General features: G+C 45.3%; 2 protein-coding genes across 3 annotated transcripts; both read right to left on the bottom strand.

The window, feature by feature from the left end:
• Nucleotides 1-6,334: 6,334 nt before the first annotated feature.
• Nucleotides 6,335-44,250, bottom strand: Rbm28 (RNA binding motif protein 28). 2 transcript variants are annotated; one of them, XM_075953456.1, is made up of 19 exons: nucleotides 44,002-44,250; nucleotides 38,806-38,964; nucleotides 38,450-38,544; nucleotides 37,756-37,831; nucleotides 37,286-37,378; nucleotides 35,926-35,997; nucleotides 34,459-34,642; nucleotides 34,224-34,348; nucleotides 32,415-32,487; nucleotides 26,020-26,129; nucleotides 21,337-21,410; nucleotides 20,499-20,634; nucleotides 19,514-19,578; nucleotides 17,680-17,838; nucleotides 15,039-15,188; nucleotides 14,503-14,577; nucleotides 11,110-11,366; nucleotides 9,042-9,144; nucleotides 6,335-6,829 (listed from the first exon to the last, which is right to left on the bottom strand). In XM_075953456.1, exons 1-19 carry the CDS (start codon nucleotides 44,117-44,119, stop codon nucleotides 6,695-6,697), a joined length of 2,259 nt encoding a protein of 752 aa, XP_075809571.1. In that variant the 5' UTR covers nucleotides 44,120-44,250; the 3' UTR covers nucleotides 6,335-6,694. The 2 variants fall into 2 exon arrangements, with proteins under 2 accessions (XP_075809571.1, XP_075809570.1); XM_075953455.1 differs by having other exon boundaries at nucleotides 34,224-34,336; nucleotides 44,002-44,220.
• Nucleotides 44,251-48,550: 4,300 nt separating this feature from the next.
• On the bottom strand, nucleotides 48,551-57,457 carry Prrt4 (proline rich transmembrane protein 4). Its single transcript, XM_075953474.1, has 4 exons — nucleotides 56,756-57,457; nucleotides 56,544-56,648; nucleotides 56,091-56,216; nucleotides 48,551-50,873 (listed from the first exon to the last, which is right to left on the bottom strand). Exons 1-4 carry the CDS (start codon nucleotides 57,405-57,407, stop codon nucleotides 49,045-49,047), a joined length of 2,712 nt encoding a protein of 903 aa, XP_075809589.1. The 5' UTR covers nucleotides 57,408-57,457; the 3' UTR covers nucleotides 48,551-49,044.
• Nucleotides 57,458-71,512: the final 14,055 nt, after the last annotated feature.

Consider the following 71,512-nt stretch of genomic DNA (forward strand, 5'->3'; position numbering starts at 1 on the left):
GGGCTGAGGGTGTAGTACAGTTGGCAGTGTTCACTTAGCACGCATGAGGTCCTGGGCTCCATTCTCAGATATGTTGGAGCGTGCATATGATCCCACTACTTGGGAGGATCCGAAGTCCAAGGTCAGGCTAGCACAATGCCAACCTTTGAGACCTCGTCTCAAAAGAGAAGTGTCTCCCTTAGTACCTAACTTGAAAGAAAAAGCACTTAAACCTAAGAGCATTTGGTACTTAATAAGATGTTCTTTAAATAGAGACAACACCCTAAAGACAATGGGGCTATTCTAGCCCAGGTAGCACAGCTTGAGGACTAGGGCACCAACCTCTTCTCTCCTTGCTGTATCATGGGAGGGCTTACACCATCAATGTCCTTTGCTAGGCTTGAGGCCAAGTGCTCCCAAGATGAGGGATGAAGGGCTTTAAGCCACGCAGCCCTATTCAGCCAGGTTTCACTGAGCTCAGCACACATCACAGAGACCTTGCCTCTCATGCCAAGGTGAGACTACACCAAGCCCCACCCAAACCCTTCCTAACTGGAGGTCTCTTTTGACATCAAGGCATCTCACTTGAACTTCCTCTAACACAGTGCATTAAGAAGAACCTGTAAGAAAAAGGGCTGAGCCACCACAGGTTTTACCTGGCAGGGTCAACTCTCTCCTCTAAACACCCAAGCACATGCCAGGAGCTAACCTCAGAAAGCCAGGACCCAATCTGAAGCCCATAGCTAGGAAATACTTCAGCAGAACAAAACACTCTTTCCCCTTGAGGAGTTGCAGATTGAAACCAGGGGCTCCATAAACAAACTGGGGATGCCCAATACCTCTGAGCCACACCCCCACCTAATACAACAGCCTTGAGTGAAGGGTAAAAACCATCTGGAGGGCTGGGCAGATCTCCACTTGTATAACTAAATATGGAAATGCTGACACCCCAAAGCAGTGGGCTGGCCAGATCCAGTGCGGGCAGAAGACAAAAATGTCTACAGGCCAGCTGCTGGTGGCACATGCCTGCAATTCCCACACGCAGGAGGCTGAGGCAGGAGAATCATGTTTTAAGCCACGGGCCCTATATAAGACCATAAATAGGTGTTTAAAAAGAGACTCTCTGGGGTTAAAATGCATGCACATAAATTCATTGTAATTTAAAACATATTTCCATAAAATTTTAATTTTTAAAAGACTATGTTGCATATAATTTACAAATAATATACACTGTTATTCATTTAAATTTTGTATAATTTGTCAATTTTTACAGGATGCCTTTGTGATTTGCCATTCTTGTGACTGCAGGGAGCCTGTGGATGCAATTCATCCATGACTTGATACAAACAAACAATGTTTGGTTACGACTGCATTTAGACTCGAGTCCTGGAATGGATGTGGGCTATCTATCGGTCAGAAGAGGACATTGGAAATGGTTCAGAGCTAATTTGCCTTCTGGAAGAAAACCCCAGGAGTTTCCTTCTCATTGATAAGTCACAATCAGAGGTCCCATCCAGGGGGTACAGCTGGCATGGAGATGTCACCTCTTAACTGCTGTCCTGTGAAAGGCAAGGCATGTGCCTCCAGGGGCACTCGCCAGCTGATTTGGTGAGCTGTTCGTTCTCTTGGTAGCAAAGGCCCCTTTTGAAATAACCTAAGCCTCCATGTCCCCCAGACCCCTGATGCTAAGATGCACACTTGGAGGACTGGGCGACCTCTGGCCAGTGCTTTTACATGTTTCTTATTGGGAGGGAACACCTTAACGCCATCCTTTGTGAAACTCACAGGGCGTGCACTGCTCCAGATCTGTTCATCTGGGGTGTCACGTGCTATGACAGCATCTTTGCCACACAGACCAGAACACAAAGCATGTTTTCTGTGGTAGCATCCAAAGCATGGCTTCTGAGTCTCTCATGGCTGAAGTACACGGTGTGTGTTGACAGGCCCAGGGAAGAAAAGGACAAAGGAAGAAAGAACTGGGGAGACTTAGAGAAGGGACACTTGACACTTGGCACTGAGCTGCCTGCATTCAGCCCTCACCATCTAGCCCTGGATTTAAGGGCTGGCATTCCTTTCGGTGGCGGGAAGATAGAAACAGGACGAGCGTTTCGGACAAATTAAGCAACATCTGAAGGAGTTGCTGGTAGACTGCGGCCCAGACAACAGTGCAGGAGAGGAAATGTTTTAAAAGTACCTAATACGAGGGGAAAGAGACTGAGTAAGAAGAGAGAAAATACACACAGCATACAGTGTGTGTGTGTGTGTGTGTGGAGAGAGAGAGAGAGAGAGAGAGAGAGAGAGAGAGAGAGAGAGACTATGTGTATGTGTGAAAGATTACTGCAGCACCTCAGTAGCCATCCTTAGTAATCTATCACTAAGAACAGCTATGTGTCAGGTGAGTTTCCATGGGACAAACCTAAAAACAAGACAAGCAAGCCACAGTAGCAATTGCTGTTGAGGGACAGGCCAACCAGGAAGGATGCCAGTGACTTAGAGTGACTGATGGTTACACCCTGGGATAGTTGAGGTCCCCGGAGAGGAACCTGGGCCTGAACTAGAACGATGAGTGGGATTTGTGAAGACGCCGCTACAAAACCATAGCAGGAAGGAAGCAGGCGGCCTAGTCGAGCGGTGAGCAGTGCACCACCGCCGCTCACTTTACCCGGGCCCTTCTACTTGTATCACATTAGGAAATGATCCCGCCATCCTTCACAAGCCCAGCTAAGCAGTGGAGCGATCGGCCGCTCGAGATCTCATAGGATCACAGGAGCTCCTACCACGCTGGGTGTCAGTGTTTGTAGGGAAGTATAAAATATAACCCTTGCCTTTGAGGACAAAAATGACGTCCCTATCAACGTCCAGTGAGTTTTCAGGCCGGCCCTGCAGCAGTGAAGACTCACTACTGATAAAAGGGAGTGAGTTCTGGGCAGCAGACACGTCTTAAGGATCACCAGATCTGATGTTTATCAAGACTCTACATTTGGGATGGACCACAAGGCCTTTTTCGGCAGTTCAGCAGTTTCTTCAGAACTGGTTCCCAGGGCGTGTCTAACAGTCTTCCCAGCATATTCCTTCATCAGCTTGGAAGCATTATCTGTCTACAGCCAATCACCAGCTCAGAATCAGAAATTAAAGTAATTGTAGACCATATCTTAATACCACCCAAAGTGGGCTGCCAAGTAACACCCCATCCAAGGTATCCATCTCAGAGAAAGATTGCGGAAACAAGCGGAACCAGGATAAACTGAAAACTAAAGCAACGACCTCTAACCAGTCAAGGAGAAATCTGAAATTCCACCCCGGCTCTTAACACACCGGTTAGAGGTGAGGGGAAAGCAAGAGCTGAGACAAACGGAAACACAGCCTTGTCTCAGCTCCTGCAGTCCCACGACAATGTGGCTTCAGCCACGAAGGACCCAAGTCGTATGGGCAGACCGGCTCCCTGTGTGACAGAACTGACGGGTGTCTGTCTGCCACACTGAGTGGTTAACTAGGGCAGCTGGGGAGCCGAGACCGCAGACTTGCATTTCCTAAGGTGACAGTGTCAGCATTCTCTGTGGCACATTTGGCCGTCAGCCTCCTCCACAAGAGAAAGCCAAATGGATGAGAAGAAGCTCTTTGGAGCCGAGGTTCTGGGTTTCTAACTATAGTTAGAAAAACTTATCTTCAATACAAAAACAGACGGGGGGTGGTGGCTCACACCTCTAAACCCAGTACTTGGGAGGCAGAGGCTGGCAGATCTCAAGTTCGAGTCCAGCCTGGTCTACAGAGCCAGTTCCAGGACAGCAGGGCTACATAGAGAAACCTTGTCTCCAAAAATGATGGGGGAAGAGTCTTCTGTTTTGTGTTAATTTCATTGGTTAAATAGACTGCGTTGGCCCTTTAATAGGACAGAAAATTAGGTAGGCGGAGTAGACAGAACAGAATGCTGGGAAAAAGAAGCCGAGTCAGGCAGTCGCCATGATTCTCCCACCCACAGACGCAGGTTAAGATCTTTCCTGGTAAGCCACACCTCGTGGGGCTACACAGATTATTAGAAATGGGTTAAAACAAGATGAAAGAATCAGCCAATAAGAGGCTATAGATAACGGGCCAGGCAGTGTTTAAAAGAATAGTTTCTGTGTAATTATTTCGGGTAAAGCTAGCCGGGTGGCAGGAAGTGACCCGCCGTTTCCTACTACACAAAAACAAAAAGACAAAAACATCCAAGGATGTTGTATAGCACTTAACATTTCAGTCAAGGAAGGACACCCATGGCATCAGTCCCAAGGACTGTACTACCTTACATCGTCATGGCTGTCTAGGTTTGTTTAAGCATGCTCTGTGACGACATTCGAGTGACGACAGACTGATGAAGCATGTCTCGGGGCCACTTTGTTCAGACATGTTTCTGTCTTTGAAGGAGTCACATGCTCTAGGATTCTAACAGAGGGAACTGTGGCTCGTTTCTACAATAGCTGAAGCATATTCTCTGCCACAGGCTGACTCCAGAGAAGCAACATCAAAACCTCCAGCTAACAAAAACAAAAAGGCACATAAAAAGCTGCACCCCACTTACAGGTCTTTCTCTGTCTGAGGCAATCTAGTGCATAAGTCCAACAAGAGTTCCATGAAGCTTCGTTATTCTCATGATGACCTTTGGTCTCAGATGTTAACAAAGATGCTCACCCTTACTGACCAAGCAATGTGGAGCTCAACCCTCCTATTAATGAGAAGCCCATTTCCTCAAACACCCAGCTAGGAAGTGAAGCAGAAGCACAATTCCCCCTGCATGGGCACTCACGAGGCAAGGGGGCAAGGAGCTGACTGAGGAGCCCATGGGAAGGTGTCTCAGAGGAAGCCACCACATATGGAGTCGGATCGTTGGGAAACAGGATAATCCGTCCTCACGACACTCATTTAAAGAACTGTGCAATAACTTGCCAAGCAACTGACTAATGTTTTAACACACAGGGTTGCTAAAGACGTTAGAGAAATATCTGGATCTAGGAGAATCTGCCAACACTCTGAAAGAAGAGCAATTTTTGTAATCTTAAATGTTAAGATACACTTTCAAATATTAAGGATATATGTGTGCTGGAGGAAAAGTGTCTAGCAAGTCAGCAGAGTCAGCCAAGGAAAAACAGATCAACTGACTGGCAGGTTGTGGCCATCCGGACCCTCTCCATAGGCTATCCCCTCTCTTGGACAGATGTATTGTATAACTCCCGTCACTCCATCTCGAACTGACCCTAGAGATGGTACCTGTCCTTGGATACCTCTCCAAAGGGTCTAACTACTTTCACGATTCCCCCTTCACTACCTCCACCAGCAAGGGCATTCTGGACACTGACTGTTTTCCCGAGATCCTGTCATGAAACAGCTTTATGCCTGGCTCAGAGATGCTCTGGGAAAGCAACTTTTAAAGCACTGCAGTAGACCTGGCGATCAGAAGGCTGGGCTACGTCCTCAGCCACCTTCTTCTAGACGAGACAGAGCACTATTGCTCCTTCCCCTTTCTTATTTTTTTCATTCAATAAGTATTTATTCCAAACCCACCATGTGTCAGAGTCAGCAGTAGGTGCTATCTGAGTATGGTGGACAAGAGAAAGTCTCTCTCAAAACAGACATTTTAACAGGGGAGACAATTTTACAGGACAGTTACAGCCAGCAGAAAACAAACAGGGTAAGGAAGTTCAGCTAGGATAGGACAGGGGAAAGAAGAAGAGCCCACTTCAGATACTCAAGGAGACACCACCAAAGCTGATGGCTTGGTGGGGATCCAAGAGACAACAGGTCCTAAGGAAATGCCCTCCAGGCCAAGGGGACAGACACGAGGCTCTGATCTGCTCCACACCTTAGTGTCAGAAGCTGTGCAGTACAGGGACTTGTGTGCCTCCACCGATCTTGCTCTTCAGACACCAGGACCACGGGACCTTGACTCTAACATTCACACCCTCCACCCCAGCTTTCTTTACAAAAGAGAAAGAAAGCATGGTTAAAAAAGAAAAAGAAAGAATGCTTAAAAAGTATGTAGGGCAGGGAACAAGCAGGAGAACATTTAGTTCGGCTCCTTATTTAGGATGCCTAAACTAAGACTTCCCACCTCCTCGGCACTCGGGGTAGAACCTCAGCCTCACGCTCACTGCTTTTGCCCACATCGTCCCTAGGACAAGGTGCTCCTTGGTCACGTAGTGTCTAGCCACTGCAATCCGATTTCTAGACAGCCATTGCCCTTCCAGGGGCAGACCCTTACCAGGACCTTCAGTTGTTTACGAGTCAAGTGTCCCCCACATTCAGAGACTATGGTAGTAAACAGTTTTCTCCGTTCTTAGCTCTTGCGGACTATGCAACTGAATTAAAAATGTTAAAAATGTTCAATTATGAAAAAATCTCATAAATAATGTATTTGTGTATATTAAAAATGAGACACATCCAAAAGTCACAATTCCTCATTTACAGACTCCATAACAAAATATGCATCTTAAAAATTCAGTACTCTAAAACACTTTTTTACAATAGTTTCCATCGAAGAAGAAAATAGAAGGAATCACAATTACACGTAAAGCTTCAGCAGAAATCTGGGGAGAATGTAAGAACTCATGGTGTTCTTCAGGTATTTTTCCTTCCACACTGGAGAAGGGACCAAGAATGTACAGAGCTACAGAGTCCCCAAGCACGGGGCATCCTCTGGGATGCTTTCCCTCAGTGAAGACATGGCTTTCTGCAGGCGGCATCAGGTATCAAACCATTTGCTTCTCTTCATCAGGGGTGCCCCTTTAGAAGGCCCCAACAATTTCTGCTTATACTGTTCAACCAGTTGGTTGAAGTGGGATTCTGCCTTACTTTCCTTAGCCTTTTTCTTCGGCACCTGTGAAAGAAAGAAGACATAAAACAATCATTTTTTTTCCTTTTCCTTTCCCTCCCTCCCTCCCTCTTGCTTTCTTGCCTGCATGCATTTTTTTCCTGCACACCTGAAACTTTCAATGCACTTGAGGACAACCCTGAACTCCTGACCTTATTTCTCCTCCTTCCAAGTGCCACCACCATACCTAGTCAACATCAAACACTAAATATCACCTTCCTGCCAAGACACCCCAAACAGAAACTAAGTAGGTACAAGAGGAAGATGATTTCCAGAGAGAACCTTAGTTTGGACATCTTTGCTCCTGCCCTGACAAGAATTCCGTTTATGAAATTTCAAAGTTAGATCTTTACAGTATAATAAGATATAGTCAGAGATGTCCCAGACACAGACTTGAGTAGGGCAGATGCTAGTGACTCCACTCTTAAAGGGAAGGGAGATAAAAGTTTGACCTTGAATGTGCAAGAACCCAGGACCAGAGCTGGAGAGACGACTTGGGGGTTAGAGGCAGTGCGGCTCTATTTCCAGTCCCCACAATGTATCATGAAACCACCTCAACTCCAGACCTAAGGGTTCAATGCCCTCTCCTGCTCTTTATGGGCACCACCCATGTCTGTAGTACAGACACATGCATGTGGGCAGGAGACCCATACATATAAAAGAGTACAGGACCATTATCTTCTATTAAAAAGAACTAGAGTGGGCTGGAGAGATGGCTCAGTGGTTAAGAGCATGTACTGCTTTTCTAGAGGATCTGAGTTCAATTCCCAGCAGCCACATCAGGCAGCTAGGAACTGCCTGTAACTCAGCCCGGAGGGAACCTGACACTGTTGGCCTACACAAGCACCTGTACACACTTACACACATATACACAGATTTAAAAAATAAAATAAAAAAGAACTAGAGCTCCTTGGGAAAATGGCTATTGCCAGAAACTGGGAAAAAAACATCATGTACAAGAAAGTAACACTACCAAAGACAACATTTCAGAAGGATGGGGAGCTGATCTAAAGATGCTTCTGCTGTCTTAGACAGGACAAGAATAATGACTGAATTTGACTGAAACACAGGGAGTTATATAAAAATTTGGAATTTCATATATATCAGTCTCCCAGGCCACAGAGCAGGTTGATAATAGTTTACTACTCTGAAACTGATACAGCAAGAAAAGGAAAAGGAAAAAAATCAATCATCTAACCTGTCTTTCATAGATGTAAGACTCTCCTTTCTAGAATCCTTAGAACTCTATTTTTAAGCACAAAAGGGTTGTCTGAACCGGAAAGTCAGCATTCTATAACCCTTAAAGAAATATCAGACAATCCACTGCTTTTGAAAACCAAAGGTAAGCAGCTAGGGATATCGCTCAGTAGCAGAGCATTTCCTAAGCATGAAAAGGCCTTGGGTTAGATCCCTAGCACTACAAATCTAAAAACTAAAAAACAGTTGAAAAGCTGGTAGGAGATTTTCTACATAGAATACAGTGGAGAATTCCGACACCTACTGACTGATCCTGGCATTACTAACAGTGAACAACCAAAACGCAGCACTGAACAGGCACCACCTAGGAAGTGCTCTTTCCAGGAAAACTACATCTGCTACACCTCTGGACTGTACACCAGCTGACAGCCAACGCGCGGTGCCATGGGAACAAGTTACATGACAAACGACCAACGTGGAAAGGAATGTGCTAAGACAGAACAGACAGCACGGATGAAGAGGGAAGGAAGGAGGAAGGAGGGACGCAAATGTAATGTGTGAACTATCAACCAGCATTCTAACTGGTACTAACAAAATAAAAACCCTTTTTGAGGCAATGAGGAAAATATTAATTTGGGCTATATATTAGAGAGTATAAAGAGCTCTGATTAATCTCAGTAGATATGATAATGACATTGTGTGTGCGAAGACTGGGCCATTAGAGATGTAGTCTGAAGTTCTGAGCAATCTGTCTCTTGAGGCCTATTTACATGCAAAATAGGATTTGCTTCCATACACTATAATGGGGGAAACAGGTACAGGAAACACAAGACAGCTGCTCAAGCAGCGGAAACAAGTCACAGGGCTTACTTCCCTCTCCACTTTTATTTCTGCACCTCGCCCTCTGAAGAGCTGCAGCCCTGCATGGAGAAGCCTTACCATCTACCCAACTATCCAGAAAGTTCACCATCTGCTCAGCCCCACAGAACCAAAGCACCCAAACCACATGCCCCAAACTCACTTGCAGGGAAGAAAGTAACTGCTGCTTCTTCTGCTTCCGGTGGCCTGTCTGGGGCTTTGGCTTCTTAGGAGGAAGGGATTTCACTTTGCCTTTGTCCCGCAACCTGAAATAAGACAGCCAGGTTAAATTCTTTCTCTGGTTAATGTCTTTAGTGTCTCTCTCTCTCTCTCTCTCTCTCTCTCTCTCTCTCTCTCTCTCTCTCTCTCTCTCTGTCTCTCTCTCTCTCATTTATTGACTAAATTTAGTTTATTTTATGTACATTGATGTTTTGCCATGGGTGTCAGGTCCCCCAGAACTAGAGCTTCAGACAATTGTGAGCTGTCACATGGGAAACGGGAACTGAACCCAGAGTCTTCTGGAACAGCAGTCAGTGCTCTTAACCACTGGGCCATCTCTCCAGGCCCCTCCTTGGGATCTCTTAGAGAGCTTGAAAGCCAAATTCCTTCTCTATAAAGCTGTTTATTTTGTTGTTGTTTATTTTTTTCAAGACAGATTTCTCTGTGTAGCCCTGGCTGTCCTGGAACTAGCTCTATAGACCAGATGGCCTCGAACTCACCCGCTTCTGGGATTAAAGGCGTGTGCCACCACTGCCCAGTTTACATAGCTGTTTCTAAGCCTAGTAGTCACTCTTAAATGGAGGCCACAAGAGCATATCCTAAGTCACAACAGTTATATATTCGTTTGTCTCTGCATTTATTTATTTTCGCTAAGACTTCAACAGAAATCACAAAACCCTTCAATTACCAAGATTTTATTTTAAAGATACACAGCACTAATCCACTGCACAGCACTAATGTACACAGCATTAATCCACTGCATAGCACTAGATGTACAAGCACTAATTCACTGCACAGCACTAATGTACACAGCACTAATGTACACAGCACTAATCCACTGTCCAGCACTAATGTACACAGCACTAATGTACACAGCACTAATCCACTGTCCAGCACTAATGTACACAGCACTAATCCACTGTCCAGCACTAATGTACACAGCACTAATCCACTGTCCAGCACTAATGTACACAGCACTAATCCACTGTACAGCACTAATGTACACAGCACTAATCCACTGTCCAGCACTAATGTACACAGCACTAATCCACTGTCCAGCACTAATGTACACAGCACTAATCCACTGTACAGCACTAATGTACACAGCACTAATGTACACAGCACTAATCCACTGTACAGCACTAATGTACACAGCACTAATGTACACAGCACTAATCCACTGTCCAGCACTAATGTACACAGCACTAATGTACACAGCACTAATCCACTGTCCAGCACTAATGTACACAGCACTAATGTACACAGCACTAATCCAATGTACACAGCACTAATCCACTGTCCAGCACTAATGTACACAGCACTAATCCACTGTACAGCACTAATGTACACAGCACTAATCCACTGTCCAGCACTAATGTACACAGCACTAATCCACTGTACAGCACTAATGTACACAGCACTAATCCACTGTCCAGCACTAATGTACACAGCACTAATCCACTGTCCAGCACTAATGTACACAGCACTAATCCACTGTCCAGCACTAATGTACACAGCACTAATCCACTGTACAGCACTAATGTACACAGCACTAATGTACACAGCACTAATCCACTGTACAGCACTAATGTACACAGCACTAATGTACACAGCACTAATCCACTGTCCAGCACTAATGTACACAGCACTAATGTACACAGCACTAATCCACTGTCCAGCACTAATGTACACAGCACTAATCCACTGTCCAGCACTAATGTACACCGCACTAATCCACTGTCCCAAACAGCGACAACAGGTGAACCTCAACTGACATGAAAAGGCTTTGAAAGACAAGAATGGCATGCAGTCTGCCCTGACGGTTCCTCCAAGGTTCCCTCCGCCATCTGATCCATGGTACATTTCTGCTGGTGTTGAGACCTTCCTGTTAACTTCCCATGGGGGACTAATGCAGCACCAACACCCCCTCTATCAAGTGCTACAAAGAAAGAGCTACCTCAAAACAAATGCATTTAGACGCACCCTCTCCTGTATGACTCCCCTTATCTTACCTAATTTTGGGGCCTCGGTGTGAAGGGAGCGCCAGGACCTTTCTTCTCTTCTTCCCATCAGGCAGCTCCACCTGCTCCACTTCAGCCTTGGTCTGGAACCCTGTCCACGATGTGGGGCGGCCCTTCCCTTTCTGCTCTCCAGAAGCCTGACTTTGATCCTGTGTAGGGCTCACTGCTTTCTGTTGCTTGTCTTTTCCAAGTTCTTTTTGCCCCTTTTGGGGCTTACTGGTCACATTAAGCTTAGATTCCATTTTTTGCTGCAGAAAACAAGAAATTGTCACCTGGTTTCTGGATAAGGTTTACCTGCTGAAAATCTCAGCAGAGATTGAGCCTCCTTGTAAGTTTGATGAAAGAGGAGCGCTTCCCTCACACAGCTGGAGACTCCAGCAAAGTAAATACAAGCAGTTTACAGGCACTGCCTAGTAATAATGGCTACTAGGCTGGAGACACGTGTGCAAGCAAGCGCGCGCACGCTCACACACACATACACACACCAAAAGACAAAAACACCCAGAAACAGCGATCAGTAGCCCAAAATTCAAAAACCAGTAGGAAGGAACAACTATTAAAGGTGAAACTTGGGCCAGGCATGACAACACACACCTAGAATCCTAGTCACTGGGTAGGAAGAAAGGATCGGAATTATTTAAGACCCTTTTTCAAAAAACTCCTGCTCCCCTTCCCCCCAAGTGTCACAGACAAAAAAGGTGAATGCCAGCAGCAGAAACAAAGCAATTAAGAAATGCTTAACATAATACAGCTAGGAAATAAAAATTCAAGACAGTGAAAGACATGAGTCAGAGATCTTAGAGCAGAGCAAAACCTGACAAAATAATCAGCCCAAGTTCCACAACTAGATTTCCAGTACAGTGCAGTAAACCATGAGGTGGCTCAAGTTTCAAAAGACAACGTTATCAGCCCAGAATTCTCTAATCAATGAAATTATCTTCCACAAAAGTAAGAAACTTTCTCAGACTTTAAAACACAAACATACAGTTACCAAGAAATCTGCTTCACAAGAAATGCTAAACAAATTCCTCCAGAGAAGGGAAATGGCACAGATTGAAAACATGGGTCAGCATGAAGGGAAAAGCGTCAGGGAAGGGGTCAGTGAGGGAAGGCAGGCAAGGGGAGACCAGAGCTTCAGATGCAAGCAGAAGGATGCTGAAGGTTTACTAGTACTGACGCGGGGAAAAAGACTCAAGTAAAATTCATGTGAAAATACATATTTGTTATTTTGCCCTAATTTAATCTAAACAGAATGCCGATACAACATTTACTAAATGCCGACTATGCACTAGTCTGTTCGTAAGTGGTTAGATACAGTTACAAACAATAAAATGTTTACTTTTAGGACTCCTAGCCTAGTGGAAAGAAAAGACAGGTGATGTAATGAAAATGTCCCCCACAGACTCATGTGTTTGAATGCTTGGTCCCTAGTTGGTGGTGCAGTTTGATGTTGTAGAATATTATTTTAACTAGGCAAAGATGTGTTGTATTTGTTCCACCTTGCCTGTCTAAGGCACCTGATTGGTCTAATAAAGAGCTGAACAGCCAATAGCTACACAGGAGAAAGGATAGGCAGGGCTGGCAGGCAGGGAGAATAAATAGGAGGAAGGAAAAGAGAGAAGGAGGGACACACCTGAAAGCAAGATGTACAGAAGAAGGAAGCTAATAAGCCCCAAGGCAAAAGGTAGATAAAGAAGAGACAGGTTAATCTAAAAGAGCTAGCCGCAAATACGCCTAAACTAAGCTGAGCATTCAAAACTACTAAGTCTGTGTGTGTGATTTGCGAGCTGGTTGGTAGCCTAAAAGGAAAAGCATGCTCCAGTTTGGGGAGGGTCAAGAGGTAGCGCTTGAAGGAAGTGCATCAGTTTGGGAGTCCACAGCTCTGCCTGGTTCCATCTTGCTCTGAGCTCTCAGCATCCTCCTCTGTGGCCATGCCTGTGCTGCTATGCCTCTCTGCCACGATGGGCTCTTACCCTTTGGAAGCCTAAGCCCAAATAAACTTCCTTTCCTAAGCTGCTTTTGTTCGCAACATCTTATTACAGCAACAGAATACTGAAACAAGACACATACCTAAACAAAACAACATAAAAAACAAATAATCAAGATAATCAAGGAAGTTGATGAAAGCCTATGTAATGGGGAAAGGTTCAGTTGCTATCAGTGGGCAAAGTAAGAAATATCCCTGAGTCAAGAAAAAGGACCACTTTTATAATGGAAGTGCAGTATGAACATAAACAGAGGCAACAAAGAATTTAAAGAAAATGTGGAGGCAGCTTCAGAAGCACCCCTGAAGCAATGGCTAAAGGCAGTTAACCTGGGGTTAAAAAGTTACATTGCAAAAGAATAAGACCCCAGGTTCTCAATTAAAGCCAGTTTTAGCCACTGCTGTCATTTACCTGTTTGTCATGCTCTTAGTACACATCAAACACTATGGATGCTCTCTGCACATGCAAATTGTAGTGTAGTACTGATGAGCACTGTAAGAACTGAGGGAAGCTGGGGGACAGAGTATTGACTACAAGCTGGGCAATGGTTTATCTGCTCCTTTCATCCTTACAGGAAGAATGAAGACCTTGTGATTAAACCCACTGTACAAACTGAAGTCAGAGAAGAAGTAACTAGCCAGGGAACGTGTAGATAAGAAAGAAGCAGAGACACAGCGCCTGTTCTTCCTCTCTCCACACGTATTAAAATGGTCTAAAACCACCAGTGTCATGCTGAGACTAGAAGACTGAGTTCAAGGCAACTTGGAGGACAAAGAGGGACCTTATCTCAGATGATGACGATTCTGGAACAAAACCTGAGCCACTAGGTTTGACACGGCCCCTACACACCACACAGGAACTCATGATGGATCAAAACATTGGTTTCTGTTTCTTCTTTTTCCCTTCTCCTATGCAGCTCCCGGGAAAGGGAGAGCAAAGAGAAAACACCAGGGAGTCTTAGGAAACGGAGTAAAATCCTACTTGGCAGAAGCACAAATTAAAAAAGGGGAATTTAATTAAGCTCCTTTAAAAAAAGAAAAGAAAAAAATGCTGGACATGCTAGCATACACCTTTAATCCCAGTAGCCAAGGCAGAGGCATCTCTGTGAGTTCGGGTTAGTCAGAACTACACAGTGAGAATCTGTCATAATCAACCAAAGCCAAACAAACAAGGGCCAGCAAGATGTCTCAGCATGTAAAAGCACTTGCCACCAAGTTCAATCCCCAGGACACACATGGTAGAAAGAGAGAACCAACTTTCCCAAGTTGTCTTCTGACCTCCAGAAGTAATGGCACAGACACACAGGCACATGCGTGTGTGCACTGACACACACACATAGGCACACACAGGACAAAACCAAACCCAGTCAAGCATTTAGGTTCAGTATTAGGTTCAGTACCAGGCTGCGTTGGATCCTCAGCTCCTTTACTTTAAGCTTCCTTCGATCTTCTAACGAGAACTCCACTATTGGTCTCTGTGAGGGAGACAGAATGTCATTCATAAGACTTTGTAATCTGTCGAGTCCAATAAGCCTAGCTGTTCCTTCCATCCACTCCTCTTCATGAACAGAGGCTGTTTCTTGTGTCTTCTTTTTTTTTTTTTTTGGTTTCGAGACAGGGTTTCTCTGTGGCTTTGAAGCCTGTCCTGGAACTAGCTCTGTAGACCAGGCTGGCCTCAAACTCACAGAGATCCGCCTGCCTCTGCCTCCTGAGTGCTGGGATTAAAGGCGTGCGCCACCGTCGCCCGCTTCTTGTGTCTTCTTTAACAGCAGTTGGTTCTGCAGGCAGGCCATCCACATACTTTATAAGCATCTTCTTGCCTAGGATTACCATCTGTCTTCCCCACCTTTTGGTACTCTTTCCCATCATTAAATATCAGAAACACTAGATAGCTAAGCTCTCAGAAAATGGGGTCTCCCTGAAGGATGAGGCTCACCTTCTGAGACCCAAATATTTCTGGGTTGTTGTTGATGTGGCGGAGGGCTCTGAGGGCATGCTCATGCTTTTCGAACTCTGCAAAGGCATAGCCCAGGGACTGACCCTTCATTTTTCCATGAACTGGTTTAAGGTCCCGCATCACTCTACACTGTGAGTAGAAAAAGAAAAAAATTAAACAGTAGTTAAAAATAAGAAATAAAAATTTCCAGAGAAAAATTTCTTTGTTTTTAAAATACTGCATATGTGTGTGGCCATGTATACCCATGTGCACCTAAATGCAGTACCCATGGAGTCCAGAAAAATGTGATGCACTCCCTGGAACTGGACTTGGAAGCAGTTGTGAGCTGCCAGATATGACTGTTGGGAAGCAAAATCAGGTCCTCTGCAATACGTCTCATAACCACTAAGCCATCTCTCCAACACCCTGAGGAAAATTTGTACCAGCTAACTGTTCAGAACACATATAAATGAAAGATACATGATTCTCTAGAATGTCAGCAAGTTATTGCTGAGAATGGAGAACTGTCCAAAAAGTCTAGTACTGAAGAAAGTCTCCATAAAGGAAATTAATAGAGCTGGGAGGAAAGAAGACCAGATGGTTTTAGATGAGAAAGATATATCCAGCACGGGAAAGGCCGTCCCTGTACCCTCAATAAGCCTCAGAACACAGCAAGTGTCGGCTCTCTTGGGTTGGGGTCAGAAGTCTTTCATACACATTTTTCTCTAAAGCACTAGACAGGATACAGTAAACATCCTAGGGTCATGAGGAACATAGAAGAACATTGAGAAAATTCACCATTTACACAGTATTTCTCCCCAGAGCTTCCATTCTTTTGTAGTGGAGGAGTGTGAAACACACATTCATACTGCGCCCTGCTCTGTGTGTGGACACTACTCTTTCCACCGCAGAGGAGGAAGAGAAGAGTGTATTCCTTACTTCAAGATGCTCATTCACTTAAAATGTCATTCAAGACATTTTATAAAAAGAGACACGGTGCTTATACAAATAAAAGAATTAAGAACAAAATTCAACATAATGCTGTTGTGAGGCATGGTTCCTGGGAGACATGAACAAATATCTACTCACCCAACATAGGGAACCAAAGAGAAACAGCAATGACTCACAGAAAGCTGCAGCACCAAAAGTCCCCCTTTCCCGGAAAAAAAGCTCACAAGCTGGACGCCCGTAGTACACTGTACTCCTGCACGCAGCTCAACAGGTTAGAGTATCTTTCCCAGGTAGCCTCTTCCAGGCAGTTCATCAGGTCTCTGCCTCTACCAAGTAGCCTGGCTGGTCTGAGCCTCTTCTATGCACATCAGCCTGCTTGAGATCATCTCTCAGCAGCTCTTACTTCTTATATATGTTTGAGGAGCGTGTATCTGGTCAATTTCAGGGACTTCTTGAGCCTTTGAACTGTTTACTTCCTAAGCTTACCAACCAACCTTCTCTCTAAAATCGAGGTTTTATCTCGGAGGAAATGGCCACACAACCAATGCACACATGGTACAAAGTACAGACGTGCATTAAACTGCAATGGGCTCACATAGGCGCACAGGAAATACTGTAGGTACTCACTGCTAACAGTGCTGTCAGACATGTTCTGAACATCCTCTCGTGTTATTTCCTCAATACCAAGGAATATATTTTAAAGAGGCTTCGGGTATTAGGCACACAGTTTAGTTATGAATCAGCAAAGCACACCTAAAATATTGGCAATGGCATTTTTAAATATAAAGATTAATAGGCTACTCTATGCCATGTGCTACATCCAGGATTGGGGATAATGAGGTATTTATCCTCAAAGAGTTCAGTCTGTCTGGAGAAACAACCAAGTTTCAGGTCAGTATAAAGGGAAGGAGCTTCAAAAGAGACAGAGCTGAACCAAGTACTAGTGTGAACCCTGAGTTTTCTAATAAACTGAAGACATGCATAGTTCTCTGTGCTTACTACGGAGTATTAAGAGTCTCAAACAGTTAAATGCTGTTTTAGGAGCCAGAGAGATGGCAGAATGGGTAAATGCTTGCTATGTAAGCATGAAAACCAATACAGACGTCTAGAACCCACGCATGTAAAAGTCAGACATGACGGTGCACCTCAGCGTTCCTATGGTGCAGTAGGATGCTGTGGGAACAGCAAGCATGAGTGTGCAGACAAGGTGGAGGGTGAGGTCCGATAGAGACGAGGCTGTCCTCTAACAGCTACATGGACAGGCATGCCCTGGCCCTGGCACGGGCTCTCGTGTTCTCTTCCATCTTCTCCTCTCCTTCCCCTTCCCCTCCTCCTCTCCCCTTCTCTCTCACATACGTGCATGCACGCATACATGCACAACATTCTTTTAGGAGACAAACCACATAAATTGTATTCTTTCCAACAAAATTCACATTACAACACCTATATAATGCTGAGAACACAGCAGGTATTGAATAAATGATTGCTAAACCAATTCATGACAGAGATTTCCTCACATTTTGCTGCAATTCTGTCAGGCAGTTCCCAAAAGAAAAAAATAAAAATAAGAAAACAGCCTAACTCAACTTTGCATGCTGATGTATCCAAAAGAAAATCTGTTGGCAGGCTGGCACCATGGCCTGAAATGACAGCTCATGACTGCAGCTGCGCACGGCAAGGCGTCTCTCACCTCCTTAATGCGCACGCCCTTCTCGTCTCCAGTGGCACTCAGCAGCAGCTTCCTCAGCTGCTTGTCATCCACGGCCTTTGGCAGATTGTGCAGGCAAAGTCTGGTCTGGGAGACAAAGATATTCTGGTTCTTAAGTTTCTGATGTTTCAGTAGCTCAAACTGGGAGAGGAGAAAAAGACACACTCTTAACATACAATACACCCATGAGGCAAGCTCTAATTCTCTAAAAGAAAAGAATCATAACCCCACCCACAGCCACAGGTGCACTGGCTGCCTTAATGCCCAGAAAGGCAGGCTCAGGGAGGCAAGTCAGAGATGAACCAAATGTCATCCAACTAGCGAAATCAAATTATTTAACTCTCAACATTGACGTGAAACCAAATAAAATTTAAAAACTGCATAGCTCAAAATGTGGTCCAGCACAAGTATTCTTTATTTTAAAAAGTTTATTTTATATTTATTAGTTTTATAAGATAAGGTTTCTCTGTACAGGCTGTCCTGAAACTCACTCTGTAGACCAAGCTGGCCTTGAGCACATCAGAGATGTGCTGGGATTAAATGTGTGCAGCACCACCGCCCGGCTTAGCACGAGGATTCTTGTCAGTAATACTGAAGCTAGCATCTATGCTCAGTCCTTACCCACCCAACAACTAAGTCTAAGAACTTCCTTCCTAAAGAAAATAAACTTACTTTTTATAATGCACATAAATAACTTAGCAAGCTTTGGCTAGCAAAGTTAACCCTAAAATTCAGTACATCTTATTGCACTACTTCCCCAAACATGGTAACATTGAGAACACTACTATAAAGCCATGCTGGAAAGACATTATTTCTACCTATCAGTAACGTGTATTTGCTGCTCACCATCTCCTGAATCTTACGGTCCCAGAGCTGCTCTGTATCTTTACTATTCTAAGCTGGCTTCTGATCCTTTAATTTGTAATTTTATTATTATGTGTGCGTCTGTGTGTGACTGTGTACACACTTGTGCATGAAGTGGGCTCAAAGGACAACTTCAGAAGGGTCAACTCGGGTCAGCAGGCTTGTTCAGTGGCACTTTACCCACTGAGCCACCCCAATGGCTCTAGGCTGCCTTAAAAGGTGAGCTGCATGAGCTGGCTATAGCGTAGCTGGTTAAGTGTCTGCACTGCACACACAGCTTCTGAAGTTCAATCCTCAGCACACGTAAACTGGGAATGATGGAGCCTGCCTAAAAGCCCAGTACTCAGGAGGTGGAGAGGCAGGCGGATCAGGAATTCAGAAGTACCTGGTACCCAATAAGGTCAGTCCAAGCTATGGGAGACCATCTCAGAACAAAAGCAAGCTCCTATATGTACAAAAGGGCTTTGCTGAGGGCATTACTAAGCAGCCAAGGAGTCAACAGCAGAAAACCTATACCATCAAGTTGTTCTACAGTAACTGTATAATTTGGGGATACTAAGCCCTCCCAAATGACATTGTGGCTACTCTTTCCAAAACCCACATGTCCTCCCTTTCCTAGTAAGCCCAGCCCACAGAGCTTCCTTTCTACATTTATGCTAACAATTACATACAGCCCCTCCTTCTCCACATCCTGCATTGTCCGGCAGCATGTCACTCACCATATGTGAATACTAGAGAAATGAAGAAAAAGACTAAGTTTTTGCAATGGAGCAGAATGCTCATACAAAATTAGGAGTGATGTCCAGTTACTTCTTCACCTGTGTGCTTCTAACAAGGTAAAATATGGTCTTTACACACAGCTCTTCATGAGCAAAAGCAGCAGCAATCGTTGTTTCTGATTCATTTACAGAACCATGGAGAGAAGCTTAAGACTGGTGCCTAATCTACCCACCCGCTCTCGTTTGGCCATATCCGCAGCACTCACACCCTCGGCAGCCTTCGTCCCAGCGCGGATCACTGCAGAAAGAAGGAAAAAGGCCAAGATGTCACCAAGGGAATGTTCACTGAGTAACAGGAAGAATGTGACTTGAATGATGCAAACTCTCTGATCAGGGCCCTGAGGACTGTGCTGGCCAGTTAGTTAGGTCCAAAAATAGCTGCAGGGCTAAGTTCTAGACTCAGACTTGCTCTAAAGACAACCTCTGAACATTTTGTGATTTTGTTTCTTTCTGCCTGAAAAACAGCATCATATTCATGCCACAAACTGAACGGTATGGAAGAAGTTCTGAGAGTGGCTCTAATCCAGGTATCGGGAACACAGATGTTCCAACAACATGCCCGGAAACAGCTGCTCCTCGTGCACTTCAGGCCAATCCCTCAACCATCAGAGGGCCACCATAGAGAAGAGCTATGGACTCAAGGCCTTCACACCAGAGGCTGACGGCCTAACATCAACAGTTGCTACTATGCATCTACATGGGGTAGGTTGATAAACACCGGGAACGCTACAACTGTTTGTAACTTAAAGCAAATTTTAATTATTTTCATTAAGAGAAAGGTAGGAAGTAAACATTTAAAATCTATCAATAATCCAAAAAAGTAATTTCAGTTTTATTTCTCAACATCTTTTAAAGAAAAAACTCATAAGAAATGAAGACAAAAAGGAGGTAATTTCAGTTTTTCCCCTTTGTGCTTCTAATGCTATAATGGAAATATAGAAGGCAACCAGACAGAAGAGAGAACGGGACTGATCAGTCTGCAAAACGAATAAAGGGTCCTAAGGAGGCCACACCTACTGAAGTGGAATAGCCATGGAACACTGCAAAGGAGGAATTTCACTTTTTATTGGAAACACATCTCAAAACTGAATTGCTGGCTCACTCATGTGCCAAGGACAGCTACTTAGATGCCTGGTTCCTATCTCTTCCACTACTCACAGCCTTCTCGGGCCAGATAGAGGTTCCGGGTTCCAGTTGGCTTCTTCACCTTCTTTGTCTGGAGCTTTGCTGCCTCATCACGGGTCACAGCCAAGTCAATCTTAAGCAGCCGGCCATCCAGTTTAAGCCCACCACCCTGAAACATATTGTAACCTTCTCTTCAAATCTTAGCAAGCAGAAAGCACAAAACAGGAGCATCAAGGAAAGAGAATCAGCACACTGTAATCGTGCAGTGAAAGCCAGGCCACAGGACGCAGCTGCCTGGTGGCTACATGTGGACCTTAAGCCTCACACTAGTTTTTACAAGTGTACAAAATGTACCATGTGTGTGTACTTAAGACAATCAATCAGCTGTAAGGAATGTACTTTAGAGAAGTTCTAAAGCAGGCCTAGGCTGAGGAAGATGTTCTATAAACAGGTGTTTAGTATTCTAAAGCTAGTAAAACAAGAGTATTTAAGAGACAATAATAATACAGGAAAAAAAATCTCAAAAACTACATACTTCATTTAAAAAGCATAGAAAAATTCTCAGTACCTACACTTTGTCTATCAAATGTGCATTAGTGTCCCAGATGGCATAAATACCTTCCTTCAGTCTTTCATGTCAATAGCCTAGACTAGAGGTTGATACACAAACAGCAATGAATACTACAGATACCAAACCTGTTTCCTCACTTAAGAAATATGGGTAATTTCAATGGATAAAGAATTAGGCAGCACATACAAAGCTCAGTGCTAAATACACACTAAGTGCTCAAGTCTTCATTTTATTAATAATAATAAAACTTGGTGCGAGGGTGAGCTCTTTTAGGCATAGGGAAGAACATACTCTCCTTACCTCGGCCTCTGGAGAGGCAGCTGCAAGGCATTTCTGAGCTGCTTCCTGAGACATGAATTGTGCGAACGCACAGCCTGCACCAAGACAAGATTCAGTCAGACATTCCTGGCTTCCAGAGAGCAAGGACAACACTGAAAGTATCCACAGCCTGGCACAAATGGAGGGGCTAAGCAGCGTCTACGGGGCAGGATCACAGCCACACACCATAGCACACACACCTTATTCCTAGCGTTTGGTCTCATCAACTACCTCCTTAATGATACCCACATGAAATGAGAGGACTCTAGCTGACCACTTGATTCAACATCACAGAGTCCCTAGTAGTAGTGTGAGAGATGAGGCAGAACTACCTAACCTTGAAATTACATCTCATGGTCTTAGAGTCACCTAGGAGGCATCAAATAACACCAGATATGCCTGTTGGGGTTAAAAAAAAAAAAAGGCTTCTATTATATGAATATCACAGGAAAACAGCCATGAGCTCAATCGTTGGCTTCTGTTCTAGAATCTTTATAAAGCATGCCTTTCACTGGTTAGATGCAGGGCCAGTTATCTAAATGAAATTCTACTGTGGATTAAAAGAAACTCTGCACAAGTTCACCTCACAGTAAATTTCAAAACAAATGTTTCATAATACATTGCTAATATACTTCAAAAAAGAATTCTCTCATATGACAACACTACATGTCTCCCAGAGCTAGGGCATTATCTTCTGCCCTGTGCTGGAATGATTCTAGGCAGATTAATCTAAAACACACACACAATAGGTTAACCCAAGGGCCACCATCTAGAGAGATAAGTGTTCTACTTCTGGGCTCCCAACACCTCCCACCCTCTATTCACATCCTTAGGCACTGATGAGGTAGCATCTTCTCCAAAATGAGAACTTCAGGAATCTGGACTACTCTCTACAGCACAGCGCACTAACAATATAGTCAAAAGAAACAAACACAGTTCAAGCTCAGAACCCATGGGCTATGCATTAGTGAAGTCAGCCATGCACAGAACAAGAACACTTGGGAGGAAACTGTCTATACGGAACACGTATGGACTTAGCATTCTCTACAAACAACCTAACAAAAACTTATTTTCTTGGGGTATGGTATGTGTATATTGACACATTGTCTAACAGCATCTCTTGACGTCAAGGAGAACGGGTGGAGTCAGCATGCCTGAGGTCGTCTAAGACTCCGCACCTACCCCTCTCCTACTGTGCACTCAGCCTCTGTGAGCTTAACCACCCTCAAGAAAACAGGCAACAAACTTTCCTATGCCTTGGATTTCCTACACACACAGGTTTTACAACCTAAGCTAGATGCACAGCTTTAATCCTAAATTACGTTTTCTTCCATAGTCCCGCCCAGAACAGTGTCTGTATGCACTGTACTAACCCTTGCTGGAAACAGCCAACAGGCTGGAAGCAACCGGCAACAACAACTAGGTCACAAAGCGAGAGTACCGTGTAGACGTAGGCCGATAACATCTGCTGCAGCTGTCGCTACACTGTCAGCTGGAAGGACCAGAGCTACTTTTTCCCTGTCAAGAATTTCAGTAAGAATCCCCCACTACTTCCCCAGGCCATGTTTTCTGTGCTATTCAAAAAGTACAGGCGAAGTCCTTTATTAGGAATAGCCGGCAGACACAGAAGTGGAGAATTCATACTGGGCTTATTCTTGGCCAAACTAATCCAAAAGGAAGTTGCTTTATCTTCATTCCTTAATGCATGTATGTGACCTAGAGAGTGAAGCATATGGGAAGAGCCAGGCTGTGATGACACATGACTTTAATCCCAACATTTGGGAAGCAGAGACAGGTAAGCTCTGTGAGTTCAAGTCCAGCCTGGTCTATAAATCAAGTTCCAGGACAGTCAAGCCTGTTACAGAGAAATTGTCTTGAAAAACAAAAACCAAACAAAAAGTATAAGAAAAAAAGAACATAGGCTATGTGCGAACACTTGCCATTTTATATCAAGAACTTGAAAACTGGCAAATGTTGGTATTTGCCATGGTCCTGGAATGGGTAATGGAGGACAAGTGTGATGAAAGTAATACAAGGTGGAATAAAATAAACAATAAATAAAAATTAAAAAAGAAAGTAATACAAGATAGAGGATATAAAGAGTTCTAATTTGTAAATTAGCCTAGTCATCCTATATCAAGAAAATCAGGTTAGGTGTGGTGGCGTACACTTTTTTTTTTTTTTTTTTTTTTTTGATTTTCGAGACAGGGTTTCTCCTTGGCTTTTGGTTCCTGTTCTGGAACTAGCTCTTGTAGACCAGGCTGGTCTCAAACTCACAGAGATCCACCTGCCTCTGCCTCCCGAGTGCTGGGATTAAAGGCGTGCGCCACCACCGCCCGGCTCTGGCATACACTTTTAATCCCAGCACTCAGGAAGTAAAGGGAAGCAGATCTCTGTGAGTTCCAGGCCAGTCTGATCTACATAGTGAGATCATGTCTCATAAAAAAATGAAAGAAAGTCAAAAGTATAAGTATTGTCTCTCCCTTAAAGGGTAAGAATTTAATTACTGGATCAGTACTGGGGTTCAGTCTTTGATGGCCCTAAAGTCACCACATGTGGCTCTCCTGGGTAGTAAAATGTCTTGTCAAGAGAAACAAACTGTCAAGAGGAGCATAGAAAAGGTGTCAAAACTAGCAAATTAGAGCCAGTAAATGACAATACAGTAAAATATTAAAATTATTGCTGGATGGTGGTAGCCCATGCCAATTTAATCCCAGAACTTGGGAGGCAAATGGATCTCCAAGTACAAGCCCAGAGTGTGTGTGTGTGTGTGTGTGTGTGCGCGCGCGCGCATGTGCTAAATTATGCTTTTAAAATCAGCAAAAGATTAATAGATTAAGCCAGGCGGTGGTGGCGCACGCCTTTAATCCCAGTACTCGGGAGGCTGAGGCAGGCGGATCTCTGTGAGTTCGAGACCAGCCTGGGCTACAAGAACTAGTTCCAGGACAGGCTCCAAAACCACAGAGAAACCCTGTCTCGAAAAAAAAAAAAAAAGATTAATAGATTAATAGACCTGCCAAGTGGTGGTGGCGCACGCCTTTCATCTCAGCACTCAGGAGGCAGAGGCAGGTGGATCTCTGTGAGTTTGAGGCCAGCCTGGTTCTACAAAGTGAGTTCCAGGACAGGCTCCAAAGCTACAAAAAAACCCTGTCTTGAAAAACAAAACAAACAGACAAAAAAAAGACCAGAAAAGATATTAAATAGCCTGCTACACTCAAAACAAGATAGAAGTAAAACAGTATCATGCCTGTACTATGAACATGCTAAGAAACTCTAGAAAAACGGAGAAAGGTCCAGGGGTGACTGTTAGAGCTGAAGACATTTATTACTTGCGTTGTTCAGGTGAAAACTTAGCTCACGGTGAAAGAACCTGCCATGTGACTGAGGAGAGTTTCTTTCCTAGTCTCCAGGAAGCCTTAAACTATTTTAACTGAGTGAAAGTAAAAACTGATCAAGTCTTATCTGACTGATTCTTATCAGTTGAAAAATAAGGTTTAGAATGGAAGTTCGTAACCATGGATAAACTCTTGAGAGCCCGCAAACCCTCAGAAACAGCATTCTTCTGAAGAGAGGGGTTATGGCATTTGCTGGAGCACAAAGGAATAAAGAACCCGAACAACTAACTCAACGCTTATTCATCTTTCATGTCAGGCTGACTGGATACGAAATCACCTAGGAGGCTGAAGCCATACCCTTTGTGTGTTTTTAAGGATGTTTTTAAAAAGACAGAGGAAAGATCCTCCCTGAGAGTCGGTGGCACCTAAAGGTCTAGGAGCAGGGTAAATTCACCCTCACCCTTTCCCTGCTTCCTGGCCCACGATGGAAGAGCTGAGCTATCCTGCCATGTCCACACCATAACAGACTGAATTCTCTGAAGCAAAGCAAAATAAATCCTGCTTTCTTTTTTTCTTATTTTTGGTTTTTCAAGACAGGGTTTCTCTGTGGTTTTGGAGCCTGTCCTGGAACTAGCTCTGTAGACCAGGCTGGTCTCGAACTCACAGAGATCCGCCTGCCTCTGCCTCCCGAGTGCTGGGATTAAAAGCGTGCGCCACCACCGCCCGGCCAAATCCTGCTTTCTTTATGCCAGGTATTCTGGACACAATAATGGAAAGTTAAGGAATACGTAGCTTGTGCAGAGCGAATGCAGTCTATGAAGTCAGATACTCTAAGTGGGTTGATGCTTTGGCTGTGTCTACATTCACATTCTAATACACGGCAGCGTGCTAGAGTAGAAAATAAATAGCATTGGGGAACTATCCCATGCACCACTCCTGCTACATACTTTTCCTTCTGACTGTTGCCATGCAGCAAAGTTTCTATCAATGCTATCTCTAACAAAAGCACCAAAGAAAAAAAAATCCCATTAATTTTGAGCAGTGTAGAATATTAATACCCAGGGGATGCTATCACATTTGAAATGCAAAGGAGAACAACAAATGGAATCCATTATCTTAAAGTAAATAAGCAAGAGCTTTAAGGGCTGAGACAAAATTAAGGCTGGCAAAGCCATTAAATTGCTGATTTTCACATCATAGAAGACAATTTCGGAGTGTCCTTGGGTTTTCATGGAAGCCAAGAAAGAGACTAGTCAGACTATGTAACACCTAGAATGGCCTAATTTATGCTCTTTCCTAATGTTGGGCTTGGTCAGCTGAGGGTAAATACCTTTAGAATGCTCCGTGTCTGGATGCAAGACAATCCGGACATACTTCAGATCACCAAATTGCTGGAGGACCTCCCCAAGATCTTCTTCTTCTGAGTCAAATGAAAGGTTTCTATGGAACAAAACCAGGCCACAAATATTTCAATGAGAAAGAAAGATCTTGAATTTCAATATGAGGTACGTGAATTAGACACCAACTCTGATGGCTCCCTGTTCACAACCATTCTCCCTTGTTCAAAAATAGCACCAGTACACAAGAGTGACCCCTAGTGGCTAAGCCTCTGCTATATCATTCTGTCCCTTTCTTCCAATGTACTAATTTAAATTCCCAGATTCTCTCACCGGGGAAAATAAAAGTCTAAAAGTTGCAGATACAGATTACCTTAGGACTAGAAGCATCAAGGCTGACCCAGGAATGATTCAGACATGCTGTATTGTGACCTGATAGTTATGTGAATATACACATGAACTCTGCTTAGCTGTACCCTTAGCGAATATACTTTACAGAAATACCTTGTGCCTTTACTTTTTTAAGATGATATCATAGAGAAAAGACCCACAACCTCCAGCAGCAAAAGTCTCACAACTGCCCAGATTTTCATCGCCTACTTGAGATTTGCACTTTGACAACACTGACTCTGTGAGCAAACCAGTATTCATCCAACCGTGCTCTCTTCCTGTAATGTGGCTAAAATTAGTTTCTTACTACAACCAGAAATTTTCACAGCAGGATAGTAAGAAACATGTCTTTCTTTTATTGAATTAGACATATTCCTCTCCATGTTAATTATAAAACCTGGGTTTCAGTTAAAATTCCCCAAGAAAATCCTTCCAAAACAATATAAAAGAAAAACATGGTAAAGAAGACTAGGCAAATAAATGGGAGAAACAGGAAAGGGAGGGAGGGAAAAATAATGAACTATACATTGAATAGCCTTAAACTGAGAATCTAAGGCTTTTTTAAATATATTTTTAAAATTTTCATGTGTATTAGCACGTGTACCATGAGACACGTGTGACAATTAGAGGACAACTTGTAAGAATCTAGTTCTTCAGTTCTACCATGTAGGTCCTGAATATTAAACTCAGGCTGTCAGTCTTGGTGGCAAGCCCCTTTTCCCACGGAGCCCTCTCACTCACCAGCCTGCTTGCAATGTGTTAAGACTAACCCAACCTATGAAAATGCCCATCTAATAGTCAGTAAGGCTGAAATAGCAACTGGCTACACACACACACACACACACACACACACACACACACACACACACACACACACACACACACGTATATTCCCCGCCATGAAAGAAGGCATGACTTTCTGTATTTGGACATTACTTTAAAAAAGAAGTTAGGTTTGTTGTATATTGCCTTTATTATGTTTAGATACGTTCCTTGTATCCCTGCTCTCTCCAAGACTTTTATCATGAAGGGATGTTGAATTTTGTCATGTGGCTTTTGTCTTTCAGTCTGTTTATATGGTGAATTACATTGATGGATTTTCCTATGTTGAGCCATCCCTGCATCTCTGGGATGAAGCCTATTTGGTCATAGTAGATGATTTTTCTGATGTGTTCTCGGATTCTGTTTGCCAGTATTTTATTAAGTATTTTTGCATCAATGTTCATGGTCTGTAATTCTCTTTCTTAATAGTGTTTCTTATGTGGTTTAGGTATCAGGGTAACCATAGCCTCATAGAAAGAGCTTAGCAATGTTCCTTCTGTTTTTATTGTGTGAAACAATTTGAGGAATATCTGTATTAGTTCTCTGAAAATCTTGTAGAATTTTGCACTGAAACCATCTGGTCCTGGACTTTTTTTCTTTTCTTTTTAGTTGGAAGACTGTTGATGACTGTTTCTATTCCCTTAGTGGTTATAGGTTAATTTATCTGGTCTTGATTTAATTTTGTTAAGTGATATTTATCCAGAAAATTATCCATTTCCTTTAAGTTGTCCAATTTTGTAGAGTATCGTGACCCGATGATTCTCTGGATTTCCTCTGTGTCTGTTCTTATGTCCCCCTTTTCATATCTAATTATGTTAATTTGGATATTCCCTCTCTGTCTTTTGGTTAGTTTGGATAAAGGTTTGTCTATTTTCCTGATTTGTCTATTTTTCTGATTTCTCGCTGATTCTTTGTACTGTTTTCGTAAGTTTCTATTTTGTTGATTTCAGCTCTCAATTTGACTATTTCCTGTTGTCTAGTTTTCCTGGGTGAGTTTGCTTCTTTTTATTCCAGAACTTTCAGGTATTATGTTAACTCGCTAGTGTGGGATGCTTCCAGCATCTTTATGTAGGCATTTAGTGCCATGAACTTTCCTCTTAACACTGCTTTCATTGTGTCCCATAAGTTTGAGTATGTTGTGTGGTCATTTTCATTGAATCTTAGAAGTCTTTAATTTATTTCTTCTTTGACCCACTAGTGATTCAGGTGAGCATTGTTCAATTTCCATGTGTTTGTGGGCTTTCTGAAATTAGTGTTGAGTGTTGAATTCTAACTTTAAGCCATGGAGATCCAATAAGATACAGGGGGTTATTCCAATTTCCTTGAGGTTTTTTTTTTTGTTATCAAATATGTGATCAATTTTCAAGAAGGTTCCATGAGGAGCTGAGAAGGAGGTATATTCTTTTATGTCTGGATGGAATGTTCTATAGATGTCCATTAAGTCCATTTGAGTCATAACATCTGTTAGTTCCCTTATTTCTCTGTTAAGTTTCTATCTGGCAGACCTGTCCAGAGGTGAGCAAGGGGTGTTGAAGTCTCCCACTATTAGTGTGTGGAGCTTAATGTGTGATTTAAACTTCAGTAATGTTTCTTTTACATATGTAGGTGCCCTTGTATTTGGGACATTTATGTTCAGTACTGAGATTTCCTCTTGGTGGATTTTTCTTGTGACAAATATGAAATGCCCTTTTTTGTGTCTTTTGATTGATCTTAGCTTAAAGTCTATTTTGTTAGATATTAGGTTAGCTATCCCAGCTTGATTCTTAGGTCTATTTAATTGGAAATGTTTTTTCCCAACCCTTTACTCTGAGGTGATGTCTGTCTCTGAGATTGAGGTGTGTTTCTTGTATGCAGCAGAAGGATGGATTCTGTTTTCATATTCAGTCTGTTAACCTGTGTCTTTTTATAGGTGAGTTGAGTCCATTTATATTAAGGGATATTAATGACCAGTGGTTTCCAGTTCCTTTCATTTTAGATTTTGTTGTAACTGATGTTATTGTGTGTGCTTTTCCCTTCTTTGGGGTTTGCTGCTGTGAGATCATCTACTGTCTGTGTTTTTGTTGGTGTAGCTGACTTTCTTGGGTTGGAGTTTTCCTTCTAGTACTTTGTATAGGGCTGGATTTGTAGCTAGATATTGTTTAAATCTGGTTCTGTCATGGAATAGAGAAACTCAAAGTGATCCCACTGAAATCAGGAACAAGACAAGTTTGTCCACTCCCTCCATATCTATACAATATAGTACTTGAAGTTCTAGCTAGAACAGTAAGACAACAAAAGGAGATCAAGGGGATACAAATCAGAAAAGAAGTTGAACTCTCGCTATTGTAGACGATATGATAATATACTTAAGTGACCCCAAAAATTCTATCAGGGAACTCCTACGACTCATGACCTTCAGTAATGTAGCAGGATACAAGATTAATTCAAAAAAATTAGAAGCCCTCCTTTACACAGATGATAAATGGGCTGAAAAAGAAATCAAAGAAACATCACCCTTCACAATAGCCACAAATAACATAAAATATCTTGGATAACTCTAACCAAACAAGTGGAAGACCTGTATGACAAGAACTCTAAGTCTTTGAAGAAAAAAAATTGAAGAAGACACCAGAAAATGGAATGCTCTCCGATGCTCTTGGGTAGGTAGAATTAACATAGTAAAGTGGCAATATTACCAAAAGCAATCTACAGATTCAATGCAATGCCCATCAAAATCCCAGCAAAATTCTTCACAGACCTCAAAGAACAATACTCAACTTCATATGGAAAAGCAAAAAAACCTAGGATAGCAAAAAAATCCTGTACAACAAAAGAACTTCTGGAGGCATCACAATCCCGGATTTCAAATGCTACTATAGAGCCACAGTACTGAAAACAGCCTGGTATCAGCATAAAAACAGAGAGGAGGACCAATGGAATCAAATCAAAGACCCAGATATTGATCCATACAACTACAAACAAAGTTTTTTGCTTTTTGTTTTTTTTTTAACAAAGAAGCTAAAAATATAAAATGGAAAAAAGAAAGCATATTTAACAAATGGTGCTAGCATAACTGGATATCAACATGTAGAAGAATGAAAACAGATCCATATCTATTGCCATGCACATAATCCAATTTAAAAAAATGGGGTACAGACCTAAACTAAGAACTCTCAATAGACAAATCTCAAAGGGCTGAAAGACACTTAAGGAAATGCTCAACATCCTTAGTTAGAGAAATGCAAATCAAAACAACTCTGAGATTACATCTTACCTGTCAGAATGGGCCAATATCAAAAACACTGATGACAGTCTACGCTGGAAAGTATATGGGGTAAGGAAAACGTTCCTCCATTGCTGGTAAGAGTGCAAACTGGTACAGCTACTTTGGAAATCAGTTTGGCAATTTCTCAGAAAATTAGGAAACAATCTACCTCAAGACCCAGCAATATCACTGTTGGGTATATACCCAAAAGACACTCACTCATACCACAAGGACATGTGCTCAACTATGTTCACAGAAACATTATTTGTAATAGCCAGAACCTGGAAACAACCTAGATGTCCCTCAACCAAAGAACGGATAAAGAAAATGTGGTACATTTACACAATGGAGTACTACACAGCAGTAAAAAAATAATGACATCTTGAAATGGATAGATCTAGAAAACATCATATTGAGTGTGGTAACCCAGACCCAGAAAGACAAATATAATATGTATACACTCATAAGTGGCTTTTAGACATAAAGCAAAGAAAAAGCAGCCTACAGGCCACAACCCCAGAGAAACAGGACAACAAAGAGGACCCTAAGAGAGACATACATGGACCTACATAGGAAGGTGAAAAAGACAAGATCTGCTGAGTAAGTTAGGAGGCGTGGGGGTCACGGGAGAGGGCAGAAGGGGATAGGAAAGAAAGGGAGTGGAGAAAAAAGTGTAGCTCAACAAAAACAATAAAGAAAAGAGAGAGAAGTTAGGGCCTAGGCATGTAGCTCAGCCAGCAGAGTGCTTCCTAGTGTCCTAACTTCCTTTCTAAAGGAAGTGATAAAGACCATAACCAAAACCAACTTAGGGAGAAAGGACAGCTGGCAGTCCACCATTGAGGGAAGCCATGGCAGAAGCTCGTGGCAGGAGCCTGGAGCCAGAAACTGAAGCAAGGATCATGGAGGATGCTGTTTACTGCTTTATTCCCCATAGCTTGCTCAGTTTGCTTGCTTTCTTCTAAATTTATTTATTTTTATGTTTAGATGTTTTGCTTGAAAGTATGTCTGTGCACCATGTATATAAGTGCCTATAGAGATCCAAATTAGATGCCCTGAAATTGGAGCTATAAACTGTTGGGAGCTACCATGTGGGTGCTGGGAATCAAACCTGGACCGTCTGGAAGAGCTGCTAGTGTTAGAGGCACTGAGTCGTCCCTCTAGCCTTGCCAGTTTGCTTTCTTAATACAACCTAGGACCACCAGCCCAGAGGCTGGGCACTTCCACATCAGTTACTAATCAAGAAAATGCCTCCAAATATTTGCGTGTGGGCCAATCTGATGGAGGCAATCTCTCAACTGATGATGTTCTCTTCACAGATGATTCTAGCTTGTGTCAAGTTGACAAAAAACATTCTGCACATCTGGTATAAACAGTCCTGAGTTTGATCCCCGGCACCACATAAACTAGGCATGGTGGTATACATCTGCAGTCCCAGTACTCAGGAGGTGGAGGCAGGAGACTCAGAAATGCAAGGTTATCTTTAGCTACTTAACAAGTTTGGAGCCAGCCTGGGATACATGAGACCCTGTCTCAAAAATATAAAAAACAAAAAGGAGGAAAGAAAAAGAGAAGTTAGGCATGAAGAGAGAATTACCCACGGCAAATGGCATCACCTTAGTATGTCTCCTAAAATAAAGGTCAGGACCAGTGAAGAGCTGAAATGTTTCAAAAGCTGCCACCAAATTATAAAATATGAACTCTAAAAAAAATAAGGACCCTACCTACCAGTTACCTCCTGTTTTAAGTTCTTGCTCTTAAATTTCTCACTGGTTTGTCCCTCAGACCAGATGTGTTGGACAGTCTCATAGTGCTAAGGAAAGGAAAAGAGGAAGCCAAGATGAAGGGGAGGACAGGAGAACCAGGGGCCGAGGGAAAGGCAAGGTAAGCAATGAGACCCGTGAAGGACACCCAGTTCTGCACAGGCAGGCATACCTGATGAAAACGGTTTTCCCTTCGTTCACATCGGAGGGTAATTTCCTCTTCTTTTTCTTTGAGACTGGGACATCTAATGTAAAGAACAACACAACAAAACAAAAAACAAAAACAACAAACTCATAAGACAAAGGGCTAACATTTGATACGGGTTTTTAAAACTATGTGGACAAAGGGTATAACAACTAAATATATTAAGATACTCAAACTCAAAGAAAAGCAAAGCAGAGGCATTAAGGGTATAGCTTAGGGGCAGAATGTGTGTTTAACAAAAACAAGGACATAGAGGTTCAATCCCCAGAAGCAAGAGAGAAAGAAAGGTGGGGAAGAGGGCATAGTTCAAGGAAAAAAAGATACTAATTTTTACCTAAATTGGCAAAACAAGAAAGACCAATAGAATCCAATGTGGTCAAGGTATGGGAGGAAAAATCCCCATATAAATGGGAGCCCCTGAGGAGACAGCATGCACACACAGACTCACTACTACACTATACTGCATGGATATGCATGTGTCTCTGCTTTTAAATGTGTTAAAATACTCTCTAAGTGCACAAGAAACAGAACAATGACTTAAGAGTTAATGATCTGGGTGGAAAGCAAACTCATAGCTTGAAGAACAACATTAAGGTAGATGTGGTAGCACATGCTTGGAACCCTTATATGCTATGTGTATACAAACAAATTTCTGGAAAAAATGATTACTTTGGAGAATCGTTGGATTGGTGAAGAACTTTTGATTTCTACATTAAGCTCCTTTGTACTATATTCTTTAACTTCTTATTTGAGTCCCACTAGGTTTTCAGACTCAAAAAAGAAAACGACAGAAGGCAGATGAACCCAAATTGCAGGTCTCATTGTACTCTCAATATAAAAGCCTTGACTCCATCCTCATGAATTAAAAAAAAAATTATCTTTCTCTTATGTGGCCAAACCAAAACACCAAACTTATAGAAATGTAAGCAAACAAAATAAGTAAAAACACCCACCCCGACAAAGCAGTTACTGGGCATTCCTCAATGTAATATATCCTGTTTATCCAGTTATTCCTTCAACTTAGACAAGCAGAAGTAGCAGCTCCTCAATATTAAAGGTAAGTTTTTAATTCCCTAGTAAAGACTTTAAATTCCCAAATATTCCAAACTCATCTTTAAAACAGAGTGAACAATAAAGAAACAAAAAGACTCAGAATGTAGATCACTTGGTAAATGTTGGCCTAGCATGAATGAAGTCCTGGGTTCAAACCCCAACACTGCAAAAACCAGACACAGTGTGGAGGGAAGGGGGGGCCACACCTGTAATCCCAGCATTTGGGATTACAGAAAAGTCACCACAGGGGTTGGTGCAAGGTCATTCTTACCTACATACTGAACCTGAGGCCACCCCAGGCTATAGGACACCTGCCTCAAAAGAGGGGGCAGAGGAGAGCAGAATGCAGCAGTTAGTAGAGTGTTTGCCTTGCATGCACAAGGCCCTTCCTGTGTCTGATCCCCAGCACCTCATAAACTAGGAGTGGTGGTGCATGCCCATCACTCAGGAGGGAGAGGCAAGAGGATCACCAGTCCAAGCTCATCGTCATCAAATCAGCCTGGGCTACATGAGATCCTGTCTCAAAAGAGGGAGAGAGGGAAGGGGAAAGGGGATATAGGGATGGAGAAAAAAAACATTAGAAAAAATAAAAACAAAGGTTCCCTTTTTAGTAGTTAACAAAAATTTGGTAGAAAAACTTTTTGAAAAGAGGCCTGGGCAGAACTGGTGTACGTCTCATAGTTTATCCAAAGCTGAAAGGCATTTATGAAGATCCCAGCAAACCTTCATCCTCCTGTTCCTCAGCACTGCTCCCACTCTCCAGCGGGCCCTCGCCATCAACGCTCCCTCCTTCCTCCAGGTCACTGTCCTCATCAGTGCTTTCCTCAGGAGCTGCTCTCTTAACTGCTCTGCAACAGCACAGTTCAGAGCTCATCATCTAGGCTGACACATCAGCAACCGAGCTTTATTGCGTACACCAAGTTTATAGGGAAGTGGGGACAGAGGCGAGTGGACCTACCTCTTCTGAACTTTCACACGTGTCGTCACGGTTGATTCTCTACCTTCCTCCTCTTCTTCATCACTATCATCATCATCTTCACCACCAAAATCATCATCGTCTTCATCATCTTCTTCTTCTTGCTCTTCCACCCTGCCATTTTTACCTGATTCCTTATGCTCATGTTCACTGTTCTTCTTTTCATCTGTGGAGGAAGATAAAGAAAGGAATTCACTTAGTATCTAAAACGAGGTTATGTTAACAGGAAAAACTAATAACTCAAGTCCCTGGTTCCTTTAGTTTTTCAGGACTTCCTATTTTTTCCTGTCATCCAGTCAGGCTTTCATTTCTATCAGTTCTTCATACTCAGAGTCAATCACCCACAGATCAAAGAAGACTTTTTAAAAACGCTGTGTCTGTACTGAATATCTACTTTTGTCAACATTCCCTGGACAATTCAGTATAATAACTATTATACAGCTTTGTATTATATTAGGTTTACAAATAATCTAGAGAGGAACCAAATGTACAGAAGGATTGCATTAATTCTATACGAGATTGGTGCACCCAAGGATTTGGGTATCTGAGCATCATCTGTAAATCAATTCCTCAGAGACCCCAAAAGATGAGAGCATTTAATATCAGCAAATATGAGAGAAAAAAGCAAAGCTGCCACCACTTAGATTAGTTGTTTCTTTTTCTTGTCCTCATCAGAAACCCCAAGAGAGAGAAACAGCAACCAAAACTCTTCAGACAGGCCACCACTTACACACCACAGCAGACACACTGCTCTCAGGCCCTCCGTGAACTTTAGCTTCAATGTGCAATATTCTGACACTCTGGTGACTTAAAATCATTCTAAGTTTTCTCTCTCATTTTTAATTAAAAGTATTAATTTATGCATGTACAGAGAGCATGCAGTGCCCTTAGAGGTCAGAAGGGATCAGATCCCTGGGACTGGGAGCCACCATGTGGTGCTCAGATCCCCTAGAAGAGAAACCAGTGCTCTTAACCAATGAGTCCTCCCAGCACTGCTCTTTCTTCTTAAAAATTCATTATAATGGGATGAGAAGGGAGTAAGCAGAGGGAAGAATGAACAAACTCAGGCTCCTCCTCACTCATGCTCAAAAGAGCTTGTGTTTTGGAATCAGCTCACCAGACAGTCCAATGTGAACCGACAAGCAGCCGTGAGACCAGAGGAATTTGGAGATTTTCCAGGATGTTAATATTGTGCTTTAGGTATCTCCAGCTCAATATTCCCACTCTACGTGAAAGCTCCAATATGTGTCAGGCATGTCGGCGCACACTTTTAATCCAGTACTTGGGAGGCAGAGGCAGGTATATTTCTGTGAGTTTGAGGGCAGACTGGTCTACATAGCAAGTCCCAGGTTACATACAGAAAACCTGTTTCAAAATCAAAAATCAAAAAACAACACAAGAATTGTTTCCACCTGCCCAACCCTCCTACCTAACACTAACACAACTTACCTGGGGCAGAAGCAGGCTGGGTATCTTTGTATTTGTCCTTTGCCACTGCCCAATCCACAGCGACAGTCCGTCCTGTCAAACAGAGGTGGCATTAGGGAGACTTTCTTCTACTTAATATCCCTACTTCCCACCCATCAAGAGATAGCTACAGTCTTAGTGGAGAAAAAGAATAGCCAATTCTGAGACTATTGGTTTTTCTGGATGTGAGCCTCGCCTTTAACTGCTGAGCCATCTCCCCAGCCTGAACACTGGTTCTTAAAGATAGAGAGGCAAGAAGATCTACTTCCAGACCAGCCTGAACTACCTTTAAGATAATGTTTCAAAACAAAAACAAAACTAAAAATGCTCTCAATAACTTGCAGTAAAACAATCTTTTTGTATACTATGAATATTTGTGGTTTTCACTGTTCTAATAAAGGGCTAAATGGCCAATAGCTAGGCAGGTAGAGGTTAGGTGGGACTCATGGACAAAAAGAGAGAGCAAGGAATAAGGAGGGTGGGGTCACAAGCCAGACACAGAGGGAGCAAACCATGTAGAAAATGAGGTAACAAGCCATGAACCACAGAGTAGCACACAAATTAATAGAAACGGGTTAACTTAAGAGCTATTAGCCAAGCATTTATAATTAATAAGTCTCTGTGGGGTCATTTGGGAGCTGGTGGTCCCAATCAAACTCTGCCTACAGGAGCTCTTTTCATTCCTTAAACCCTTTAACAACAGAAATTCAGCTTTTTCACACAGCCATCACACCTTGGAGAATACGAGATAAACAAAGAATTGTGTTTCCAGTTACACACTGGCAAGAAGCAAAACAGACTTTGGGGAAAATGGAGATCCTGCTCGGAAGTCAGGAAGGAACTAAACTGATCCCTTCCACCAGCCTGGAACTTGGTGACACCAAGAGCAGACTGTCAGTTTAATAGCCACGGGTACTGATAAAGCGTGGTCCATCCGAAACAGGAATGGAGGCACTAACATGCATTTTATCAGCAGTTCTGCCCAGGACAGTCACTAAGAACTTCCAAAAGACACTCAAAAAAATGAAGGGAAGGCTCCAGGTATGAGTTCTTTCAAGCTTAGCCTAAGATAAAATACTAAAAATGTTCACCAAAAATTGTGTGGCGATGCATGCTTGTAATCTCAGAACTCGGAGGTGGAGGCAGAAAGGTCAGCTGCTCCTCAATGAGTTAGGGAACTCATGGCTACCCTGGGCTATATGAGCTACCATTTTAGCAATGAGAGTCTACGCAGTAGAAACATTTTTTGAACATACCAAAAAAAAAAAAAAGGCGGTTACTGTGCTAATTCACTCCAGCAGCAGACATAACTAGGTCACGGTATGAGGTGTAGAAGACTCACCTTTTATTGCTTTCATATTCATGCCTTTGAGAGCTTTTCCTGCTTCAAGGAGATTTTTGAACTGCACAAAAGCAAAACCACGCATCTTTCCATCTGTGAGAAAATGTACAAAAACGTTAAAGGTAGCAGGAGGTAGCCAACAGAACAGGAAGATCACAGTAGTCAGGCTGACAAGATGATTCCACAGCCTGCCCATCAGCCAAGAGGTCCCTGCCCCAAAACAAGTTTATATCCTCTATAACTCCGGCTTTAGCAAAGCAATCAGTCAATACCAGAGGAACTAAGTCTGAGCTACCTAAAAAAACAAGGGACTAACACTTTTGGGCTTTACTGCTTTTTAAGTACTTAACAAATATCACTCTCTCGGGCCACAGAAAACATGACAAAAGGTTTATTTTTTGTTGATAATATGGGAACATTTACATTACATTGTCTTCATTAAATCCACACCAAATGAAGGTGCAAAGTACCTGGCTTCCTTGGAATATTCACTTCCAGAACAGTTCCATAGGGTGTAAATACTGTTTTCAAGTCATCTTCTGAACACTAAAGCCAAAAGGAAAACAAGAAGTATTATTATAGTAAATAAATATGAAACATCAACTAAGTTCATTTCCTAGAGGGAGTTTGAATGACATTGTGTCCCACTCCTGCAATCCCATACTCAAGAGACAGAGTCAGAAGAATCAGGAGCTAAAGGCTAGCCTCGGCTAGAAAGTTGGAGCTATACATGAGCTACAAGAGACCCTGTTGCAAAAAGGGAAGAAGAGAGAAGCTGAATACACAGATCTCCTTCTCGACGGTAGCTTCCTCCAAAGGAAAGCATCTTCACACTTAGTGGACTTAATACATTCTTTAAAATTATACGGATTGATTTTACTTGGGGGAAGGCAATGCAAGCTCATGTGTGTGGAAATCAGAGGACAATGCAATGGCTAGTTTTCTACTTCCACCATGCGGGACCCAGGGACAAAACTCAGGTCATAAGGCTTGGCAGCAAGAACCTTCGCCCACTGAGCCATCGGCTTGGCCCTTAACAAACAGACCCCCCCCCCTTTTCAATTTGACATGCTAAGGTTTATTTCCCACTGTGGTGAAGAGTTCCACTGATGTGCACGCCTTGGTTCAAGCGTCCTTTGAAACAGGCACTTAGCTCCATCTTACCTTAAAGCTGAGGTTCCGGATAATTAATCTGGCTTTCTTATCTGCCACTTTGGCTTTTTTGAGCTTTGGTTCCTTCTTTGGGGACTCTGAATTTTCTAAAAGGTAAGAGACACAGGATAAGTCAGCAAACCCACTTCTAGGCTAGACCTAAGTGGAAAAGGTACCAATACAGACAGTATTTGCCATGGGGTCAAGTGTGTAACATCCTGGAATAACCACATTTCCCAGCCTGAGATGCACAAATGACTATCAAAGCATACTGGTGGGGGGGGGGGGGTTTTAACAACAAAAGAAAACTCCTAGCTCTCTAGCCACCTCTCATTCTCCTTCCTCTTGGAGAATTACTAGAAACTCACCATTATTCTTCTTTTCCTTGGACTTGTTCTTCACTTTTTTCTTGGCAACAGTCACGTTGATCTTGCATCCTTCAAAGGTAGTGATCTCCTTGAGCGCCCTCTGAACATCTTCCAGCATGGAGAAAGTGACATACCCAAAGCCTCGGCATGCCTTACTCCCTAGAGCAAGACAAGAGAGGGAACGAGAGCGAAGGCCTGTGAGCAGTCTATCTAAGATACAGGTCTCAAAAGGAAAAGAAATAAGGCAGGGATCTTTCCCTACTTTATTTAGAACTATAAGGCTTCCTCTCTCTTCCAATCTGATATCTTGATGTTACTGCCTCTTCTTACCCCAGACTTGATAATCTTAGGGATATGGAGGATTCTTGAAAAACATTAGGCCCTCAAAGAATTCAATATTAACAATGAAAGATCACCAGAAAGGAATAATACATACAGTAGATTTGAAAAATCAGATTATAATAATACAATCTTAGAAGATATTAGCAATAAATAAGAGCCTAAAAAAATGACATCAAGACTTTAACATTTCAGTATTGAATTAAATATTTCCAAAGAAGGTAGAAATTCTTGGCTTTATTTTATCTTCAGAACACTCCAAGATAGGTAACATGGATATTACCACTCCTTTCCAAAGAATAATCTGAGATAGAGAGAAGTAAATGAATGTCAAAACAGTAGTAAGAACTAAACTAAAGCAGGATGGTGGTGGTGCACGCCTTTAATCCCAGCAGAGGCAGGTAGATCTATCTCTGTGAGTTCAAGGCCAACCTGGTCTACAGAGTGAGTTCTAGGAAAGGCTCCAAAGCTGCAGAGAGAAACCCAGCCTGGAAAAACAAAAACAAACAAACAAAAAGGAACTAAGTTAAGGGGCTGGAGAGATGGCTCAGTGATTAAGAGCACTAACTGTTCTTCCACAGGACTGGGGTTCAATTCCCACTACCCAAATGGTAGCCCATAACCATCTGTAACTTCAGTCCCAGGGGATGCGACAACTTCTGGCCTCCAAGGGCACCAGGACACCAGGAACACCCATGGTGCACAGGATTACATACGGGTAAAATACCCAGGCACATAAAATTAAGAAATCATTTTTAAAAGAACTATGTTAATTCCTCTTTGCCAGCCTCATGGTCTTTCATGAGACCCCACACAGAAGAATATCAGGACCAAAAAGACAGATAAAGACTCGTCATGGCCCTTTTTCTGGGGGTGGGGTAGTAGTAAAACTGTAATTAGTTTCTTGCACAAAAAAGGAAAACATACCAATAGCGATGTCTACCCATGACCTGCAGAAGAAACAACTCCTGCGTTCTGTTCCCCTGTAAACACTCTCCCACCTCCTTTAGAGCACACACAACACAGGACAGTAATCTATATCTGTTCCCCTGTAAACACTCTCCCACCTCCTTTAGAGCACACACAACACAGGACAGTAATCTATATCTGTTCCCCTGTAAACACTCTCCCACCTCCTTTAGAGCACACACAACACAGGACAGTAATCTATACAAGGTGGCTGCACAGCTGACAGGTGGCACCAGGAAAGCAAACTGCGACATGGAGACTGATTTCTTTTCTCCTGAAACGTCCAAACTCACCCTTCAGGAAATTAGAACAACTACAACAACAATAAAAATAAAAGACCCTCCTCTCAATCAGTACAGCCAAAACAAAGCTGCTCAAATGCGTAGTTCAGTCAGGCAGTGGGGACGCATGCCTTTAATCCCAGCACTCGGGAGGCAGAGGCAGGCAGATCTCTGAGTTTGATGCCAGCCTGGTCTATACAGTGAGTTAGTTCCAGAACAGCCAGTTACACAGAGAAACCCTGTCTCAAAAAACAAAAGGGGGGGGGAGTTTAATGACCCAGTAAAGACATAAACAATAATTATACCTCCACAAAGAACTGTGACACACACAGAATCTTGACAATCATGAGAGGTGGCATGCTGACACCATTGGGGAAAACCCCACCTCACTTCCATGCCCTCTCTTCCTCTACCACTGGAGTGCAACACTCATTTCTAGTACACTTCACTTGTCTGGATAGAAAAGTCCGTGATTTTTCTTAAACGGGACAAGAGAGATTGCTAAGGATTTAGACCAAGAGCACGAGGTTTAAGGTAAGGGTACACAAAACTAATATTCCACAAAGGGGGACTTGGCAGTGTCTAAGGCTTTGGCGCAGCATGTAAAGCAGCACGAATGTCCAGTCCACCTCCAGCAGCAATGCCTTCCTCCGCTGTGCTGCAGAACCTGGAATGCACCTGAATTCATCTCCCTGAAACTCAGCGATGGCCGCAGGAAAAAAGATATTTATGTTTCTTTCTTGTTCTTGTTTTATTTTTCTTGAGACAAGAGTCTTATATAACCCAAGTAGGCCTCAGCTTCCTGATCCTCCTGCCTCCACATACCAAATGCTGGAATTATCCACACACCACTACTCCTGGCTCAACATTAGTGCTTCTTAAAAATAAATAAATAAATTAGGTATTATTCATTTACTTATGCACATGTGAAAGGAAAGGAACAACTTGCCAGGAGTTGGTTCTTTCTGGTTCTGGTGATAAAAGTCAGGTTGTGAGGCTTGGTGGCAAATGCTTTTAACCTGCTAGGCCACCCTGCCAAGCCTCAACATAATTTTTTTTTTCTTTCCTTAACTTTACTTCATGTGCATTGGTGTTTTGACTGTATGTATGTCTGTGTGAGGATGTCAGATCCTCTAGAACTGGAGTTACAGACAGTGTGAGCTACCAGGTGGGTGCAGGGAATTGAACTCGGATCCTCTTGAAGAGCAGCCAGTGCTCTTAACTGCTGAGCTGTCTCTCCAGCCCTTATGAATGTTTCTTTTAACTTGATTTTTTTTAAGTGTAGTGGTGTGGACGTGTCAGATTTCCTGGAACTGGAGTTACAGACTGTTATGAATGCCATGTAGTGCTGGGAATTGAACCCAGATCCTCAGGAAGAACAGCCAGTGCTCTTAACCACTGAGCCATCTCTCCAGCCCCAGATGAATGTTTCTTAAACTGCAGATTACTACCCAGTAGCGACTGACTAGAATTTAAAAATATAAAAGTACATCCATATATGGTCAAGTAGGAGTATCTGTAAGAATTTTAATTTTATTTCAGTTTATTTGCTTTCCATTTTTTAAAGACAGGTTGGGTCTTGCTCTATGGCCCAAGCTAACATTTTTCTGTGCTTGCAGCCAACTGTGATGAGCCTACGTATGTCAAAGTAGTGGAGGCCCTTTGCACTGGGCACCAACTCAACCTAAGCAAGGTGAATGACAAGGAGAAACTAGGGGGATGGGTAGACTTGTAGAGTGGCTGGCTACAGTGGCTAAAGGACTGTGGCAAATCTCAGGCTGAGGTGTCATTGAAGAGTACTTAAATGCAAGAAATGAACAAAGAAATCTGGCTCATTCTTTAAAAAAAAAGGTAATGTACAGCACTCTCGTTCACTCCTTCTGCTGTATCTATACATAAAGTGACAAAGAATTAGGCAGATGCTGCAGCTTACACAGCAGTCAGAGCCACATTTACAACCCTAACTGTAACTTCTGTTCTGAAACAGAAGCTAAACATGAGGTGGTTATTAGCATATATCAGGTTCCCTAGTCACATACTCAGAAACCATGGAGGGGAAAGGAGAGTCCACCAGATGCCAGTGCTCACCAGTTGCTATGTTGAAAGGCAAAGATAGCTACCTACACAGATGCCTGCTGAGTTCAAATGGAGGTAAATGTATGTCCCGGGTAACAAGGTATCTATCTAGGTGTCCCAGGCAAGACTTGTTGAGAAAGAAATGCTACATGAAAATCATTAAAATCCCTTCACTAGTCAATGCCAACTCTCCATACTGGGTAATCAATGCATGGCAAACAGAATGGGAATCATATAGCAAGCTGGTGAACCCCTCCAGTGACTCAAGCCAAAGTCCTCGGAATCAGACCCGACTCCCTTACTCCTCTTTGCTCATACTCCGTATCTAATGCTTCAGCAGATCCTACTTTACCTTAACAATGTCCATATACAAAACTACTCTCCCCACTTCCCTTGCTATTATCTTGGTCCAACACCACAATTTCTCCCCAAATTACTCTTAGAGCCTACCACCTGGTCCTCTCTCTTCTATCCGCTAAACATCGATTCACCACACAGCAGCCAGAAGCTTTTCAAAACCTAAGTCTAAAAGATCAGCCATTGCTCTCTGCTTAAAACCAATGACTTCCCGGGAGAACAAAAATCTGTAAAGGTCGCAAGGTCCTCTCTGACCTGGTTCTCTGGTCCTCGTTTTCTAATTCTCTCCCTTTATTCACTTCCCTTGTCACCCTGGCCCCTGCTCTCTCCTCCTACAAGGTTGCTGCTTCCTGAATCCAGACTGTTCTATCCCTTAGGAATTCTAAGTTCAATCTCTCCTCAGACAGGTCTTTCCTAGCCACCACACACACACACGCACGCGCGCACGCACATACTCACACAGACTCCCTACCTCCCCTTAACTTTATTTTTCTCCTTAGCATTTATCACCATTATCAACATACAATTTGGTTTTTTTTAATTTGTCGTCCCAACCATAAATATATAAGAACATGATTTCTGATTTAATGATTTACCGTCACACATTTGCTGTACCCCAAGGACAGCCAACAATGTTCTGGAATAGTTAGCATTCAAGAAGTATTTGCCAAATAAATAGATGAATGAACAGCATACTATGTAATCCAAGCTGGAGCTGGCCTGAACTTTCTACATAGACCACGCTGTCCTGGAATTCCCAGCAATCCTCCTGCCACAGCCTCCCAAATGCGGGGAGTACAGTCATTACGCCAGACTAATAGGTTAGCATTTGAACATTTGAGTACGCGGGGAAACGCAACAGAAACGTTAAGTGGGTGTTTTGCCTTTCATAAATCGACCTTACTGGCCAACATACAGCAGAGTCAGTTTAGAGAAGAATTAGTTCCCGGTCCCGAACCTTCGGAGAGGGGCAAGAACCGCACGCCTAGAGCCGGGTTGGTTCATGTCATTTACTCAGAGGATTCAGAAGGCTGAGGCAGATTCGAGGCCAGTCTGAGCTACAGAGTGAGATCCTTGCCTCAAAACAAGCAAACCGTAACTACATAGCTCCCTGAAACTCGGCGTGTTCTAGCTCCCAGGAGCACCCAGCCCTCTCCGCCATCCCACTCCTTACCTTTCTCAGTCACCACGAAGCACTGCTTCACCGGACCCACCTGACTAAACAGCTCTTCCAGCTGCTCACTGCGAGCCGAGGGCGGGAGACGGCCCACAAACAGAGTCAGACCGGCCATAAGACCGGGAAACAAGCGTTTCACGCCACGAGGGAACCTCACCGACACTAGCGAGTCCAGAGATGAGCTCCGGCAGGAAGACCCCGCCAAGTTGCCGGGAGACACCGGAAGCACTCGTTGCTCAAAAGAGTCCGGGGAGAAAGCGTAGTGGAGAAGAAAACAGTTCCGGAATGAAAAAGAAGGAATGACGTCTTGGGGGCGGAGCTTCTTGAGCGACCATCTGCGTGCAATCCTAGCACCGTCGCTGACACTAAGTGAAACGTGACGTCAACAACTTACCCTCTCTTAAAAATCTTTCTTTTAGGAGATCGAAACCAGATTCACCAAAACAGGCAGAAGTCATTTTCCCTCGAAGCCTTGCCTACATCTGACTTCTAGTGGATGTTCAATAAATTTGTCTGAAGGGTCTCCACAGTTTCCCAAATTTCACACAAAAACCTTAGCCAAAACGTCATAGACACAAAAATGTAACATGCATTATTTGAACAATTTTTATGTCCTCAGGAACATGAGACAAAAGGTTTCCTGGCCTCAGAGATAAATTGTGTCTACTAAAATTCGAACAGAACAAATGTTACAAAATTATATTTTCAATAATCATTTTTATTGAGCTCCTACTCTATGCCAGGCTTTAGGGATAAACACCGGTTGCCTGAAAAGAGGCAGGGCCTCTGCCTTCATATAAAATAGTTTGGAACGGGAGACAAATTTTTTTTTTAACTCTTACAAAAAATGTCTGCAAGATCACATCAGAGCACACCCAAAGCAAACATAACACCCAGCTATATGCACAGACCTAGAACACACTGCTGCCCAGAGAAAGAACATCTTCCTTCAAGTCTGTTTCTCAGACAGAGTCCGGGCTAACCACAGGATTTGATACTCAAGTGTGCTCACTGTCTGTCCTACATGGAAAACTGCCGCACTGGCAAAATACCTAGCTGCAAAAAAAAAAAAAAAAAAAACACCCGAGGCACTTTTAAAAGGTCTACTTTTAAATTACAGCCACATGGTAGGTAGAAAACACCACAAAGGATGGAAGGTACAGTGAAAATTTCCCCCAGAGACACCCACTTTCAGTATATTTTGGATAGATGAATAGATGATTTATTGGTAATGATGGGGGAGGACACTAAGCATGAAATTTATGAAGCCTTAGCTAACTTCAATAAATAATATGTGCTTTTGGAAAAAGAACCCATACCACAGTTAAATTTAAATAGATAAATCAAGAGAAAAGACATTGAATTACAAAAACAGATTGTCAAGGTTACTACTAAGCCAATCTTATCCAATATAAACAGTAAAATGGGCAAAAGAAGTAAGTAGAATCTTTTAAATAAAATTGGTTTGAGATTCCATATTCTTCCCCCCCCCCATCCCACCACCGCTGTAAGAATCGAAATTCTATCCTCAAATACTAAATTGTAAATTTTGGGAACCAGTCATTGCTGCTGTAGCTATAGGGGAGTTTCATATCCACTTGAACCTCTTCCCCTAAATGTTCTAAATACCCTAAATACAATATTTCCTTAAAGAGCAAAGACTAAACGCCCTATGTCCATCAGGGGGCAGCAAACACCCATACTGTAGGTCTGTGTCCCTGGGGGAAATACACAGTAAAACTGACTCTGTCTTCCCCTTTGCTCAGATGTGAACCCCTGTCTGTTTCCTGCTGCATCCCCTTCTATCCGTTCATATCAGGGAGGGCGCATGGTTCTTCAGTCAGGAATATTTGCCCATCCATCTGCTCAGGACACATGCAGTGTTCTTTATTAAATAGCAGGAGTCACGGGACCCTGCGAGGTGGCTTCCAAGGGAAATAAACTGCCGGCCTATCCCTCATCCATCAATGTGTTGAAGACTGCGAAAGAGGGAAGAGAAGCCTGGGCTGTTCTTAGCCAGCCTTTCTCAGGCCCCATCCCTCTGGCTCCACTCCTCCATCTCCCCATAAGCCAAACCTTCTAAAATATTAGCGCTTGTTCTTCCCACTTCTCACAACTTTAATAATCGCTTGTGTTATTAATGACTTCCTTTAACTAGCGCTGGCCTTTCCTCCACGAGACCTCAAGTGTCACATCCTTGGCTTCTGCCCTTGTCTGCTCTTTTGTTCTCATTACCTAACACACTGTGAGCATTTGACAAATGCATTTTGTTGTTGTTGTTGGGTTTTGGGGGGTTGTTTTGGTGTTTTTGTTTGCTTGTTTGTTTTGTTTCTTGAGACAGGGTTTCTCTGTAGCTTTGGAGCCTGTCCTAGATCTGGCCTCGAACTCACAGAGATTTGCCTGCCTCTGCCTCTCAAGTGCTGGGATTAAAGGCGTGCACCACCACCGCCCAGCTTGACAAATATCTTTGGATATGGAGTGGACGAACTCATGAATGAATGAAAGTTTGTCTCTCAGTACCTCCCAGTACCAAGAGTTGGAGCTGCAGGATGTCTGTATTAGGATCGACCTGTATTCCTCCTGAGAAGCCTGCTTTGGGTAAGGCATGAGGCCCGAGACAAAAGGGTGGGGCTTACCAAAGTCTTGGCTTCTTTGTAAATGAAAGGGCTAAAGGAACTCTTTTTCATGTGAGTGTATGGGTGTGTGTGTGCATAGACAGCTGCTCACGAAGGTCCGAAGAGAGTGTCAGATCACTTAGAGCTGGTTACTTTTGATTGTGAGCAGCCCAACGTGGGCACTGAGATTGGAACCCAGGCCCTCTGGAATAAAAGAAATTTCTCTTAATTGCAGAACCATCTCTCCAACCCTAGAAGTAATTCTTCTGAAGGAAAATCAACAAAGTGTGGTGAGTAATGAGAAATATTCCTTTGGCCTCCTTTCTCATCAGCTGCATTCAGAGCTTTCAGACCAAAAACAAGTGCCTGAGAGAGAGAGAAACAGAGACAGACTGAATGGGGAAGCTCCAGATTTGGACGGCTGTGCTCAGGGGAGGGGAGTACATGAAGCCAGTCGGGTTCCGTGAGGAGAATGAGCAAGAGAGAGCAGCTGGAGAGAACGAGCATGAAGAAGAGATGACGGGGAGCTGGGCAGATGCGGACGAGAAACCAGCAGCTGGAAGAGGAAATGGGGTGAGGAGACCAGTTTCCCCGAGCAGCAAGCATTCCTTGCATGACATAATGCAGTGCCAATGCTCTGAGCCCACTGCAGCCACTATGACACCAGTGAGAAATGCCTGTAATTAGGAAGCTGGCAGTTCTCTGGGCCATAGCCCAGAGTGAGGATGCAGCAAGAATTTCTGAGCCCTGCTGAGCCGGGTGATGGAGCAGGCATGGTCGGGAGCACTCCAGGTTCATGCCTCAGTCTCATCTGCTGCGCTGCCTCCATTTCTCTCCTCCACCAGGACTCTTACTCTCCCCCAGACGTCCCTGTCTTCCTTCCTCCCTCTGATGACCTCCCCAGAGGTCTGGGACCCTGAAGCTCTCCTCAGTCACGACAGATCTTTGTTTGCAGGGAACAAAAGCCTTGGGGGGCCTCTTCACCTCCCTTCCTGCTTCTCTCTTGGCTCCTTGCCTTTTCTCTCCAATCCCCATTAGTTGATGATCCAAGTTTGGGGGGGGTATATGTGTGTGTGCACGAGTGTGTGCAATCACTAAGATTCCTGGTTTTTCCCACTTTGAGCCTAATGTGTATGCCCCTGCAGGTCTCTCTGATATGCAGAAGGTCTGCCGAACACTGCCAACTTTTCACTTTCAAACCTGATCCAAGACCCTTTGTGCCACTACGAGTCATTACATTTTAGCCAAATGACAAATGCAGAGGGAGTTATAACTGAAGGCTAAACGCTCCAGGGAGGGATGCTTCCTTCTGGTGGCTGGATGTGCTCACTGGCCTCCACATCCTGAGCTCTGCTTTGAGGACTATCCTGGGGCAGTGGCAAGAGATGGCCAGTGGAGACAGACTTTCTTCAGAGGATCAGAGATGAGAGCTCTGTGGGAAAGGGGTCCGGGGTTCTCCTGAGCCCAGCTTAAGAGGCCCTGTTGATGAGAAAAAGCAGTTTCCTCTTTGTAAATTCTCAGGGGAACTTGTCAGGCAGGTTGTTGGATTGCTTAACCTGAGGCACTCGGGCCCTTAAACAGGTGTGGCCATTTTTCCATGAAGGTCTTTATGGTTCACTAGCTCAGAGGAAGCTGTCTCCCAAAACCTGACTCCAGGCTCTGAGGATCAAAGGCATTTCACCAAGGGCTCAAGTGCCCTGCCCCCACCTCTCAGGACTGTATCCTCTAGGAAAAGACTAGCCTGGCAGTCAGATGGGCAGCTTCCAGGGGTTGCTCTCGGGACTCGCTCACCACAAGAATCCTCACTTTTGTGGGAAGGTCCCCGGGGGTCTGAGGCAGACCCACTCCACTTCCGCTTCTGGTGGAGCTGCTGAAGTTGTAGCCCCCTTTAAGCGCCTCCAAGAAGGTGGAAGCAATGTCCTCTGAAAATATTTTATTGATACATCGACTCTGAAAATGCCCATTTCCCACCCAGCTGCTGTAAGTTCTCTTGGATGAGCTACAGGGGATGGTACCATGAAGGAGGATGGCACAAGTGGGTACGGAGCCCAGACAAGGCCCTCGGTCTTCTGAGGATCGCTGTCTCACTCAGCACCGGGGTAGGAGTGGGGTTGGTCAGGAGTGGAGCACCTTGGAGCTTTATTGCTGGTGAAGGCCAAGAAAAGTGAGACCCTGCCAGCCTAAAATGGCAGCTGAGGGCATCAGCACCCACGGCTCCAGAGAAGTTGGCACTGATTCCCAATCCACAGAACCTGGTTGCTGACTCACCCACCCAGGGGCCCCTGGATGAGGAGGAATCAAAAAGAGGTATCTGAACCAGGCAGAATTGGGGAATGATTACAGTGTGCAGGTCTTGGGCAGATTAGAAGCCAAAAAAAAAAAAAAAAGCGGGGGCAAACGGGTTGGCTGTGAGATAGCCGCCTTTTCACAGGTCTATGGTGTCGCTACCCACGCTCAGCTCATCAATCTGTCGGCAGGCATCCAGGAATTGCTCATGCAGCAATGCCTCCTCAGCCTGCAACTCAGAAGAATGTTCAGGGGAGTCACGGGAGGGTGGGGACAGGGCCTGGTAGGATCCTGAGGCTGGGAGGCTGGGGCTGCTTCCCGACTGCCGCGGGGGACTGAGAACGCAGACTAGCGGACAGCGCGGAGGCCTGTCGGGGCTGGAACACAGAAGCATGGAGGAGCTGTCCCGTGAGAGTCCACACAGAGAGCCAGATGAGGCGCTGCTGCCTGCGGGCCAGGCCCCAGGAGAAGGGAGCTCAGGAGGCGCTGGGGATCCAGGGACCTTCTCCGACCTCTCACCGGGTCCGGCTCCTGTCTTGTTCCCCAGTGAGACGGTGCGGTAGAGGCCGAGTCCAGGTAGGGCTTCCCCAAAGGCAGTGACTCCCTGAAAGAGGCCAGGAGCCAAAAGCGCCTCACTGCAGAGGGCTTCCTCGATGCTGCGCCGCAGGTTGATCGGTGAGGGCGGGCGGAAGTCCACCGTGCAATCGCTGCTAGGGGAGGAGGCTGGTGACTGAGTTGCGTTGGCTCCGGCACCTTCGAAACCCCGGCACCCGCCACCCTGGAGTAGGAGGTCGGGCCCCGGGCCCGCTAGGGCACACAGCTGCAGCAGCTCTGCGTCCCCACGCGCGATCGCGCTACCCAGGGGCTCCTTGTCCCGGGCCCCAGGGACCCAACGTCCTGGCAGCAGCGGAGCAGCGTGTCCTGGCGACAATCGGAAGAGTTTGGCCCAGCAGCGCCTTGGCACACGCGGGTTGCAGAGCGTGGGGTAGAGGCCCAGCAGTGCCAAGGGGAGCGCGACACCCACCTCGCCCAGACGCAGCCCTAGCTGGAAGGCCCACCAGGGCCAGGGCCCCTCCAAACCTGCTTGGGTGCCGTAGCCCAGGGCGTGAAGCACCTCGTAGCCCTGCAGGGCTCCGCTCAGCAGCCCAAAGGTACCGGCCACCGGGGCTGTGCGCGCCGCGCGCCTCCAGGACTCCCGCGGGGCGAAGGGGCTGCGCACTTGCGGGACAGGCGTAGCGCCTTTGAAGCCAGACCCTCCCAGGGGTGCTCCGGGTCGCCGCCGGCGGCCGCCCCAGCAAGAGAGGGCCAGCAGGAGCGCCGACAGGAAGGCAGCGAGGAAAGCGTGCAGCCCGCGGGAAGCGAGCCGGAGCGGCCACAGTGGCCGGTGCACGGCGCTTCCCAGGGTGGCAGCGGCCGCCAGCCCCAGCCCCAGTAGCAGCAGCGCAGCCAAGCCGGCCGGGCACCTCGGCGTGCGCGGCCGGGCCAGCAGCAGGCAAGCCAGCCCCAGGCCTGCGGCTAGGCAGGGCTGTGGAAGGTCCTGCAGCAGCAGCCAGGCGAGGGTCGGCAGCCGGTCGCGGTGCCCGTAGGCGTCGTAGAAGAGAGGGAAGGCCCGAGTGGTCCCGGCCGAAAGCAGCAGCAGATCCAGCAACGCCAGGCAGGGGGTTCCGGGAGGGCAACGCCAGGGCAAAAGGGCCAGAGCCAACAGAGCCAGCAGGGCCACCAGGCCGAAGAGCGCTCCTGCCCCATATACATGGGCTTCCCAGGCCAGGCCCCAGCGAGCCTTGGCCTCTGCCCAATCGGCCTCCAGGGTCAAGAAGAAAAGTGGAAGAGCAGAGGCAGGAGGCTGCCCTAAGTCATCGGGCAAGTCTGGCTCTCTACAAGAATCTGGCTCACATTCAGGCTGTTCTGAAGGGTTCCCGGAACTGGCAGGAAAGGGTTCATATGGAACAGAAGTGGAGACAGTGGGGTCTGTGGACAGAAGATATTTGGCTGAAGCCATTAGCAGCCTGCCTCCCCCTCCCCACTCCACTCCCGCCCCAACACACACGCTGCCAGCCCTCAGCTAGAAATCTGAGTACATCTTTAAGGAGCCTGTTTTTCATCTTTTCCCCTTCTCCTCCCAGAACCCCACCCTCCAAGCTGAAGCTTTCTGAGATCACTCTCCTCCCATCTATCCACTGCTCACCCTCCCATTGCTTCTTGATTTTACTGGGCTGGGGGAGGGGTTTTCTTAAGAAAACCTTAAGAAGTTACTGAAGTTTGCAACTGGAAGGAACTGTGTGGCTGCCCCCTCCAGAACAATCCCCACGAAACAAAAGAAGTTTTCGTTTCCTTCGCACACATATGAATCTCCACGCTTAAGTGATTGGCGGCATGTGGGAGACACTGAGTCGTTTTCATTCACTAATAGAATCCTCTATCTACCAAACGAAGAAACTGAAGTTCTGCAAAAGGACTTTCCCAAGGTCCCAAACAGTCATAGTTCCAGAACCCAGATCTGAGCATCACCCTGCATCCCTTCCCACAATACACTCTTCCACAGTACCAATAGGCTGCTCTTTCCCCAACACACACACACACACACACACACACACACACACACACACACCTGACTCCTAACCACGTCTAGGACTAGAACAGTCTTTCACCTGTCCCTATTCAATACTCTTTTGTCCCTGTTCACTGAACATGCATGAACACATGAGTGCACATGAAGAACGGGAAGAAGACTCCCCTGCCCTAGTATTCTAAGGAGAACACAATTTCTTACTAAGTGTCCTTCCCACAGACTACACCCCAGTGCTTAGCCAGAGAAGGGCAGTAACCCCCCTCCCACCTGACTTATCCACAAGACTTTTTTGTTGTTTGTTTTGTTATTTTTATGAGATAGGGTCTCACTTTGTAGACCAGGTTGCCCTCTTAACTCACAACAATCATTGTGCCGCATCTTGCTGGGTGCTGGGGCTACAGCATAAACTACTAAGCCAGGTTCATGTTAAATACTCTCTCCTCTGATCCCCATGCTCTGCCACGGAACCACATTCATATCCTCTAGTGTAAGGCTCTTGGAATGGATGTCTCTTTACCCTACTCCTATTTTATACAAGATAGTATGGGATGAACTCCTCTGGGTCTCAGAGGGTGGCCTTGAGCTCCCCAAAAGGAAAAATTAGGGAGATCATAGTGGGGTAACATGCTATCTAAATAAATGAGCTCTTTGAGCATGCTGGGGTCTGCTAACTCTTGCTCTAGCCCCTTCATCTCCCACCTCCCTTGGGGAAAGGGAAGTCGGTGAAGAGTGGAAAGGATTGAGACCCTTGGTTCTGCTCTCCTGCAGCAAAAGGAGCTTTAAAAAAAAGTTAGACTCAGAGATCATTCCATGGCCAATCAGAAAGGGAGGCGATAAAAGTTGATCTCTTCCTGCACCTCAAAGTTTCAGCAGGCAGCTGCAGGCAAGAGCAGTGGAAGAAAAAGGTAGCATTGAAGGACAGGGGCAGCGAGGTGGGGATGTAAGGCGGGCAGGAGACAGGTGTGTGCTGAAGAGTAGGGGCTTCTGGTAGCTACACTCTACCCTCAGCCATGCCCAGGCTGATGATAGAGGGAAACCAGGAACACCCACCTCAGACTCTTATCCCTCATGCTGGGAATCACAAAACTAAACCAAATAAAAATGAGTGAAGTCCCAGGCAGCTCAAGAGAGAGAAGGAAAGAAGAATTGACAGCTAGGAAAGGCATGGAGGTAGCAACCAGCAAATTAAACCCTCCCTGCCAGCTACAAGCGGCAGCAGGCACTCTGGTCCCCATTCCATTCCATGCCTCAGATGGGAACTGGGGACAACTGCCTATTACACAGAACAGCCGTGGAGGTAAATGAGATGTGTATGGGAAAACTTTATCAGTACGGAATTCTGGCCAGCGTCATGAACTCGTTAGTGTTCACCTCTGACCAATCATCAGTTTGTGTTTGCGTGCAATCAGTTCTGGCCTCAAATTAGTTCTTTTCTCGAGAGCTATTTTATTTGTAATTACGTGTGTTGGGGGTTTTTACAGTTGAGTACACGTGCCCACAGAAGTCAGAAGAGGGTGTTACATGCCCTGGAGCTTGAGTTATGAATCATTGTGAGCTATCCAGTGTGGGTGCTGGGAACCAACCTGGGTCCTTTACAAAAGCAGTATGTATTTTTAAGTGATGAGTTGTCTCCAGCCCCGCAGATTAGTTCTTGGTTTAACAACTTAAGGTTTTGATCTATGTGGAAAGCCTTAGCACATCCTTTTTTTTAATTTATTTATTTTTATTTTATGCACATTGGTATCTTGCCATGGGTGTCAGGTCCCCTGGAACTGGAATTAAAGACAGTTGTGAGCTGCCATGTGGGTGCTGGGAATTGAACTCAGGTCCTCTGGAAGAACAACCAGTGCTCTTAACCACTGAAGCATCTCTCCAGCCCTGCCTTAGCACATACTAAATGTGCTTAGAAAGACTAAAGTCCAGGGAGTTAATGTCAATCTACTATCACAGTTTGAGTTGCTTGAAGGACACTGGGGTGAGGATCTAAACTCTCCCCAACACCCACTCAGTTGGGAACGGGTAGCTGGCTGGTCAGAGGAGGCCTCAGCCTTCTGTCAGTACATCAAACTAATACACCCCTCTCCTCATTTTCTGGCCCCTTCCCATGCCCTGATCCAACCAGCTGCTACTAAGTTACCGGATTACTTTGGTTTCATTTGGCCCTTCCTGCCCAGGAGCCCATAGTGGGCTCCAGCCTGGCATCCTCAGCTTCTCCCCTGCTCACCACACAGACATGTGCTCCCACAGAGCACATCCACTTCTCACTTACGGGCCACACGAACCCCATGTCTCACCCGTGTCCTCAAACACGATGGTCAGTAGGGCAAATGTCAACGTTTACAAAATGCAGCGCAGAAAATCAAAGCACAAGGAACACCTCAAGTGACAAAGACAGACTTCTGGGTTTGGAACAGCGTTCCTGAGGACCGGAGTTTGCCCAGAGAGCCCACTAGGCCAAGTGTAGATGGAGGCAGGTAGGAGATCACCTAGCTTCTGCCTGTGGAGAGTCCACTTGACCTCATCTCTTTTCTCTCCAAGAGTATCTCCCTATGAAACAAAAAGCCTTGAGTGTTCCCTAAAGCTCCCATATTCCCTGCATTCCCAGGAGATAGATCCTGAGCAGGCCACCCCTTCAGGGGAGGTTCCACCCTGTCCTTGTGGCCCCTTGACCTCAGGGGTGAGAGAAAAGCAGAGATGGGATGTCAACATGAGTAATCGGTGAGGTGGGGCTGGCTGAGGTGGGGGATGGGAAAGGATAAGCTTGGTCCTGGAAAAGCCAGGTCTGATTATCCACCAGGCACCAAGATCAAAGGGCCGAGGAATCAACTCTGGAGGCTGGAAGCTGCAGCCCATTTAAGGGTTTGGCTGCGTCTTTCTCCCTCCCCTCAACCCCGGCATTGTGGAGACTGATACTCTTAGCAGTGACACTGGAAATATCTAATAAGTAGATGTCCCAGGGATTAGCCCAGGCCTGCTTGTATGGTCAGGGAGCAGAGGGAGAGAGAGCAGGGAGGACTTATCAATGGGCCTGAAATCCTTGGATACGGTAGAACCCATAATTGTCAATGTGTAGGTGGGTTGAATATAAGCTATGGTCCAAGAAAAGGGGGCCCAGTGCAAAGCAGCCCTATGTCTATGTGGCACAAGGTAAATGTCACTTCAGTTAGAAAGATCCTTGGGTGCTTGGTATGGTAGGACACACCTGAAATACCAGTACTTGTGAGGTAGAGGCAGGAGGATCAGGGGTTCAAAGCAAGCCTCAGCTACAAAGCCAGTTTGAGGCCAGTCTGGGCTACAAGAAGCCCTATCTTAACACACACACACAAAAAATGAAGATAAGCCCCCCCCCCCCGAGCAAGGATCGACCCAGGCTTCTGGGTTTATGTAAGAGAAGCAGCAAGAAGAGCCTGGGTTCCTGTAGCCACCAGTGAGGCGGGGGTAGGGAGATGGGGTTGTGAGGCTGGACTGCCTCTGATACTGTCCAGACTCATTAAACCTGCCTGGCCAGCACTGTCACCCGGGCTGACAGAATGCCAGCCAGCATCTATCCCCTGAGGCATAGAACTGCCCCCCACCCACAGCAGATCCTGCCATGGCTGCACAGGGCAATGGCCGTTCCTTCTACACCTCAGAGGGACCACTGTGACGATGGCTGAAGACAGCCATAAAATACAGTGCATGATCAGGAAGCCAGGGCATCCATGACTGAGCACAGTACAGGGAGGCTTAGCTGCGTCACAGACACCGGAAGTCTTCAGCAGAGCAGAGGTGGGCTAGGAGTCCCTCCTCGTGGTGCCCACGGCCTCATTTATCAGAGCCTCTCTTTGGGCACCTGTGCCCTCTGCCCTGGGAACTCTGTTAATCCCATCATCAGGTGGGGTCAGGGCCGGGGTATCTGAAAGGCAGAGTCTGAGTGTGTATTTGGGGTGCAGTGCAAGTTAAGAAGCTACTGTTTAATGAGTTTCTACTTGGTATCCAGCTAGGGTTTACACAGTCTAGAGACATCAGTGTTTCTAAAAAAACAAACAAACAAACAAAAAAACATGTACCATTATCAGACAATGGATAAGTGAGAAGACTTGGGCTCAAAGAGAGAGGGCAAATGCTTCCGCCACATCCCCCTGTCTAGGTGCCTGTTCTGAAAGGCTCCCTGACCGCAGGTGGCATCTGTCTGCTCAAGGTCTCCTCTTTAACGTCTCCTCTGTGAAGGGTTCAGCTCTGCCCAGGTCTGACAGCATGCCATAGCAGATCAAACAGCAGAGGGGAAAACCCCAAGGCTGGGTGGAACGGTGGTAGGAAGGAAGATCAGGCACCCAGCGTGGAGGCTGGGATGAGTGGAAATGCTGTGGAAATCATGAAGTAACTCTTGTGCTAGCAGCTCTGGCTTCTCTTCCTGTCCTGCTCTGCCTATGGCAGCAATCATCTCAGAGAACCTCACCTAACGCCATGTGGCACCTTCCCAACCAATCCTTGTTAGATCATTAATGTATAATTTCTCATGGTGATGGTGAAGTGAACTGTAGTATGGCTATGGGGACAATGACTCAGAAAGGCCCCGGGACACTGCTGAGTGTGTGACATGTAGCGTGTCTATTTCAAAGGGCTTGTGTGCTTACCATGTTGCGTTGGTGTTGTCTTGATGGTGGCAGAGCTTGCAGAAGCCTCTGAATCTGGCAGGCTTGAGTTTGAGAACTCTCTTTCCAGAAGAGGAGGGGGTAGGGACCGAGTGGTACCAAAGAGTCCTGTAACAGGAGCATACAGGGCTCAAGTGTCATCCTACCAGCCGGCGGTGGCTTTGGGGGCTCTGGAGAAAGTTCTATCTTCCTCCAGAGCTTGTCCCAAGGAAATCATTGCCCCAGGAACTGTAGCCACATGCAAACCATGAATTAAACTGCAGGCACCAAATCAGAGTCAATATAGCTAAGATTGCTTCTCCAGGGAGCATTAGCCCTTGACCTAGAGTAATGGTTCTCAACCTATGGGTCTCAACCCCTTCCCAGGGGTCACCTAAGATCATTGGAAAACACATATGTTTACGTTACAATTAATAACACTAGCAAAATTCTCACCTGGAGAATCGGACACTTGAGAAGCAGAGCTTGGCTGTGCTGTTGAGCCTGGGAAATTGTGGCCTGAGAAATTCCGGAGTGGAGACAGAGTAGTACCAAAGAACCCTGCAAAAAAGAGTCCGGGCTGAAGCTGTCTCCTATCTGCTAGTGGATAGCGGATATTATCAACTGATGCCCAGTAGGGATTCGCCTCACATGGGGTGGCTACTTACCAAAGGGTCCCAGGCGCCCAGCAATCTCTGCCAGGCTGGCCCGCAGGCTGGGCAGTAGGGGCAGTGACCGATGACCCAGAGTGGGGGCTGCACCTGCTCTCAGGGCCACACCAAACTTCAGTTCGAGCTCACTCTGATGAGGCCTGGGAGGACTGGTTGGAGGTGCTGTAGCTGTCAGAGCAGTCGTCCAGGTCACAGTGCCCAGCCTAGGCTGAGAGGGAGCAGTGGGCCGCTTGGTGGGCCCTGACAGGGGGGATGTGGACTCAGGAGGCAGGGAGGAGGCCCAGGGGGTGGAGCTGCCATCAGCAGAACCCCACTCGGGGAGGTAGTTCCCAGGAGAGCCCACCAGCAGTTCCCAAAGGGGATCAGTCCTCAAGTCGCCTTCCACCTCTCCCTCAGACTCCTGGCCTAGCCCAGGAGAAAGAGGGTGAGTCTCTGTGACAGGGCTCCCCCAGACAGCAGCAGGTCCCCGAAGATGGAATTTGAAGTTCAGTCCCAGGTTGAGAGACAGCATGGAGGCCTCACTCTGGGGTGGTGGGGTCAGAGTGGTGAGAGGGCCACCGGGCGCAGAGGAAGCAGGCTGGGGCCCCACAGGAACGGCAAGCAGGACCCAGCAGAACAACCCCAACTCCAGGCAGCAGTGGGCTGCCATGGCTCCACCTGGAGCAGCAGCCGGGGTGGGCAGGAGGCTCACTTCTTAGACACTTGGTGAGCTCAAGGGTCCTAGAGGGAGGAGAAGTCCTGTAAGCCTGGGGCCTCTACCACCCTCTTCCTTTCCCAGATCAGACGCCCTAGGCAGAGGTGCTAATCACAGAGAAGCGGGCACAAGAGGCAAAAGGTTCTGCTGAGAGGAGCAACTCTTCTTGCCAGCCCTTTCCACTACCTGCAGGCTCCAGTACAAATCTCTTCTCTGCACCCCTCCTCTACATGTACCCAGCCTTCCCACAAGGGGGACTGAAGTCTGACTATAGGCTGTAGCCTCATCCTTAACCAGAGCCTAGAGAATCAACTTGGCCTCTCAGATGCAGATCCTCTCCCCCCCAACTCCCTCCCCCACCGCGCCCAGCGCCCAGCTTCCTTCCTCCCTCAAACATCTACAGAGACCCACTGTGTGCCAACCACTGTTCCAGTAATACGGCAGCAAGAAAAGCAAACCCTCCCTGTTGAGTCCCCCATCTCCAGTCCCAGTGAGAGAAAGCACTGGAGCACAAGGCCCTCAGGAAGGGTAGAACACGAGCCAGAGTGATCTGAGCTGGAAGGCTACTCAGGCTATGCCAGGGAAGCAGGGTGACTAGATGGCCTTGATCTCGGGAGCCTTTTCTGGGGGCTTGGCCTGCTGTTACCCTCCGCCTGACCCTAGGAGTATTTGAGGGAGGGACCAGTTAACCCCTTCTGGCTCCCTGGGAGAGGATATCAGGCAGGCAAGCTGGGCAAGGGCAGCTGCGGAAGGCTACTGCCCCCTCCCCAGAACACATCTGGTGGAGGAAGGGAGGGTGAACCAGGGACACACGTGCACCCAATACCCTTACATCACACACACAGCCTCACCTAGCACCCGTGATACACTCACTCACACACTCTTGCACACACACACACACACACACACACACACACACACACACACACGTTCCACCCTGCTGAGCCCCTTTCCCTCCTACATGGGTTCTCTCCTCTCTCTCTCTCTCTCTCTCTCTCTCTCTCTCTCTCTCTCTCTCTCTCTCTCTCCTCCCTCCCTCCCTCTTCCTCTGCTGTCAGAAGCACAAACAACCCTACCACACTGTACTGACACACCACACACCATCATCTCCATCATCCCCCACGCCCCTTACACACCCACCCCTTGCAGGCACACATGCACACGCGCTTGCGCACACACCACACCCCCGCTCCCCCAGTCCGGACTAACGGACCTGCTCCTCTCGCTCCGGCGGGTCCTCGGGGCCAACTCCCGGGAGAAGGGGCGTTCTGTCTCAGCGGGCCCCAGCTGGGCAAGGCTCTGCAAGTCTCGCCCTATCTCCGCTGCGTCCAGTGCGGGGATTCAAGCCCAGAGCCTCTGACTGCCGCGCGATCGCAGCCGACCCGAAGCTCAGGGACTGTCCCCGGCCGGTCTAGGACCCACAGCGGTTCTCAGCAGACGGTGGGCTGCCCGGCTCCGCTCGTGCTCCGCACTCCGCTCCCTCCCCGCGGCGCCGCCTCCTGGCTGTGAGCCCGGCTTCCCGGCCCAACACCCGCGCCGGGGCCCCGCGACAGCCGGGCTCTCACGGCCCTCCCCGCCGCCTCCCGCGCCCGCCCTCCTCTCCCTCCTCCCTGCTAGCCTGCGGTCCGCCGCCCGCCGCCCGAGGTCCGCCCCTACCCGGTCGGCAGGCGGGCGCGCACAGCAGCGCGGAGCCACCGCTGCCTTGCTGCCCCGGCCCCACGCGCACTCATTCACCCAGCGCTGCCAATCAGCGGCCGGAGAACCAGCGCCTGGTTCTCAGCCTGGCGCTGGCAGCCACACGCTCCGAGGGCCGCCCAGCGCACACACCCACAAGCTCGCCATTCTGGGGAAACACCCTCCGGTGAGGGTTCTGGGCGAGCACGCGCGCGCGCGAGCACACACACACACAGAGAGACACACCACATGCACACGCACATACATACACACATGCACACGTGTGCATGCACACATGCAACGGTAGCCTTGCAATAAAATCCTAGGCAATAAAATCCACTCAGCTAAGCCTTACAATGGGTAAAACACAATGGGAACACTATGTTCCCATTTTAGAGACAGATAAAGAAAGTCCTCAGAATTTACCAAATTTCCCAAGATTGCTCAGTTCTGTGCTCGTCTTCTCCACCACCTGGTGGTTTGCAAACATTATACAACCACCGAGGAGGGCCTCCTACGCTTGGTAGACCAACTGCCAAATGTCAATTCAATTCTCATTCATAACATCTCTCTCTCTCTCTCTCTCTCTCTCTCTCTCTCTCTCTCTCTTTCTCCCTCAAATCTCTTTAAAATACTCAGCTTCAGAAACGACTGTGAGAAAGAATAGAGAGACAAGTGCGAGGTGGATCACAGCTTATCTCTGGTAAGAGGAGAGGAGAGGAGACCACCCAGCCTCACATGAATGCAGGAGAAGCCAGGTGGAGGCTAGCTCAGCGTGGGGACCAACACTGAGCTGTCACTAAGCCAGAAAAGGCTGTAGCACTGACTAAATGATTGTAGCTTGTTTATTTGTCTGGAGTCTCTAAATCCCTTCATGTTTTCCTTCTTCCAGAAGTGTCGGAAGACCGAGCACCTGCCTGAGATCCTAGCCTTTATGGCAGAGGCAGAAGATTATAGTTCGAGGATATCCTCAGTTACATGGGATGTTCAGGCCAATCCGGACTACACACATTATCCAAAGTTTCTGTTTTGCAGACATCAGTCCTACTGTGTGCCAGGCACCATGGAGAATTTAAGTCTTTTCCCTCATCGGGGATCACAAGCCACAGAGGGAAAAAGTATTGTGGGGTTGCAGTCCTGAGTGTGACCCCAAACCTCCTTTCCATTTGCCCCTCACTCTGCTTTAGAATGTAGACTGGGTGAGGTGTTTAAGAATTACCTAGGCAGGGGCTGGAGAGATGGCTCAGAGGTTAAGAGCACTGACTGCTCTTCCAGAGGTCCTGAGTTCAATTCCCAGCAATCACATGGTGGCTCACAGCCATCTATAATGAGACCTGGCACCCCCTTCTGGCTTGCAGGCACACGTGGAAGGAATGCTATACACATAATATAATAAATAAATAAATATAAAATAGTTTATTCTTTAAAAAAAATTAAAAAAAAGAATTACCTAGGCAGCAAGGAAAAATTGCATGGACATTAAGTAATCCTAGTTTCTCAAGAGAGAGAAAGAAGGAGAAACCCAAGTCCAAGACCAAACCAGACAACACACAATGAGACAGACAGACAGACAGACATGATAACAAATTCCTGTAATTCTGTCACTTGGGAGACAGAAAGACTGAAAGTTTGATATTAACCAGATCTACAGGTTGAGAATCTCTCAAAAACTAAACCAACCAACTAACCAGACAGACAGACAAAACCACAAAAGAATTCCCCATCCTGCAGGGTATGATGATAAAGGCCTGTCACCCTGCCCTTTAGGAGGTAAGGGTGAAAGGACCCAAGTTTGAGGCCAGCCTTGGTTGGCTACATAGGGATTTTGAGACCAGCCCAAGGAACATGAGAACCAGTCTCAATAAAAACAGTTAGACAGAATCATCTACTCCTGCCCTGGGAAGCAGAGAGCTAGCATAGTAATTTGGCCGGGGGGCAGGTGATGGGGTGAAGGGGTGGTGGGGTGAGGAGGGGGTGGGGTGAGAGGAGTGTGGGGTGAGGGGGTGTGGGGTTAGGGGGTTGGGTGAGGGGGTGGAGGAGTGAGGAGGAGGGGTGAGGTGAGGGAGTGGGGTGAGGGAGTGGAGTGAGGGAGTAGGGTGAGGAGGAGGTGGTGGAGTGAGGAGGGGTGGGGTGAGGAGGAGGTGGGGTGAGGAGGAGGTGGGGTGAGGAGGAGGTGGGATGAGGAGGTGGTGGGGTGGGAGGTGGTGGGGTGAGGGGTGGTGGGGTGAGGGGTGGTGGGGTGAGAGGTGGTGGGGTGAGGGGGTGAGGGGTGTGGAGGTGGTGGGGTGAGGGGTGGTGGGGTGAGGGGTGATGGGGTGAGGGGTGGTGGGGTGAGGAGGTGGTGGGGTGAGGGGTGGTGGGGTGAGAGGTGGTGGGGTGAGGGGTGGTGGGGTGAGGAGGTGGTGGGGTGAGGGGGTGGTGGGGTGAGGGGTGGTGGGGTGAGGGGTGGTGGGGTGAGGGGTGGTGGGGTGAGGGGTGATGAGGTGAGGAGGGTGGTGGGGTGAGGAGGGTGGTGGGGTGAGGAGGTGGTGGGGTGGGAGGTGGTGGGGTGAGGAGGGTGGTGGGGTGAGGGGTGGTGGGGTGAGGAGGGTGGTGGGATAATGGGGTGGTAGGGTGAGAAGGATGGTGGAGTCGGGTGGGCAATGTGTCACATTTCAGAAAAGCATCTGAGACTCATTTTCTGATCACGGAGCTCATCCCATCAACAGATACCAGATCAGATCAGGCCTCCAAACATGCTCTTACAGTCAGCCAATGGTGGAGTCTGGGATTTATTCTGAGTCCCCAAACAAAACACTAGGAAAGACATGCCACCTGCGTCCCTACGGGAAGGCAGTACTCTGTTCCCCGCTGCCCTGTCCACTAGGGGCTGCCTAGAGGCGACATACTAAGATTCTGTCTCTCTTTTCTTCATATGCGTAATAGCTGTCCCACTGGAGACATTTTCTTTAAATTTCCCTCGCAGAAAGCCTCATTTCTTGCTAATCATGTTCACTTAAAGGCTTCTAAGTGAAAAGGCAGAAATAAACATATCCCAGTACATTCAAATTGCAATCCTCCATGACCAAGTAGGGTTGGTCCCAAGAATTATATTTTTTACAAAGATATTGAAAAGGGAGGGTAGGACTCTTGGTTAAAATGGTGACTGAATTCATTCCTCTAATTTCATTCCCTCCCAAAACCATACTAAAACTTTAATAAGAAGACTTTAGGATGGAAAGAGCAAGAAAGGAGACAAAAGCAACAGGACTCTTGAGGCAGGACAGCAGGCAGTCATGCGTTACTGACTTAGCTGTCCTGAGCAAAAAGCTGTCTCTAACTGGCAGAAAGGAAACTGAGAGTCAGGTTGATTTACATCACATTCTTCTGTGAAGGCACAGAAACTGGCAATCCAAAACCCTTAGGAACTGCGGGAGCCTGGACTGAAGGAAAGACCAATCGAATCACAATTAGATCCCTGGGTCTCTTCCCTAACTCTGAATCACCAAGAAATGGTCCATCCTTCCCAGTAGGGCCTGTGGGTTTTTCCTCTGGACAGGCATAGACCTGGGCATCCTAGGAATTTAGACACAATTCCCAAAAGAAAAGGATTTAGTGCCCAGGTGTCACTGGAATACTGAATGCAGAGATCCTGAGGCTTCTCATATAACCAGATCCCTTTCTCTTCTCATACAACCAGATCCCTTTCTCTTCAGGCTGGAGACTGGAAAACTCTGCTCTGGAGCATTCCACAAACCAAGAAGAAACTCAATGATGCTGACCTAGGAGTTCTTCAGAGACTCAAAGCCAGCCCAGCTGGATCACCATGCAGTACCAAACTCAACCTGCAAGCTCAGAGGGCTTTTGTTTTCTTTTGTATTTTAGAGACAGGGTCTCTCTATGTAGCCCTGGCTGTCCTGGAACTCGCTCTGCAAAACAGGCTGACCTCAAACTCACAGAGATCCACCTGCCTCTGCCTCTTAAGTGCTGGCATTAAAGGCGTGCACCACCACACCCAACCAAGCTAAGGGTTTGTGATCAGCATTTCACCCCCACCTTCCAATTTTAGGCATGCTCAAAGGACTTCAGAGAGCAAAGCAGGAAGGCAAACACAGATCTTCACCTCCCCTCCAGTCATATCCCCAGCTCTGTAACAGACCATCTGCTTCAGCAGATTCCACCCAGTCCCTTCTCCATTGGATCACCCAGAGCCTCCCCTCCAAACTTCTCCCTATTCATTCCCAACTCCAGCAGGCATTCCCTGAGAAGCTGCAGCAACTTCAGCCAGGGAAGCAGCTAGACTGCCTGTATATCTTCACTTCTCTCTCTGTCACTCAATATAATCTCCGAGTCTCATCCCCAGCTCTGTGGGATACCACCTTCTATGTCCTTTCCTTCCTCGCTGTCCCCATTCCCAGGGGACTGAGCAGATCCTGGTGGAACATCCTGATTTCCTCCCTCCTGGGGACCTCCTCAGCACCTCCCCTCCTAACCCATCCCTGTAGTAATGAACGGCAGGCTGTGTTCCGCCATCCAGCTAGCTTTACCCCGAAATAATTACATGGAAACTGTATTCTTTTAAACACTGTCTGGTCCATAGCTCTAGCCTCTTACTGGCTAGCTCTTACATTTTGATCTAACCCATTTCTAATAATCTGTGTAGCCCATGAGATGTCTTACCAGGAAAGATCTTTTTTTTGGGGTTTTTTTTTTTTTCGAGACAGGGTTTCTCTGTAGCTTTGGTGCCGGTCCCGGAACTAGCTCTTGTAGACCAGGCTGGCCTCGAACCCACAGAGATCTGCCTGCCTCTGCCTCCCGAGTGCTGGGATTAAAGGCGTGTGCCACCACCGCCTGGCACCAGGAAAGATCTTAACCTGTGTCTGTCTGGGGTGGGAGAATCATGGTGACTGCCTGACTCAGCTTTTTTCTCCCAGAATTTTGTTCTGTCTACTCCGCCTACCTAATTTTCTGTCCTATCAGGGCCAAGCAGTTTTCTTTATTAATTAACCAATGAAAGCAACAGATAAGATACAAGACCCACCTCCATCACATCCCCAATCCTTAGTATCCGCTCCCAATACCTAGGAACACATTTTACCTGGGATCCCAGTGATGATCCCAGAAGAATTTCCTACCAGACAACACACAGCCATCACTCTCTAAGAACTAACAGAAATCAAGGAAGAAAAACAAGCAAAAAAACCCTCCAACAAAGACAAAACCAGGCATCAGCACCTAGATACCAATGTAAAAAAACAATCAATGACAGGCCAAAATCTCCACTAGAGCCCTGAGTATTGAAACATAGCAGAAGCATAAGAAGTAGACCTTAAAATAGCCTTTATGAAAATGATAAAGGTCCTTAAAGAGGAAATTAATAAATCCCTTAAAGAAATCTATGAGACATACACAAACAGTGGGAGGAAATGAATAAAACAGCTCAAAATCTGAAAATGGAAGTAGAATCAATTAAAAAAAAAACCCAAATCAAGGAAAATCTGGCAATGAAAATTTTAGGAACTCAAATGGGAATCTCAGAGACAAGCTTCACCAATAGAATATAAGAAATGAAAGAAAGACTCTCAGGCATTGAAGACACAATAGAAGAAATGGATACTTCAAAAAAACTGTTAAAATCTTAAAAAAAATCCCTGGCACAAATCATCCAGGAAATCTGGGACACTATGAAAAGATCAAATCTAAGAATACTAGAAATAAAGGAAGGAGAAGAAACCCAGATCAAAGACCCAGAAAATATTTTCAACAAACTCATAGACGAAAACTTCCCTAAGCTGAAGGAGGAGATGAGCATATCAAGGTGCAACAGCAGACGGTACACCAAATAAATACACTGGACCAGAAAAGAAGGTCACATCGGCACAGAGTAATCAAAATGCTGACCATGCAGAACAAAGAAAGAATATTAAAAGTTGCAAGGGGAAAAGACCAAGTAACATGTGAAGACAGCCCTGTTAGAATAACACCTGATTTCTCAGTGGAGAGTCTAAAAGCCATAAGGGCCTGGACAGACGCTCTACAGACTCTAAGAGACCATAGATGACAGCCCAGACTACTATACCCAGCAAAACTATCAATTACAATAGATGGTGGGAAACAAGACATTCCAAGACAAAACCAAATTTAAGCAATATCTGTCTACAAATTCAGCCCTACAAAAGGTACTAGAAGGAAAACTCCAACCTAAAGAGGTTAACCACAGCTAAGAAAATGAGAAGAATAAATAATCCCAGACCAGTAAATCAAAAGAGGTAACACAAGCACACACGCACCCACCACAACCACCATGACAGCAACAATGAAAAAATACAAAATAACAGCAATCAACATCAATGGTGTTAATTCCCCAATAAAAACACACAGACTAACAGAATGAATTAGAGGACAGCATTCATTCTGCTGCATCCAAGAAACACACCTTAACATCAAGGATAGGCATCACCTTAGGGTAAAAGGATAGAAAAAGATATTCCCAGCAAATAAACCTAAGAAGCAGGCTGGCATAGCCATTTTAATATCTGACAAAACAAAAAACTGATCAGAAGAGACAGGGAAGGGCAGTACATACTCATCAAAGGAAAAATCCACCAAGAGAGGATATCGCAGTTCTTAATGTGCAACAAACATGACACCCAAGTTTGCAAAAGAAACACTACTGGACCTTAAATCACATATTGGCCTTCACACACTGATAGTGGGGGATTTCAATACCCACTATTACCAATAGACAGGCCATCCAGACAAAAACTAAACATAGCAATTCTGAAGCTAACTGATGTTATACACTAAACGGACCCAACAGATATTTACAGTACATTTCACCCAAACACAAAATACAGTACCTTCCTCTCAGCACCTCATGGAACTTCCTCCCAAACTGACACAATACTGCAGCACAACGCAGGTCTCAACGGATACCAGAAAGCTGAACTAACACCATGCATCCTATCTGACCACCGTGGCTTACAGCTGGGTATCAACAACAGAAAGCTTACACACTCATGAAAACTGAACAACTCACTAATGAATAGAAAATGGTTGCCCTTCTTTCATTTCCTTTTTTTTCTTTTCTTTCTTTCAAGAAAGAAACGAAAGACTTTCGAGAATTAAAAGTGAATCCACAACATCCCTAAACTTAGGATACACAATGAGGATGTTTTTAAGAGGCAAGTTCCTAGCACTAAGTGCCTACATAAAAAAATGAAGAGATTCCATACTAGTAACAGCACACCTGAAAGCTGTAGGACAAAAAGAAGTCACACCCCAAAGGAGCAGATGACAGGAAATAGAACTCAGGGCTGAAGTCAACAAAATAGAAACAAACAAGCAAAAGCCAGTATAAACCATCAATGAAACGAGAGTTAGTTCTTTGAGAAAATCAATAAAATTGACAAACCCTTATCCACATTAACTAAAAGGAGAAGAGAGAAGATTTCCCTGAGGAAATTCAGAGAATCATAGGGTCATACTTTAAAAACCGCACCCCACCAAATTGAAAAATCTAAAAGAAATGTGTAGCTCAAATAATAAAAACCCAGAGACAGATATTAGGGTTCAACCTGATGATCAGAAATACAAAGCAGCCAGCTCTTACTTCTACGAAGTCTTCAGATTGAAAGAGAGTGAGTTCCTTCTCATCCCATCTTATATTTCTCTCTAGTACTGGGATTAAAAGCATGCACCACCACTGCCTGGCTTTTTTGTTTGTTTGTTTGTTTTTTGAGACAGGGTTTCTCTGTAGCTTTGGAGCCTGTCCCGGAACTAGCTAGCTCTTATAGACCAGGCTGGCCTCGAACTCACAGAAATCCACCTGCATCCCGATTGCTGGGATTAAAGGCGTGCACCACCACCGCCCGGCTCACTACCTGGCTTCTGTAGCTAACTAGTATGGCTGCTGGAATTAAAGGTGTGTGCCACCACTGGCTGACCTGTATGGCTGACTAGTGTGGCTGTTTTGAGTTCTGATCTTTAGGCAAACTTTATTTATTAAAATGCAAATGAAATATCACTATAGAGCTGGATAATTTTCTCTCTTTATACCACTTTCCAAAGTCAAATCAAGATTAGCCATTAGCAATTTAAACAGACCTATAACTCTTGTGAAATAGAAGAAAACATTAGTCTCTCCCCCCCCCCAAAAAAAAAAAGACAAGGCCAGATGGTTTTAATGCAGAACTCTAGCAAAATTTCAAAGAAGAATTAGCATCAATATTACTCAAATTATTTCACAAAATAGAAATAGAAAAAATATTGCCAAATTAGTTTTATGAGGCTACAGTAACCCTGATACCCAAACTTTATCATAAAGACCCAACAAAGAAAAATAATTAAAGACCAATATCCCTTATGAACAAGATGCAAAAAATTTCAATAAAATATTTAGAAACCAAATCCAAGACCACATCCAAAAGATCATCTGCCATGATCAAGTAGACTTCATCCCAGAAATGCAGGCATGGTTCAATATACATAAATTGATAAATGTAATCCACCATATAAACAAACTCGAAGACAAAAACCACATGATCATCCCATTAAATACAGAAAAGGCTTTTAACGAAGTCCAACATCTTAAAAGTCCTGGAGAGTGTAGAGACATACCTAATACATACTAGACATACATACTAGAGACAAAACTCAATATAATAAAGGCAGATTATGGCAAGCCCATAGTCAACATTAGCTTAAACAAGAGAGGAACTCAAAGTAATTCCTCTAAAATCAGGAGCAAGATAAAGTTGTACTTGAAGTCTTAACTAGAACAATAAGAAGGAGATCAAGGTGATACAAATTGGAAAGGAAGAAGTCAAAGTATCTTTATTTGTATATGATATGATAGTATACATAAATGACCCTAATAATCCCACTGGGAAACTCCTATAGCTGATAAACACTTTCAGCAAAGTAGCTAGATATAGAATTAACTCATAAAATAGAGCCTTCCTAGATACAAAGGACAAACAGACTGAGAAAGAAACCAGGGAAATAACACTGTTGTGGGATATTCTGTTTGTGTTCTGACTAATAAAGCTTGCCTGGAGATCAGAAGCTAGCCAGGTGGTGGTGGTGCACACTTTTAATTCCAGCACTTGGGAGACAAAGGTGTGCAGATCTCTGTGAGTTCAAGGCCAGCCTGGTCTACAGAGTGGGTTCCAGGACAGGCTCCAAAGCTACAGAGAAAACCTGTCTCAAAAAAGAAACAAAGAAAAAAAGAAAAGGCTGTCCTACCAAAAGTAATCTGTAGATTCAATGTAGTCCCCATCACAATTCTAATACAATTCTACACAGATCTTGAAAGGACACTATTCAGCCTCATATGGAAACATAAAAACCCAGGATAGCTAAAAACAATCCTAAATAATAAACTAATTGCAGGAGGTGTTATGGTTTTGGTCCCTTTAAGAGACAAGCCACGCCCACTCCCTCCCCCATCCTGAGGCAGGCTGATCTTCAGCTTCCGGCCTGAGCTCGCTCTCTTTTCCATCTTCCTCTCAGAGAGGCAGCTTCGCTTCTGCCTCTCTCCCCACTTCTCTGCTTCCCCCCTTCTCTGTCTCTTTCTCCTCTTCTCTCTCTCTCTCTCCCTCTCTCTCTGTTCCCCCCTTTACCCTTCCTCTTCCATAACCCCCTGAATAAATATTCAACCTCACCCTGCATGTCGTGTCTATCCATGTCTCTGTCTCCTGCCCACCTGCCATGTGTCTCCCTGCCTGGGACCAGCCACTGCCCCCACATGGCCCACCACCACCACCACCACCACCACGGCTCGGGCCACTGCTCTGGAACCGACAGCCGTCATCTCTGCCTGGGACTGGCTGCTCCCAGGGCCCTCTGTCTGCAGCCACATGGCCGGCTACCACCACTCAGGCCACTGCTCTGGGACCGGCAGCCATTTCTGCCTGGGACTGGCTGCTCCCACAGCCCGCTGCCTGCCACCACATGGCCCGCTACCACCATTTGGGACCTACAGCATTTCTGCTGCCTACTGCCACCAGGGATCTTGCAGCATTTTTTAAAAAAGAATATTAGGAGGTATCACTGATTTGTACTACAGCTATAGTAATAAAAATAGTGTGGTATTGACATAAAAACAGACATATAGATCAATGGGATTGAATTGAAAACCAGATATAAATTCACATGCTTATGGACACCTGATTCTTGATAAAGAAGAAATACAAAGTGGAAAAAAGACAGCATCTTCAACAAATGTTTTTGGTCAGTCTGGATGGCTACATGTAGAAGAATCTAAGGAGATCCATACTTATCACCCTGAACAAAACTCAACTCCAAATGGATTCAAGACCTAATGATAAAACCACGTACACTGAACCTAAGTAAAGAGAAAGTGGAGAATAGCCTTGAACTCATTGGCACAGGAAAAGACTTTCTGAACAGGACACCATTAGCACAGGCACTAAGATCAACAATTAAAAATGAGACCTCATTAGTATTATGTCCTTCTGGGGTCTTTGATAGAGTTGAAGACTAGATAATTATAATTATAGTTTTCCTTAGTTGTGATAAAAGATAAGTTATGTATAAAATTTTAGACTCACAAAGATAGGATAGATGATAGAGCATTCTCCTTAATTTGTCAAATGTAGATGAACTAAATAATGTAACTATAATTCTTGCTTGAAAACTGTTTTGTATATATAATTTTACTATGTTAAAGTTAAAAGCTTCCTTTTTAGTTAAACAGAAAAGAGGAGATAATGTGGGATGCTCTTCTGTATGTGTGTTGCTTTTATTGGTTGATGAAAAAAAGTGGTTTCAGCCAATGGCTTAGAGGAGTAAATCCAGGTGGGAAAATCCAAACAGAGATATAGATAGAGAGAGAAACTGGGCAGAGTCAAGGAAACACCATGTTGCTGCCAAAGGAGAAAGATGCCAGACGTTACTGGTAAGCCACAGCCTTGTGGAAATACATAGATTAAGAGAAATGGGTCAATTTAAGTTGTAAGAGCTAGCTAGAAATATGCCCGAGCCCTTGGCCAAACAGTGTTGTAACTTAAAAAAAAAAATGGGACCTCATGAAATTGAGTAGCTTGTGCATGGCAAGAACACCATCATCTGAACAAAGCAGCAGCTTTCAGAATGGGAAAAGATTTTTACCGCCGGGCGGTGGTGGCGCACGCCTTTAATCCCAGCACTCGGGAGGCAGAGGCAGGTGGATCTCTGTGAGTTCGAGACCAGCCTGGTCTACAAGAGCTAGTTCCAGGACAGGCTCCAAAGCCACAGAGAAACCCTGTCTCGAAAAACCAAAAAAAAAAAAAAAAAAAAAAAAAGATTTTTACCAACTCTACATCCATTAGAGGATTAATATCCAATATATAAAGAACTCAATAAACTAGCTATTAAGAAAACAAACAACCCAATTTAATAAATGCCTGGTGAACCTGGCCTTGACTGTTATTAGTATCAACCTGTTATGAAATAGAGTTTCTGTTTAACTAAGCAACGATGTGTTACATTTGTTTATGTTGCAGAATTCTTTAACTATGTAAAGATGTGTTTCATTTGTTTTTACCTTGCCTGCCTAAGGCACCTGATTGGTCTAATAAAAAGCTGACCAGACATTAGCTAGGCAGTAGAGGGATAGGTGGGACTGGCAGGGAGAAAGATTAGGTAAGAGGAGGAATCTAGGCTCAAAAAGAGATCGAGAGAGAGAGAAGTGTGCTTGGGGCCAGTCAGCCAGACACGGAGAAAAGAGGAAAGTAGGACATACAGAATGAAAGAAAGGTTAAAAAAAAACCGGGGCTGGAAAGATAGCTCAGCGGTTAAGAGCATTGCCTGCTCTTCCAAAGGTCCTAAGTTCAATTCCCAGCAACCACATGGTGGCTCACAACCATCTGTAATGAGGTCTGGTGCCCTCTTCTGGACTACAGGCATACACACAGACAGAAGAGTGTATACATAATAAATAAATATTAAAAAAAACCCTGAAGCAAAACATTGGATGAAGAGAAACAGGTTAATATAAGTCATAAGAGCTAGTGGGACAAGGCTAAAGTAAGGTTGAGCATTCATGATTCTTAATATGTCTCTGTGTCACGATTTGGGGGCTGGCAGTCCAAGAAAACCTGCTCATCTACCTTTCCTTGACCAGGAGTTACAGGATCCTTCTCTCTCTGCCCTACACCCATGTCCTCACCAAGGGGTGTTTCCTTGTTTCTTCCTGGCCTCTTCCACTCAGGGAATGGTTTTCTTGATGCGTGCACACACACACACACACACACACACACACACACGCGCCCGTGCGCATACACACACACACACACACACACACACACACCCTTAATGGTTTCCCTAAATTTGTATGCGCTTCTAACAACACTAAGAAGGAGGCATGGCCCAACCACAAAAGGAAAGGACAGTGTACTAGATAT

The sequence above is a fragment of the Microtus pennsylvanicus genome, chromosome 19 (genome assembly GCF_037038515.1).
Source record: "Microtus pennsylvanicus isolate mMicPen1 chromosome 19, mMicPen1.hap1, whole genome shotgun sequence".
Lineage (NCBI taxonomy): Eukaryota > Metazoa > Chordata > Mammalia > Rodentia > Cricetidae > Microtus > Microtus pennsylvanicus.

What these genes read in the sequence shown, in the direction of transcription:
- Rbm28 (XM_075953456.1), bottom strand. Translation starts at nt 44,119, where the DNA reads ATGGCCGGTCTGACTCTGTTTGTGGGCCGTCTCCCGCCCTCGGCTCGC. An exon ending in GAATATTCCAAGGAAGCCAG is followed by an intron (nt 37,379 to 37,755) that starts GTACTTTGCACC and finishes ATTTTCTCACAG; the next exon opens with ATGGAAAGATGCGTGGTTTT. An exon ending in TGAGGATCCAACGCAGCCTG is followed by an intron (nt 11,367 to 14,502) that starts GTACTGAACCTA and finishes TGTTTTCTGCAG; the next exon opens with CAAAAAATGGAATCTAAGCT.
- Prrt4 (XM_075953474.1), bottom strand. Translation starts at nt 57,407, where the DNA reads ATGGCAGCCCACTGCTGCCTGGAGTTGGGGTTGTTCTGCTGGGTCCTG. An exon ending in TCAAGTGTCCGATTCTCCAG is followed by an intron (nt 56,217 to 56,543) that starts GTGAGAATTTTG and finishes CTCCTGTTACAG; the next exon opens with GACTCTTTGGTACCACTCGG. An exon ending in GACAACACCAACGCAACATG is followed by an intron (nt 50,874 to 56,090) that starts GTAAGCACACAA and finishes TTCTGTCCACAG; the next exon opens with ACCCCACTGTCTCCACTTCT.